The 52,021-nt window shown below is 38.7% G+C and overlaps 9 protein-coding genes, 1 long non-coding RNA gene and 1 pseudogene across 25 annotated transcripts in view; 3 read left to right on the top strand and 8 right to left on the bottom strand.

Moving 5' to 3' along the window:
* LOC148694262 (uncharacterized) overlaps positions 1-375 on the bottom strand; it is a 2,703-nt pseudogene extending 2,328 nt beyond the window's left edge. The window contains exons 1-2 of the transcript XR_015966768.1: positions 262-375; positions 1-154 (exon numbers count right to left, since the gene is read on the bottom strand). The exon at positions 1-154 is cut by the window's left edge and continues 2,328 nt beyond it. The product of XR_015966768.1 is annotated as an uncharacterized LOC148694262 (transcript). The remainder of the gene's footprint in view (positions 155-261) is intronic.
* A 68-nt stretch (positions 376-443) lies between these two features.
* On the bottom strand, positions 444-3,001 carry LOC137739685 (peroxisomal (S)-2-hydroxyacid oxidase GLO4-like). Of its 5 annotated transcripts, none has more exons than XM_088700310.1 (7): positions 2,630-3,001; positions 2,167-2,314; positions 1,965-2,089; positions 1,828-1,874; positions 1,675-1,752; positions 981-1,131; positions 444-900 (listed from the first exon to the last, which is right to left on the bottom strand). In XM_088700310.1, exons 2-6 carry the CDS (start codon positions 2,307-2,309, stop codon positions 1,099-1,101), a joined length of 426 nt encoding a protein of 141 aa, XP_088556436.1. In that variant the 5' UTR covers positions 2,310-2,314; positions 2,630-3,001; the 3' UTR covers positions 444-900; positions 981-1,098. The 5 variants fall into 5 exon arrangements, with proteins under 5 accessions (XP_088556436.1, XP_088556433.1, XP_088556434.1 ...); XM_088700307.1 differs by having other exon boundaries at positions 2,167-2,403; positions 2,630-3,000; XM_088700308.1 differs by having other exon boundaries at positions 2,167-2,368; positions 2,630-3,000.
* A 1,876-nt stretch (positions 3,002-4,877) lies between these two features.
* Positions 4,878-8,013, bottom strand: LOC137739683 (peroxisomal (S)-2-hydroxyacid oxidase GLO4). 2 transcript variants are annotated; one of them, XM_068479345.2, is made up of 12 exons: positions 7,874-8,013; positions 7,428-7,575; positions 7,226-7,350; positions 7,090-7,136; positions 6,937-7,014; positions 6,687-6,811; positions 6,440-6,497; positions 6,263-6,325; positions 6,058-6,127; positions 5,733-5,833; positions 5,454-5,558; positions 4,878-5,347 (listed from the first exon to the last, which is right to left on the bottom strand). In XM_068479345.2, the coding sequence occupies exons 2-12, from the start codon at positions 7,568-7,570 to the stop codon at positions 5,168-5,170; spliced, it is 1,095 nt and encodes a 364-aa protein (XP_068335446.2). In that variant the 5' UTR covers positions 7,571-7,575; positions 7,874-8,013; the 3' UTR covers positions 4,878-5,167. The 2 variants fall into 2 exon arrangements, with proteins under 2 accessions (XP_068335446.2, XP_088556432.1); XM_088700306.1 differs by having other exon boundaries at positions 7,428-7,637; positions 7,874-8,005.
* A 486-nt stretch (positions 8,014-8,499) lies between these two features.
* On the bottom strand, positions 8,500-11,969 carry LOC137740558 (uncharacterized). Its single transcript, XM_088700305.1, has 9 exons — positions 11,488-11,969; positions 11,239-11,357; positions 10,968-11,082; positions 10,824-10,885; positions 10,541-10,592; positions 10,148-10,259; positions 9,844-9,942; positions 9,630-9,757; positions 8,500-9,534 (listed from the first exon to the last, which is right to left on the bottom strand). Exons 1-9 carry the CDS (start codon positions 11,676-11,678, stop codon positions 8,793-8,795), a joined length of 1,620 nt encoding a protein of 539 aa, XP_088556431.1. The 5' UTR covers positions 11,679-11,969; the 3' UTR covers positions 8,500-8,792.
* Positions 11,970-13,421: 1,452 nt separating this feature from the next.
* Positions 13,422-17,194, top strand: LOC137740557 (3-oxoacyl-[acyl-carrier-protein] synthase II, chloroplastic-like). Its single transcript, XM_068480400.2, has 14 exons — positions 13,422-13,532; positions 13,981-14,350; positions 14,505-14,710; positions 14,788-14,991; positions 15,194-15,304; positions 15,383-15,478; positions 15,575-15,620; positions 15,713-15,792; positions 15,875-15,943; positions 16,045-16,129; positions 16,267-16,421; positions 16,500-16,580; positions 16,762-16,821; positions 16,916-17,194. Exons 2-14 carry the CDS (start codon positions 14,038-14,040, stop codon positions 17,033-17,035), a joined length of 1,626 nt encoding a protein of 541 aa, XP_068336501.2. The 5' UTR covers positions 13,422-13,532; positions 13,981-14,037; the 3' UTR covers positions 17,036-17,194.
* A 458-nt stretch (positions 17,195-17,652) lies between these two features.
* On the bottom strand, positions 17,653-20,642 carry LOC137739602 (25.3 kDa vesicle transport protein SEC22-1). 4 transcript variants are annotated; one of them, XM_068479226.2, is made up of 6 exons: positions 20,386-20,642; positions 19,643-19,847; positions 19,118-19,278; positions 18,849-18,995; positions 18,688-18,764; positions 17,653-18,123 (listed from the first exon to the last, which is right to left on the bottom strand). In XM_068479226.2, exons 2-6 carry the CDS (start codon positions 19,828-19,830, stop codon positions 18,040-18,042), a joined length of 657 nt encoding a protein of 218 aa, XP_068335327.2. In that variant the 5' UTR covers positions 19,831-19,847; positions 20,386-20,642; the 3' UTR covers positions 17,653-18,039. The 4 variants fall into 4 exon arrangements, with proteins under 4 accessions (XP_068335327.2, XP_068335328.2, XP_068335326.2 ...); XM_068479227.2 differs by having other exon boundaries at positions 19,643-19,906; positions 20,386-20,617; XM_068479225.2 differs by having other exon boundaries at positions 19,643-19,865; positions 20,386-20,617.
* Positions 20,643-21,960: 1,318 nt separating this feature from the next.
* LOC137740232 (DNA N(6)-methyladenine demethylase ALKBH1C) lies at positions 21,961-25,131 on the top strand. 2 transcript variants are annotated; one of them, XM_068480076.2, is made up of 4 exons: positions 21,961-22,507; positions 23,170-23,796; positions 23,967-24,311; positions 24,723-25,131. In XM_068480076.2, exons 1-4 carry the CDS (start codon positions 22,265-22,267, stop codon positions 24,996-24,998), a joined length of 1,491 nt encoding a protein of 496 aa, XP_068336177.2. In that variant the 5' UTR covers positions 21,961-22,264; the 3' UTR covers positions 24,999-25,131. The 2 variants fall into 2 exon arrangements, with proteins under 2 accessions (XP_068336177.2, XP_068336176.2); XM_068480075.2 differs by having other exon boundaries at positions 21,977-22,507; positions 23,167-23,796.
* Positions 25,132-25,655: 524 nt separating this feature from the next.
* Positions 25,656-27,111, top strand: LOC148694261 (uncharacterized). The gene is made up of 2 exons (XR_015966810.1): positions 25,656-26,046; positions 26,314-27,111. It is a non-coding gene; the product is annotated as an uncharacterized LOC148694261 (long non-coding RNA).
* LOC137740556 (protein CORTICAL MICROTUBULE DISORDERING 1) lies at positions 26,127-28,573 on the bottom strand. The gene is made up of 5 exons (XM_068480399.2): positions 28,421-28,573; positions 27,575-28,265; positions 27,193-27,429; positions 26,991-27,082; positions 26,127-26,911 (listed from the first exon to the last, which is right to left on the bottom strand). Exons 2-5 carry the CDS (start codon positions 28,208-28,210, stop codon positions 26,287-26,289), a joined length of 1,590 nt encoding a protein of 529 aa, XP_068336500.2. The 5' UTR covers positions 28,211-28,265; positions 28,421-28,573; the 3' UTR covers positions 26,127-26,286.
* Positions 28,574-29,465: 892 nt separating this feature from the next.
* LOC137738934 (ABC transporter B family member 19-like) lies at positions 29,466-35,859 on the bottom strand. Its single transcript, XM_068478398.2, has 9 exons — positions 34,558-35,859; positions 34,216-34,270; positions 33,924-34,099; positions 33,648-33,812; positions 33,258-33,553; positions 32,787-33,103; positions 32,454-32,677; positions 30,267-32,162; positions 29,466-30,042 (listed from the first exon to the last, which is right to left on the bottom strand). The coding sequence occupies exons 1-9, from the start codon at positions 35,713-35,715 to the stop codon at positions 29,698-29,700; spliced, it is 4,632 nt and encodes a 1,543-aa protein (XP_068334499.2). The 5' UTR covers positions 35,716-35,859; the 3' UTR covers positions 29,466-29,697.
* Positions 35,860-39,864: 4,005 nt separating this feature from the next.
* LOC137739956 (uncharacterized) lies at positions 39,865-51,720 on the bottom strand. Of its 6 annotated transcripts, none has more exons than XM_068479712.2 (11): positions 51,295-51,720; positions 50,587-50,764; positions 50,310-50,492; positions 50,098-50,197; positions 49,978-50,008; positions 47,690-47,732; positions 46,685-46,837; positions 43,375-45,547; positions 41,802-43,203; positions 40,739-40,822; positions 39,865-40,377 (listed from the first exon to the last, which is right to left on the bottom strand). In XM_068479712.2, exons 2-11 carry the CDS (start codon positions 50,643-50,645, stop codon positions 40,313-40,315), a joined length of 4,293 nt encoding a protein of 1,430 aa, XP_068335813.2. In that variant the 5' UTR covers positions 50,646-50,764; positions 51,295-51,720; the 3' UTR covers positions 39,865-40,312. The 6 variants fall into 6 exon arrangements, with proteins under 6 accessions (XP_068335813.2, XP_068335814.2, XP_088555959.1 ...); XM_068479713.2 differs by having other exon boundaries at positions 50,587-50,720; XM_088699833.1 differs by having other exon boundaries at positions 51,186-51,681.
* Between the last annotated feature and the right edge of the window lie 301 nt (positions 51,721-52,021).

Raw genomic sequence — 52,021 nt, 5'->3', positions numbered from 1 at the left:
AATTGACATTGATTCTCAACATACATCTGCTCATCGTTATGGATATATCACAATATACAGATTTACGCTACGCAAAGTTTCATCAGCGCAAGAAGTTACTTCCAAATTCTTCAATCGAGCTTCAACCCTTCTGCGACGGTTGTGACCGCATTTGCTAAACGAGATGCATAAGATATTATTCAATGAACAACATAAGTGTCAGCAAAACAACATATTTGTAATAAAGTAGGATGACACAACCGATTCTTTATGTCTGCCTACCATCGACCGAATATGGGAGCATCGACGGTTAGGAAAGGCTTGGTATCCAGCTTTTTTCAGCTCTGCGAGGTATCTCAGCTGATATTCCCTCGTAAACCTGTTCAGAAAACCGTTCTGTTTGATAACTTGATGAGCTCTGATAGGCTGGAAGGGATAGTAACTAATAAAATAGAAATCAGAGCTACCGAAAATTGAAACGACCTCAAGTGAGAATAAGTACATACAATTGAAAGAACCGAACAGCGTTGCAGCTGGAAGCAACCTCCTCCACGGTACAGGAAAACCTACTGGACAAAATCTACAACGGAAAAGCTACAATTCAAATAGTAAACAACGCGTATTAGCTAATGCATGTCGTAAGTTACTCAAACATATATCATTATGGTGTTACATGAAGCTGCTGTTCTAGCAGTAGCAACCTCTCCTGTATTCGATATAAAAGAGCTGGTAGAAATTAGTGTCCTAACCCAATCTCAACAGAGAACTCTTGAAAGGCGGTATATAGATTTTAGATCTTCGGGGTGAGCTGGCTGCTGCCTTGCAGTATGAGCAATCATTATCAGCGCTGAGATTTTGTACCCCAACACAGTATTTGACATGTCTATTCAGCTAACTTCGACAAAAAATCTAGGCCGTGACCTGGAACAAAACACACGAATCAGTCAGTCACGTAATATTATACTGCATTACTTCACAGTAAACATCAGCCGGCAGTTTACATGATTCTGCAAAATGCTTCAACGTTCTCCTGTAGCATGTGCTCGTCCTCAGCTCCCCCTGTATAGTAATCGCAGTGCAGTTTCGGAAGGACTTGCCTAGCCAGTTGTTGAAATTCATTCACATTGACAGGTTCTGATGATGCCATTTATCCTTGAAAACATACAAATTCATTAGTCAACCGATTGTTGTCAGTTTTTGCGTTTCAAGCAATCTAGCTGCCTTAAACACCAGAAAATTAAATCAATGGGGTTGGTTAACACATTCATCCAACTACTCAAAATTCTTTTTTATTTTTGTAATCTGAAAAGTATTACTGCAGAGGAAAAAGCTTCAATATGGTAAGCGAATACACCATTAAAAACTACAAAAATTAAGAAAGCATGATGAACTGATGAAATTTATTTGAGAGTTGGAAACTTATTTGCTGAATTACTGATTAGAGAAAAAAGAAAAAAACTTTCTTTGTGGGAATGGGGCCTGAGAAAGTGGAAGAGCATAGATTCTATGCTCTTCCACTTTCTCAGAAGAGCATAGAATCATGAAATGCGTGTTTGGCCAATTATTTTTCAAAAGTGAACTTTTCTTTTCACTAGTGGGCCACTCTTGATATTTTAAGGATAGAGACTTAAAAATGAAGGAAATAAGAAGAAATATCACTGTAAAACAAAATCAAGCTAAAGAGTGAAAAAATACATATGGTTGAAAGAACCGAACAGCATCGCAGCTGGAGGCAACCTCCTCCACAGTGCCGCTAGATATACTGGACAAAATCTACAACGAAAATACTACAATTTATACACCAAACAACGCATATTCGCTCAATGCATGTCGTAACTCATAGAATACCATTATGGTGTTACATGCAGCTGCTGCTCTAGCAGTGGCAACCTCTCCTGTATTCGATATAAAAGAGCTGGTAGCAGTTAGTATCCTAAACCAATCTCAACGGAGAACTCTTTTGGAAGGCGGTTTGGATTGTAGACCTTCGGGGTGAGCTAACTGATGCATAGAAGTCGGAGCAAGCATTATAGGCGCTGAAATTTTGTAACCCAATACGGTAGTTGACATATCTATTCTGCTAACATCGACGAGAATTCTAGGCCACAACCTGGAACAAAGACACAGGTATCACTCATGTAATTATACCATATTTTCGAGCATTTAGCAGTAGATTTAAATGTTTACGTGATTCTGCGAAATGCTTCAACGTTCTCTTTTAGCGTGTGCTGGTCCTCAGCTCCCCCAGTATAAAAGTCATAGTACATCTTCGGAAGGGCTTGCCTAGCCAATTCTTGGTACTCATTCACATTGACGGGTTCGGATGCCATTTATCCTGGAAACATAAACATTAACGACTCCTAGCTTTCGAGTTTTCGAGCAATCTATCCTAGATGACACCATATAGTCACTGAGTGAAAACTACTGAAAAAAAAAAACACTATATTTGACTTGGAATCTCAAAGTTTGATGAAACATATTACGCTAAATATTCAGAAAGTCCTGAATTTTATATTTTCCTGCCTCAAAAAATATATGCAGGACAGCATGAAAGTTCAGAATTAGCACTAAAACAATTAAGAGAGCTGCTTGAAATCCACTAGACAAAGAAAGCATAATGATCCATCCACTCAAACCAACACAGACTAACCTGTGAGTTAAATTCTTTGCTGAATTTTGGATGAGAGAAATGGAGAACCGTGCTTGATCGACTAGTTCTGCTTTCGGGTTTCGAGCACTCTAGCTGTCTTAAACACCAGAAAATTCAATCAATTGGGTTGGTTAACACATTCATCCAACTGCTCAATTCTTTTTAATATTTGTTTGCACCTAAAATGTACCCATTTTTACTCATTTGGGCCATTTGGTATTTGGAGGATTGTTGTCAAAGAAGACTAATTTGGAAGGATATTTGGCTGCAAGTGGGGTAGTTTGATATTATAATAATGCTTTTTCCTTTTGTTTGAGTGATGGAGGTTTGCCAAGAGCTTTGTTTAATTAAAACAAATGCTTGCTTTTGGATTGGAAGATAATATGCAGACGCGGAAGTGGACATATGGAGGAAACAAGTCACCTTACTTCTTTTAATTATTAGTTTATTGCAAGTAGTGGAGACATGTGTTGGAAACATGCGGTGGAAGTGCAAGTTGGCCTTTTTAAATATTATTTCACATGCAAGCTGGCAAATGGAATGCATGCGGACAGGATTGGTGTTCTCAGCAAGGGGGCTCCCTCATATCTCTATATAAAGAAGCAGAGGCACAAGGATTAGGGACACTCAATCAATCAAATAAACATACAAACTCTAATCTCAATCTAGATTTGCATCCAAAAGTTGTTATCAGCCCAGATCCCAGTTCTTTTAGCAATAGATTCCTTAAAAAAGCTGTCTTTTGTCTAGTTTATTAGCTCTGCTACTCATCCGGTAGTATCAATCTCCTACGTAGTTTATGTATAACTCATTTCCAGTCATTTAGTTCACAAACAATCTATAATACCAGTCATTTACTTTCCTCTGTCATTTACATTTCCAGCAACCTTGATTTGAGCCACTCCCACTCAATGGCACAATCTCTTGGTCAGAAGTCGAACTCAGGCGCAACCTCAATCATTCAAAACCCGTCTACTAGCGGCATCTAGTAGTGACACGCTCGCACCCGCCAATTTCATGTTTAAGTAAATTCCTAGCATGCCTGCGAGGCCCATGATGAATAACAATATTTAGTAATCTGAAAAGTAATACTGGAGAGCTAAAAGCGTCAATATGATAAGCTAAATTAGCTAATACACCATCAAAAACTAAAAAAAATTAAGAAGGCATGATGAACTGATGAAACTTAGACCTGGTTTGGTACTGAGGTGATTCTGAAAAAAGCTGCTATCAAAAAAAGCTGGGAGCTGTTTTTGTGTTTGGTAAACACTCAGCTTCAGCTTTTTTTCACAGTTTTGGATGAAAAAAAGCTAAAAACAAAAAGCTGCAAAACCTAGCTTTGAAAAACCGGCTTTTTTTCACATCTGTTTTACATAAAAGTTTACCAAACACTCTAATGCTGCTTTTTTTTTTCAAAAGCATTTTTACAAAAAAGTTTACCAAACACTCTGCTGCTTTATTTCACAGCTGCTTATTCTCACAGCACAGCAGAAGCAGTTTTTTTTCAAAGCACAACAATACCAAACCAGCCCTATTTGAGAGTTGGAAACTTCTATGCAATTATTGATTGGAGAAAAAGGAAAAAACTTTCTTTGTGGGAATGGGGCTTGAGAAAGTGGAAGAGCATAGAATCATGGAATGCGTGTTTGGCCAATTTTTGTTCGAAAGTGAACTTTTCTTTTCGCTAGTGGCCACCCTTGATATTTTAAGGATAACAGTTTGCGTGTAAATAGTAATTTCTTTTTACACGACGACGTAACATCATTTCATTGTACACAAATATTATATACGGAATCAGACATTCTTTTTACCATCATGTAAAGATCATCTATAAAAGAATAAACAGTTCGAATTATAACGTTTGTATGTGAAATGACGTCACACCGTCATGTTAAAGAAGATTTGTTTTTTCTTTTTTCGCTACATCCAAAGATAATGACTCTTGAAATGCAATTAAATGGTGAAAGCAACCTGGATGGTAAATTGACCGAAAATTCTCTATGCATTGACGTCATGGTTAAAATTGAAAAAAAAATTATTTTTCAATTTTCTTCTAACTTGATCCCATTTATTGGTATGATTGATTATTTAGGTATAAAGTGCTCCTCAGAGCTTTGGTACGTTGCCACGGTTTGATAAAATCTAAAATCGAAGCGATTAACCAATATGAGACTAGAAACCAAACGATTAAGCTCTAAATGATGATTCTACTACCCTAAAGCAATCAATCATATAAACAAATGAGACCAAAGCTAAAGAAAATCGAATAGAAGTGGAATTTTTTTCAAACAAGTCTTGTCTTTAAGAAAGTTAAATTACAACAGCTAGTTTTAGAATCTGCAGTTTACTGATGATCTCACTCCATCCACGTCTCTGCATAATATTATTTTAATCGATGCTTTTAAAATAGGAAAATGATTCCCGCACAACCTATTTCTCCTTCTGCACACCTTTGATTTATTCAATCCAGAGACGGGAAATACACGGGCGTTGAGGGAAAGAAAATAGGTGTGCGGAAATCACTTTCCGTAAATTAAATTAGAGCATTGAATGGAGTTTATCACTTTCTGTTCTCACATGGCTCCTGGTGATATCCCTAATACTAGGACAGCCAGAAAGGGCCATTGTGAGCTCAAACTCGTTCTTCAGCATTTCGATCACCCGCCTCACTCCCCGTTCTCCGTCTGCTGCGAGGCCGTGGACAACAGGCCTTCCCACCTTCAGTAAGATGTGCATTGATCAATGAGAAAAGCCACTATAGTAGAAGCAATTTAAGGAATCATATCAGGAGATTGACAAGCAATGTGGTGGATATGATTCTTACAAGGACAGCTTGTGCACCAAGAGCTAACGCCTTGAACACGTCTGTTCCTCGGCGTACTCCTCCATCGAAAAGAATAGGAACTTTTCCTCCAACAGCATGAACCACCTGAATACATTATGGATAGAATATGGTGATTGAACATTCTTACGAAGTTTTCGAGTCGGCTTGTAACAGCAAAAAGCATTTGCACGTTTTCTTCTAATGTGGAAGTTACACCATTTTTGTGTCTTAACAAGTTACGCCAGAAAAAAAAATGATGAATTAGAGATAGAGTTGCACCTCTTCCAGGACAGAAATAGTGGAGGGAGTATAATCCAGTTGGCGGGCTCCATGGTTCGAGACAACAATCCCAGCAACACCTACTTCCACAGCCTTTCTTGCTGAAATATGGTAAAACAATAGGCATTCAGAAGGGATAATTGGGGGTACGCCAACTTAAACAATTGAACCAATGTATCTCAAACATGGGGTTGTTTGAGTAACAAAAAGCATGCCATGTTTTGGATTCGTGAAGAATTAGAGAACATTTTCTAGATCTTTCAGTTTGAGTTTTATATTTACAGAAGGTAAGATATCAAAATATGGAGCCTTGATCATCAGTTACCATCTTCATGAGTGAGTACCCCCTTGATTAGAATTGGCAAGTTTGTAATAGATTTCAGCCATCTTATGTCCTGCACACGCGAACAACGCAATAACTAAGCTTCAAGAAGAAAGAAACCACCTAGCACATCGGCACATAATAAGTTCTCTAACAGATTGTCTACAAGCATATGAAAACGCAATCAGACGAGTCTACTGATTTATACCTCCCAGCACAGAGAAGCATCATAGGCCACTTTGGCAAAAGCTTCCAAGTTCGACCCTTTATCCTGCAGAGAAAATGTCATGCGTGTGGAGAAAAACGAACCTTTCACTTGGATGATACAGCTGAGAAACATTGCACATTTGGACTAAAGTGTTCAGGATTTAACTATTCCACTCACAGAGTCTACTTTGGTTGATATAAGGCCTTCGAAATTCCTCAATGGAGGTGCTACCATTCTGCAGCAGTTGTCACAATCATGTTTCAATCGAGATAAACAAGATATAATTCGATGTACCACATAAAATTTAACAGAACAACATTCGACATGATATTATACAGAAAAGTTCCCTTTCCAATCATACTTTAAAAGCAACAAATCGCAAAGCATGGAGAAATAAAACAATCAAAGAAAAAAATGGACAAACTTATTCTTTATGTCTGCCTCTCTTCGACCAGGTCTGGGAGCATCAACCGTTAGGACAATAGCCTTGTATCCGTTTTCTTCAGCTCTGCGAACTATCTGAGCTGATATATCTCGCCTCTTGAAAACCTGTTCAAACAAAGTGTACCGTTTGACAGTTTGAGATCTGATAGGCAGGATAGAGACTTAAAAATGAAGGAAATAAGAAGAAATATCACTGTAAAACAAAATTAAGCTAAAGAGTGAAAAAATACATATAGTTGAAAGAACCGAACAGCATCGCAGCTAGAAGCAACCTCCTCCACAGTGCAGCTAGATATACTGGACAAAATCTACAACGAAAACACTACAATTTATACACCAAACAACGCATATTCGCTCAATGCATGTCGTAACTCATAGAATACCATTATGGTGTTACATGCAGCTGCTGCTCTAGCAGTGGCAACCTCTCCTGTATTCATTATAAAAGAGCTGGTAGAAATTAGTATCCTAAACCAATCTCAACGGAGAACTCTTTGGAAGGCGGTTTAGATTTTAGACCTTCGGGGTGAGCTAACTGATGCATAGAAGTAGGAGCAAGCATTATAGGCGCTGAAATTTTGTAACCCAATACGGTGGTTGACATATCTATTCTGCTAACATCGACGAGAATTCTAGGCCGCAACCTGGAACAAAGACACTGGTATCACTCATGTAATTATACCATATTTTTGAGCATTTAGCAGCAGAACTAAACATTTACGTGATTCTGCGAAATGCTTCAACGTTCTCTTTTAGCGTGTGCTGGTCCTCGGCTCCCCCAGCGTGAAAATCATAGTACATTTTCGGAAGGGCTTGCCTAGCCAATTCTTGGTACTCATTGACATTGACGGGTTCAGATGCCATTTATCCTGGAAACATAAACATTTACAACTCCTAGCTTTCGAGCAATCTGCTATATAATCACTGACAACTACAAAAAAGTATATTTCACTTGGAATCTCATTGTTTGATGAAACATATTACGCTAAAACAATCTTAAAATGTCAAATATTCAGAAACTCCTGAATTTTAGATTTTCCTGCCTCAAAAATATATGCAGAACAGCATGAAACTTCAGAATTAGCACTAAAACAATTAAGAGAGCTGCTTGAAATCCATTAGACAAAGAAAGCATGATGATCCATCCACTCAAACCAACAGACTAACCTGTGAGTTGAAATTTGCAAAACCCTGATTTGTTGCTGGTTAAATTCTTTGCTGAATTTTGGATGAGAGAAATGGAGAACCGTGCTTGATCGACTAGATCTGTTTTTGGGACTGAGTGAATATTTGATCCTTTTGTTCCCTTTTAAGAAAATTATTAGATAATATTCTACATGTGGGGCCCGGACATGTTGGCTTGGAGCTTATTTTGGCACTACTTACTGTTTACTTTCTATTTTTCCAGTTTTTGAATAACTCAAAGCGCTTTCTACAATGTTTCAAACAAGAAATGGGACATGATTTTGCAATAGAACTGTGATATTTAATTTTTTGTGCTTCAAACAAAAGCACTTCCACCAAAAACCCTTGCGAGCAGAAGTGATTCCTACTTGACAGACCGTTAACCGTCTTGAGCAATAGGGTTTGAGTTGTTACTAGGTGCAGCAGCTCCAGCAACCAGACTTTGAGTGGGAACTGTGATCAGACGCAGTTGCAGTAGGCAAAAGAATCCCTTGAGATATTTTGATGCTTATGAAAAAAATCAAAGCATATGATACTTGATACTTGTATCTAAAAGATGGTGCACAACTAAAAGCTGAAACGGGAGACTTCACGGTTAGTATAACAAGGAACAACGAAAAGAGCTGTTTCAATTGCAGAAAAATAGCGGGAACCACATATCTCGGAAGCTACTGAGCTTCGCCAAAACGTTGTTCACCAGTCACAGAGAAACAAAATAATATCAGCAAAATTGAACTAGCTGAGCTAGATTTCTCATGTTCATTCAATCACCATGTTCCTCCAGAACTGCTATTGCTTCCTCTAAAACCACCTTTGCACGTGAGGCACCTGTCTTCCATCATCCTTCCGCTGTAATTCTCTCTCATTTCATTGGAAAATTTGCCGCTGTCTCCTTGATAACTCAAAATTCCTTTGCTGCGGAGGCCACCTCTCTTCCCTCATTATTTTCATGAGAAAACTTGCATCTCTCTCCGTAGTAACTTTGCTGCTGAGACCACCTTTCTTCCCTCACTTCATTTTCATGAGAAAACTTGCATCTCTCTCCATAGTAACATCTACCCTGAGCATAATGTCGGCACATCTGCTTTTGCCCTCGTGGACACGTGGGAAGGAAGTGGTTTACACTTGCCAACGGCTGTCTTTGATGACCCTGGAATGATTTTCCTTGGACAGTATAAGCATTAGATTTGTTGTCATAGATGTTAACCAGAGCCTCTCCGGTTCTATTATACACTCTTTGTATGTTGCTTGGATTTGTACTCGCATCCAAGTTCTGAGAAGCTTGGTTGAAATACCTATCTTGCATTGTAGTGTTCCTTCTCAGTTGAGGCTGATATGTCACTTTTCTGGAATCAACAAAAAAGCCCGAGCTTATAGCTGGAGGTCCTGTGGCTGGCTTTTGCGAATAGGCAGTAAATTCTGATTGGTGAGGTTGAGTTGCTGGTTTTGCTGAATGAGAAAACAATCCCAACTGCTGAGCTCCCGCTTTCATGTTTCCTGAACCAACTGATATACCAACTGGTTGATGTAGGTTTGCTGAGTTAACAAGTGAAACAGATTGTTGAGGTTGAAGAGATGATTTCAGCACCGAGGTTGAGTTCAACTGAGACTTGTTCTTTTCCGGTCCTCCCTTTCTTGAAACCCTGAAGTGCAGAAACGACAGCACAGATGAGTGAAGTGAGACAAATTAGTAAATACAGACATAAAAACTAGTTTCAAGTGCAATCAGATCTAATACCGATTTGTCTTGAGCACTTTCCTTATTTCCTTCTCTTGGACCCGTGCTTCCCTGTCAGACCTAGCAAGAGATCCCCTAGAGTGCTTTTCCATCAAGACTTTCTGCCTCTCCCCTTCATCTTCCCATTTCTACAGTTGACAGCAAGAGTTGATTATCTTAAAAACGGTTACCAATGACAACGATGACAAAGGAACAGAAGTTACTTAGAGCAGACCTGTCTCAAAGTTTTCAACCGGTACAGGTTCCGGCCCTTAATTAGGAGGGGATGGAGTGGAGGAAGTGGTGTCTCCCCTTTGCTCCAGAGTACTTCAATCTGCTCAGCATTTACAAAAACAGCACTTTTAGCATATGAAAATAAGAACTTGCTTATTGAGTTCTAGGTGTCTAGCTACGAATCTTGAGTCAGCTAAAAATCTGGTGCTTATTACTTTCCATCCACTCTAATTTCATGCAAGCTCTATTTCAATCTAAAAATACATATTCATCTCGTTAACAAAATCATAAATACTTTGACTCACTGTAAAGGTGTGCTGCTGTTTAGCAGCTCCATAGCTTTCTTTCACAATCCTACCTGCAACAATCCTTGTTCCACATGGAGGGCCTCTTCCACTCCGCGATGCTATGTCAAACCTGCAAAATAAGAAAAGATTAAGAATAGAATACCAATGCACACGGTAACAATTTGTGCGGCTAGTGGAATAGAGAGTAGCAGCACAAATAGTGAACATTCACTTCATCCTAATTCCCTGTCTTAATGAGAAAGAGAATAGTTCAGGCAGCTTCAAATCAACTAGAAAATACTTTGATCATATTCCAACAGTTCCCATTTTTAAACAAAGAGCAAATGCTGTTCCAGTTTATCTCCAATTGTAAAAGGAAACAAAAGAACACAAATACAAACAACGGCTTACATTTCATAAACATTTTGTTCAAACATGACGACGTCGCCAGTGCATGCATCCCCTGGACAAGGTCACATTACTCTTCAGTTGTTAAACATAGAGGAACGAAAAATGTTCAGTACACCACTCTCAGTGAAAGCAAATTCAACATACACAACGAATGATATCATTGAAAAGATGACCTTAGGATTTTCGGGCAGCGGGGAACAATCCTTGTTTTGACACATGGCCTTTGGACCGAAGATAATAATGCTGGTAATAACAATTTGCCATGAACTTATCAATTATATACCTTTACAATTCAAAACAAAGGTAGATGCCGGGTACTTGTTCTCACCTCCACCATTCAAAATCCTGCAAAAACACAAACAAACTTCAGAAATGGGGAGAAAAAAAAACTCAGATCTCCAAAAGCTACCAAAGTGGCTGAAATTACTCTAAATGCTCCTTAATGCGCCAAATAAGCGTGTCTTTATTTCCGGTGAGTCTCAACCCGTTCTTCCTAAGGTACAGCTTACATTGCTCCACTTTGAGTTTCTCAATCTGTCTAGCTGCCACCAAACAATCACACAGAAACCAAACTTATCAAAACTGACAACGACCACATTTTGCATTTTCACAATCGATTGGCCCAAATTGACATCTTATTGATCTCAATTAGCCCACAATTCACAGAATCACATTGGTACTCAAATTTCTGGGCTAACCTTCAATAATCTTCTGAACATTTTCAAAGCTTTGTCTATCCTTCTCGTCCAGCTCAGGCACAACCACCTCCTGTCCATCAACTTCTGCTTCACTACCGACATCATTATCCTGAACAATTCTGCAAATCGAACAATACCCATTTCAATTCCAACCCTTAATCACTCATTAATCACAGATTAATTCAAAATTTAAAGACAAACGAAAGAACCCATTAACATAGATTTCTTTCAGGTAAACCAGACACTAACCGAGCCTTTGATTTACCCTTGATCGAGAGATTTGAGAACTTGGCGTGGGTTTCTTCGAGAATGTGGTAAGCCGGGTCCTTCATTGACTCATCCGAATCGTATTCTGGGTCGGACTCGGACTCACCGATTTCCCACAAGTCTTCATCTTTTTCTTCGTATCGACGATTTTTGGATTGCTTAGGGGCAGCCATTGATGGGTTATCTTGGTTTATTGCTGAAACACCAGAAAGGGTTCTTTTGAGCTAAAGGTTTGGGCGGAAGGGTGGGAAATTGAGGATTATAAAAAGGGGAATTCTCAATTCTGAGACCACGCTGCACACATCTCAAAGAGGGATGTTTTATACGACCGTTGGAATCATGTAACGGTAGAGGAAAACAATTTAAATTTTGAAAATTTACAAACTCACAAAGTCTTTTCTTTTGCTAGATATTGGGGAAGGAGCCCAAGCCCAGGATAAAATTTTTCGATCAGGCACCAAATTATGTGACATGTTTGATCAACCTTACATATATGTTTCGAAAGCCAAACTCAAATTAATTGTAAAAGTCGTCCAGTTAATATTCGGTGTTGCATTAATCACGTTATAAATATGACACGTTCAATTCTCAAGTTGGGCTATTCTCGGTTCGTTTACCGTTACCAGAGGAATACTTATAAGTTTCTTTTCCTCTTCTTATTGATATGCTTAAATTCGGGTAAGCCCGCCTGGCCTGAGGTCTCGTTAAAAGCTCTGCCGAAGCAGAGCAATGACCTCGATCGTTGTGGTGTTCGTCCCCGCCTACGGATCAATTGACATTTTTCACAAATTTTACGAAACGGAGGCCCTTTTTCTCATATTCGTCATTCCTTGTCTTAATTCCGAAACCGGCAAGCTGAATCCCTAAATAAGAATCTCTCCAAGCTCTAGCTAGGTTTTGTATAGGGCAACCTTCATTCTCATACTCCAAACAAGGTCATTTTGATGTTAAAGCCTAGCTAGGTGACCTTCGTTTTCCTAATTATTCTCTGTTATATTTACGAGCACGTCTAAAGGTAGCCACCCCGTTACACGTGGACATCTATCTTTGACAAAAGCGGGATGCTTTATGGTTTAGCACCTTAGAGCATTTCCAAAGGAGATGTCAAATTTTAAACATCAAAATGATAGTTGATAGCTTATGTGGCAATTTGACATTTTGTACAATATTTTGCTCCATCCGAATGTTAAATAATAATGTCATTTAATAAACTTTTTAACTTTTTATCTTTTTGTGGAGTCCAATGATTAAGGCAACCAATCAAATATTTCAAAAACATAACAACATTTATTATATATTATATTAATCTATTAAAATATCATTTAATAAATTTGACATCTGTTGTCAAATTTAACAGCAAAAGACTTTGCCTTCAAATGACTCAGTGCCACCTAAGAAATTGAAGGCTCAGTTGAAGACAGTTTGCTGCCATTTTTATTCTGTTGTATGCCTATGTGGCAATTTTGACATCTCATTTGAAGATACCCTTAGACTTTTCTTCTTATATATTGTGGGAAGTTAAGCACTTCATCTGACTTGATCCCCAAGCCTCCTATGTTACAGGGGATGAAAAGCCAGCAACTTGTTAGGAGTACGTTTAGCTTTGATATTTTTATTTTTTGGTGTTGATATTGTACTTGTGCTTATGACGACAAATATGACGTCTTTGTTTTTCGACACACATTGTTTCCAACCAAATATTATCTTTGATAAAACATGGGCACGTCACGAGTAGTGCTAGCTCATATGACACCACAATTTTGTCAACACTACGAGTTTACGAAATATTGACAGAATGCCGGTTTATAAATTCTAGGAAATGATGTGCCCGCAGGAATATTCAGAATGCCATAGAATATCTTTTAAGCATCCTTTTTAAGCCGATAAATAAATACTTGGGTCCGTTGCTTCACTGCATGAAATTAGGAAACCGCCAGCTTGCTGCTTTTGGCTGGCTTAATTTTGCAGTTGCGGATGCTGATGTAGCAGTATACCGCTTTTTTGTTAAGCAGAAGCCAAACCAACTTGTAAGTCTTCCCATTCAATTTTAGTTTCTATAGCATGGGGATAGAGGTGGAGATGTTTGAAATTCTTTGTCGAGTGTTATCCCCCGGAATTTCTTTCGTGTGGGAAAGAAACTGCAACTGAGATGTTACTGTGGCGGTAGTATCCTGAGCCATTTGCGTACCGTTTTACGCAAGTGTTATCACTAGTCTCCTTGTTTGGGGCACTGCATGCCTGCCTTTTCTTCGTGAGAGCACCAAAGTTGCTAATTTTTAGGAAGAGAGAATTTGTGTGAGGAGGGAAGTTAAAACATTTTGGCTAGACAGTTCAAACATCTAACTTCCCTTATTTAAATGGTCTTCTCAGTTCCAGGAAAATAATATAGGGTTTATAGAGGGTTTTTGGTTCTTTATGCATGCTTGATTTGGCTTCTCAATTTTATTTTTCTTATATATTGCAACCCTTTTTTAGATTTTCCATCCGGGGAACTTCTTGGTTTTGGCTGTGTGAATTTTCTCATTGTCTTCAATGGCTTCGTCTTCTGCGCGTATAGTTTCTTCTTGCATATCTTCTGCACATGAGAAAGACCACCCTATGAGGTCCTCTATGTTTCAGTCTCCTAAGAGAAAGTTTCAGGGGGCGAGGAGAAAGAAACTCATTTTGAAACGCAGCTATGGCGTCGGTGTTGCTTCTGCTAGCAATTTGAGCTCTTGCCTAGATTTTGAGCCGTGTGACAATTATTACAATTTTGAAGTAATGTATGACTCTTTGGCTTTCTTTGGGTCAAAAACCGCGTCGAGGACTGGAAGGCAAATGCGCATGAATGGGGTTGTTCACTCTGGTAAACAATTTATGCATTCGTTTTTGAAAGTGACTATTTTGTTTGATTGTCATGGATTTCGTTGTAGTTAAGTTCACCCTTGTTGCTTTCTAAGTACTTTATAGATCTGATAACTCTTAATGGTTTTGATCTGCCATTTTGAACATGTTGTTAGGCAAAACTATCGCTATGCCTGTGCAAAATGCAGAGGAAGTAACAACAAATAAAAAACTTCTAACGAAACAAAGGCGGGTTGTTGTTACGGGATTGGGTGTGGTAACCCCTCTCGGACATGATCCAGATGTCTTCTACAACAGTCTTCTTGAAGGTATCAGTGGCATAAGTAAGATAGAAACTTTTGACTGCGCGCAATTTCCGACAGTAGGTTTTCTTTGCCTCAGTTTCATTCTGTTGCATTGCATCTACATTTGTTGACTCTAGTTTTCCTTTTACAACAGAGAATTGCTGGAGAAATAAAGAGTTTCTTAACAGACGGATGGGTCTCACCGAAGATCGCTAAGAGGGCAGACAAATTTATGCTTTACTTGATCACTGCCGGGAAAAAGGCATTGGCAGATAGCGGGGTCACAGAAGAAGTTAACAGAAATTTAGATAAAAGTAGATGTGGAGTCATAATTGGCTCTGCACTCGGAGGCATGAAAGTAAGTTAAGCTTTATATACAAATTAGCTGCAAATTCAGACAGCTAGAAAATTTCAGTTTTGACTATCGCTCGAGTCTTGAGGCACGATGTGGAATACAGCACGAAATTTATTTTCGCGTGCACTATCTAGTTACTTCAAAAGGTTCAAGAACTAGGTTATGTATCTTCTACTTTTTACCTACTTATGATAAACTCGGTCAGGTTTTTAATGATGGAATAGAAGCATTGAGGATTTCGTACAAGAAGATGAATCCATTCTGTATACCTTTCTCGACAACTAACATGGGTTCTGCCATGCTAGCTGTGGATTTGGTAAGTTTAGAGGAAGTGTTAGAATCTTCGGATAGGTTTTTGAAACCTTTTAGCCATATCTAAGTTGTCGAATTGCAGGGTTGGATGGGCCCTAACTACTCAATATCTACAGCTTGTGCAACAAGTAACTTTTGTATGCTGAATGCTGCATATCATATTTCGCGAGGTGAAACAGTAAGTTTTCACCAGCTTTTAGACAGACATAATATACAATGTGCACTTTGGATCATTTAACCAAATGCTCTTACCAAAACTTGCTGAAATTTGCAGGACCTGATGCTTTGTGGTGGATCCGAAGCAGCCATTATCCCCATAGGTGTACTACTTGTCATTCTCCATATCGTAATTCAGTTTACAATCCCTGCAGCGTGTGAACTTACTCGAGTTTCATGGATCATTAAAGTGCAGGCTTGGGAGGGTTTTCAGCGTGCAAGGCGCTGTCTCAAAGGAATAGTGAACCGACCAAAGCTTCATGCCCTTGGGATATTGTAATTCATCTTCTCTCAGCCTCAAACTAGGATTTTCGTATCCCTCATCCCTAACTTGAAATTTTATTTGCTATTTGAAAAGAATCGCGACGGATTTGTCATTGGAGAAGGAGCTGGAGTTTTGCTCTTGGAAGAGCTAGAACACGCTAAGGTTTGCCGCAAATCAATCTCTGTATTTTTCCCATGGATCATTGAAGTTTCGTGCATCCACATATTTCCGCCTCAACCCCTCTTCTTCCCCTCTCATTACAGAGAAGAGGTGCGAAAATCTATGCCGAGTTTCTAGGTGGAAGCTTCACTTGTGACGCGTACCACATGACTGAGCCTCATCCTGACGGTATGTATAAAACTCTTTTAACCACCAGAATTTCTCCATGCAGGACGTGAGAACAGACGTGCATCAGTATCGCATTGATATGTCGAAAATGACTTGATGGTTTGCTCATCACCCTCCATCTTTACGTCTAAAACCAGGGACAGGAGTTGCTCTTTGCATAGAGAAAGCATTGGCTCAATCTGGGGTCAACAGAGAAGATGTGAATTACATAAACGCATATGCTACGTCAACACCAACGGGTGATCTGAAAGAATATCGCGCTCTAATCCGATGTTTTGGAAATAATCCAGAGGTGAAAACGAAACATCTTTCTAGTCATTGAAGTTATCAGGTGACTCTGGTGCTGAAAAACTATTTCTGGTTATTGCAGCTAAGAGTGAACTCCACAAAATCCATGATTGGTCACCTTCTGGGAGCCTCAGGTGCTGTGGAAGCTGTTGCAACAATCAAGGTCAGTCAGCCTCATGTTTTAATTTCGTCATTCATCACAGTCTCTACTTTGTTGGACGAGGTTATGAGATCAGTTATCATGGACGACAATTGTTGAATACAAAAAAAGAACAACTTGTTTCTTTTGGCTTGCAAAGAAGACTTAAGAATAGATTCATTGTAATCAAATCTTGAAAATGTAGGCTATACAGACGGGATGCATCCATCCGAACATCAATCTCGAAAATCCAGACAAAAGCGTGGTATGCATCTCTAGTCGTTTATAATCAAATTTTACATTTTCACAGAATATTTTCAATGCATTTTGTTTCTAATTTACATATCGGAAATGAGCAGGATATGAATGTGATTGTCGGTCCAAAGAAGGAGAAGTTGGACATAAAAGTTGCACTCTCCAACTCATTTGGTTTTGGTGGACACAACTCTTCTATCTTATTTGCACCCTACAAGTCATGAATACTACAGAAATTTGTATAGATGTCAAATTTGGAGATTTGAAAACTCCATCATCCCATATCATTTGACAAGATATTGGCCAAAATCCATTAATGTGAGGGCAAATTTGTTTTCTGATTGTTCTGCCATTTTTATCAAAAATAAGATCCTTTCAATCTATTTACTTTTAGTGAAATTTTGTTGATAGCGAACAACGTTGTATTCTTTGTTAATCCAAGCGAAACTGGAGGAGAGAGATTAAACTTGGGACCTTGTGTGCACCGGTGAATGCTTTAACCGAGCTACAAAACCCCAGCCCTTGCAGAGCACTAGAGTTGTCTGAGCTCGTTTGGTATTGTACATGGTTCTGTATTGCTTTATATGACACGACCCGGCTCATCACGAAAGCACTTACAAAGTTTTGTGCAAGCTCATTTAGGTATGGCTCAACGGGTTAAAACTGGCAACTAAAATCGCTATCGAGAGAGCGTTTGCAGAAATTGTGCACAACAGAATGTATTGATTTTGTCGATCTTGTAGATGCAAGACTAAGATCAATTGTGTATGGTGCATTATTGTGCAAGAATCATAAACAAGATAACGCAATCGACAGAATGCACCGCACAAATGCGCTCCTGTTGATAGGCACTGACCAAACGCCACAAATAATATTAGACAGTCAGTGAATTTTGACAATGTATATATAAAACAGCAAAATCTACTCCCTTGTACTTAGTAGTATGATAACTGATAAGATCTGACTCCTCAATCTGTTGTTTTGAGGGGTCTCTCTTCCGTAAGGGCGGATATGTTCCCATCAGCAGAGGTTCTTACAGAATTAATTTTCTCAATCAAACTCGGCGTGACCAACAAAAGTAACCCCGAAACATCTTTTAAATCTTTCACGAGGATAAGGCAGCCAATCTGAAGTTCCCAAGTCCCGTATGGAACGGAAACAGTCCAGCGCAACAAACAGAAGCCCGTCAAAATTGCCACAAATTCAGAACATAGATGAAGCAGTTTGATCACCAGAGCTTTGTTTTGACCCAGAAAAGGAGGAAAACAACTCCAAGCACAATGGCAATAGGCGCGTACTTTCGGATCAGAGCCTACAATTAACAGACGTGTGAAATGATAAGTTTCTGCTACATTACTTTGGCAATAGAAGTTACATATGACATAAATTCTTTGACATAAGCAGCTCAATCTAGAGAACTCGCGGCAGATTGGAGAAGGCAATATTCCTAATTCAAACAAATGTGGCTAGAAAGACCTACTTCGTACAAAGAAATACTCAATTATTATGGATTAGCAATAGCACCAGCATACAGCACCATCGGCAAACAGCTACCTGAGTTTAATAAGCCCAGTGGCATGCATAACTAACAGCTTTTGAACAAGTATTCAAGTAAACAAAACAAAGATGTCATGTAAATGCCTCAGCCACAACTGCATTCGTACTCACCACAAGACATTACAATTTGATTGAATTTGAGACACACAAAAGATGTCCAATCCAAAGAATATGGTAATGGAAATGATTGGACGCTACATCATTCATACAGGAATCAAGGATGGGGTGTAAAGGGAAATCATATGATATGTAATGTTTGGGAATCCATATAATATTAGTTTAAACTGGTTCCTATCATGGCTAATCAGATAAGACTAACCTGTCGATTCAAATCTCTTGCTTTATCAGCATATATGCGAGATTCTGATGTTAAACGGCTCGACATTTGACTGACCTCTGCAAAATTGAAATTCAGGAGGAAATTTATCACATGTACACGAACAAACAAACTTCCATCTAGAAGCAAATAGAGAGACTTACGGTCCAACTTTTCACCAACACCAAGCACTTCCTGAACATTGCGAGTCATTATTTGGTGGACTTCATACAGATCATCATTCAACTTTGCAATATTCCGCTGAGTGCGAGTGTCCTGGTACAATTTCTTTGTTTTCTGTATGAATGTATCTTTTAAACACAAAAATGTGGAAGGAAATCAAACCCAGCAAAAGGAGAACAAAAATGTAGATAATAAGTACACAAGTCTAACATATGATATGACGGACAATAGTTTCTGGCAATAGACCTACCGAATTTAATGAATGCATAAGGTCTTGCAGCAGTTTCAATTTGGGTCCCATTAACACGCTCAAACTCATTCTTGAGATCTTCAAGGTATTGGAAGGCAAGTTTCTTTGGATAGGCACGGTCACACATTGTCAGGTAACACACACGTCCTTCGATGATATAGCTAAGAACAAATGTCAAGGTAATAACAGTTGTACGCTCTTCCTCTAACGAGAACAATCAATAACATAGCATTTATATAACAGCATCAACAAGACAATTACTGAATGAGCAGCTTAAGTTTTAATGACAGCAACAGCTACGTGAAACTAACATACTGTCTTCCAATATAAAATTAAGTCAACCGATTTGCAACAAACCTAAGACACATTTATCAACAAAGTTTCACAATTATCACTATTTGTATTGCATCTAAATCCTGTCCAGGAGCTATAAGGGGATTGCACGAACCTATAGCTAGTAAATTTATCAACATAAAACAAATTGTTTCAACTCAATAAATCATGAAGACGAAGCGACAAGGATACTGGAAAACAAAAGGTCCAGTTTCAACTGACATCCTTGAAGGCTCATTTTGTCCGGTTGATAAGTTCTTGAATAAAGCCTTGACTTGTTGTTTGTAGAATTCAGAGTCTGTTACATCACGGCCATCATCCAGTCCCTCTGCTAGTGGAAGACCGTCAGTAACACGAGCAATCATAGTCAGTTTCACCATCTTCGCTTCACAACTTCCTAGCAATGCGAAATTAACTGTGCCACGTCAAGATCATCAAATACCAGATCCAGGATAGCTTGAAAAACACAAATGACCCAGAAATACAACAATAATATACACACATTGTCAGACAGCCTTACATTATCTCTGCATTATCTTCCTTCGAATAGAGCTTAAACGTGCAGTCTTAGAAATTGGGCTTCCTATTCCAATACAGTTAAAACCCAAATCCCATCTTCCATATCAAAAAAAATTAAATATCAAACGAGACCCAATTTTGTTTTTATGATTAATCGGGTTTTTTTTTTTTTTTTTTTTTTTAAATACTGATTAATTGGGTTTTTAGCTAACAAAAATCAAAGACTGCCCAATTCTGAAATTCCAGTTGATTGATCCCCTTAACCATCTAAACCCCTTTGCCCCTAAAAATCCCTAAACTACAATTTTTATCCAAAATCATAAAAAGAAATGCAGTGAAATCCAAAAAATTTACGATAAATCTGAGAAATTGATGCAAAAAACGAAAACTTGAAAACGAATTTGGAAGACGTATACCTGCTTATAGCATTGATCTGAGGAACGGTGAGGACGATGGTGCAATCTGAGTGAGAAGAATTGAGAGAAGCTCTGGAAAAACAAAAGGGGGTTTTCGAGTACCAAACAGAGCAAATAAGGGTTGGCCTTTTAGTTTAATCTGCGATCTCTGCGTGCGTTTTATGAGGTTGTACGTTGAGATTGCGAAGAAAGAAGTTTCAAAGGTACAACATCTTGATGCTGCCAGGCTCGTGAACGACGACGAGTCGGGCCGCCCCATTTAAACATCGATGTCGGTCGGGATAGAATTGAATATGGGCCGATGCAAGAAACAGGCCTGAGTCGCCCGCCTCGCTCATGAAACAAATAGTTAATTTTCTCTCACTTACACGTGGCAGAAAGATAGTAAGTGATTTTACCTTCTTAGAGCATATCCAAAGAAGTATCTCAACAGGGATGACCACGGTATAAAATGAGTATAAAATAAATATATAACAAAATGAATTTTCAATGGCTCGGAAAGTGAGTCCTTAAATATATAGACTCACCAAATACAAATTGTATTGAATTCCCTCACATTTAAGGAGTGTATAGAGACAATTTTTAGTTGAAAACGAGGCCCATAATCTTGATTGTAGCTTTTAATTAATAAAAAAATGATTAACAAAAACGAAAAATGTGCACCTTGATTGGAAAACCGTACCCACAATCTTGATTGAAGATTTTAATTTTAATTAATTAAAAAAAGGTTTTTTTTTATTTTTTATTTTTTTTTTATTTTAAGGAGGACAACTGGTGACAAGCTACAGTTATCCATCTCTTTCGGGGGCAGGGAAGACTTACAAAGATATTTTAACCTTCCCCTGATCACAAGTGTGACTTCTACACCAGTAGCGGGTTTCAAACTTAAGACCTCTAGTTTTTAGTTTTAATGAAGCCTCATAATCCATCATTTACCAGTGGGACACCAGCATAAACAAAAAATGTGCACCTAATTAAATTATCACGTAAAACCATAAAAACTTTAAATTTAGGGATTCTACTATAAGGACTCTACCATTGGAGGCAATATTCTTTTAGGGAAATAAAGATTCCCTTAATTCCTTAAATAAGTACTCAAAAGTGATGGTGGGAGTCTTCCATTGGAGATGCTATGAGGCTCCCAACGTTCACAGATATGCAGAACACGAAAAAGCAACAACTATTGAAATGGATGTATGATATTAAAATGGAATAATAAGTAAATATATGTAATTGAAATGTTTTAGAAATGTTATGTGAGGTTGTAGTTATACACAAGCATGAAGATGCCAAATATAATTTACTCAAATATCTCTTATTAGTTGTCAACAAAAATATGGATCCATTATTACCACGCCATCACTTAACAGCTAACTTAATAAATTTTATAATGACGGTACGAAATTAGAATAAAATAATAACTAAATATGTTACTGAAATGTTTTTAAAATATTGAATGGGTTATTGCTCAAAATATGAGGGGATAAAATGTAAAAATATGTGTACGATCGAGTAGATAGCCCTACAGACAAATGAATAAGAGTACATTATAAAATGTAAAGATTTATACGAGTTATTCCTTTCGTCGGCATTTCGTGGAGAATCGTTAAAGGTGAAAAGCCAAGAAGTTCAAGGGACTTGGTAACTTCAGGCTGAAGGTTTTCACAGAGAGTCGCATTTATATTCTCTCCCTCCAATAAAATGGCCCCACAAACTCCATCCATTTTCTAATATAATCAAATATTAACTTTCCTTTCGATCTCTCCTCCTCACTTCTCACTCTTCACCGTTTCCAACTGTTCAGTCGTTTTCTTCCATTTCTTCCAAAATTAACCGTAATTTCCCCGCCAATTACAGCGATTTAGGTCCAAGAAACTCCATGGACAATCGCGCTCAAGATGGCGACATCTCCCGCGGCGGACGATTCTCCACGAATCGGGGAGGTCAAGCTCGAGAAAGCCTCCGAGGCGGACGATTCTCCACGAACCGGGGAGGTCAAGCTCGAGAAAGCCTCCGAGGCGGACGTTTTCCCACGAATCGGGGAGGTCAAGCTCGAGGAAACCAACGAGGTGGCCGACATTCTCCTCTCGCCGCCGGCCACCCTTCCAATCTCCACAGCCCTGTAAGTTCATCGCCACCCCTATCTATTGACAGACTTGATTTCTTGGTTTTTTTTTTTTTTTTTTTTTTTTGCATCTTTTCTATGATTATGATCTTGTTAATCATGGGATTTTTGTGCATTTTATAATGAACTTTTGTTAGATTTAAGTGAAAGACTCTAATTTTACATGCTTACCTTGAGATTTTTGAAATTAAATTGGAATGTAATGTGAGTTCTGGTTGAAAAGTTTGGAACTTTTTCTTACTTTTGCACCTCTAAATCATTTGGCATTTGGGGTTTTAGGATTTAGAATGTGCTATGGGAACTGGGTGTGAGTAAGAGAATTTTCAAGCATGTGGTGGTCAATGGTTTAAAAGTGTTTACTTTGAGCAGCATATGTGTTTAGACAAATCATAGTTGGTTTGTGTTTTGATTTAGTACGTTTGAGCTAAAGTCTGGGATGGGAAAACTGTTATAAATTTAGGGCTGGCTTGTAGTTTTGATGTCTTGACTCAGCTCCATTCCTTGGTAGATTTAGTGGCATTTCATTTGTTTAGCTGCTCTTTATATGAAATGGATTTGTTTGGTTATCTTCAACGTTTATATTGGTTATCCTTGCACATGATTTTGTGAAGTTGAGTTGATTGAACTGTGTTTATTCACACTGTTTGCACAAACAGCAGGCCAGGCCTGGAACTCGTGGAACATTTTCTAATGACTCCTCGGGTAACAATGAGTTTCGGGTATCATATCATTCTGAGCATAAACCTGCCACAAGTTCTGCACATCGGCAGGAATGGCGTTCATCTGGAAGAGAGGACACGCATTCTCATGCTGAGAGTTTGAAGGAGGGACATAAATCAACTGAGTCCAGGGGTGTTAACCCGAAAGTTTCAAAGTGGTCAGTGGTCTCAGATTCAAACTACAGAGAGCATCCTCCTTCGTTTTCTAATCTGAGTCATTCTGAGAATTTGCTTGCCGGGGTAGAGAGAATGCAGATTAGAGAAACGCCGAGTGAGATGACAGAGGATAGTGTAACTCTGCCCTGCAAATCTGAGGCCCATGGTGTGCCTTTCCCTATTAACAGTCCTGTAAATGCAACCAACCTAGGGAAGCCAGAGCCTTCTGAACAGTCGACTTTTGATTTATGTCCTCCTAAATCAGGGGGTTCTATTACCCTAAAGGCTCCTCTGCTAGCACAGAATAGAGAAAGGCGGAATGAAATCAAGCGCTCCAAGGAACAGAACAGTGGAATCATTTTGCAGTCTGGAATGGTTCTATTAAAAAGTTACCTTTCCCTCCATGACCAGGTGCTTCTTTGTGTTCTTTTACTTCTTCTAAATTCTGTGATTAGTTTTCATTGTTAAATCATTCTCCAACTGATAATTATGGTTCACCAATCTGAAATATGTGAATGGTATATGAAAATTCTAGGGTAAGTTGATGGATTGTGAGATTTTCTGTTTTTTATTTCTTCTAGATGAATATAGTCAAGTTATGCCGAGACTTGGGTTTGGGTTCTGGAGGTTTCTACAAACCTGGTTACCGTGATGGAGCAAAGCTGAATTTGATGATGATGTGCCTTGGTAAGAATTGGGACCCTGAGACAAGTCAGTATGGAGATCATCGACCTGTTGATGGTGCTATTCCGCCAAAGATTCCTGATGAATTCTTTCGGTTGGTTGAAAGTGGAATCAAAGAGTCCCAGTCCCTTATTATGAAAGATTCTAAAACTAGCAATTCTCAAGGCATACTTCCATGGATGATCCCAGACATATGTCTTGTGAACTTTTACTCATCCTCTGGGCGACTAGGTCTTCATCAGGTTTGTAATAAAAGAGCCTTATCTATTTCTCTTCAGTGGATTCATTTCTTTCTTCTAATTTAATCCTTCTCCCTCTGTCGTATGCGCATTTGATACAACTTTGGTAAGCATTACATCTGTAACTGTCAGGCATCGAACTATCTCTTAACCATTTTGGAGGAACAGCTGTCACTTTTATTTTATGCACTGAACTGCATGGCATTCATTTGCAGCAGCTGCACCATCTTCCAAATCATCTATAACCCAATGCAACTGTTGTCCACGTTAGTTATTTCTGGATCGTTTAGAAGACTGAAGCAAAATTTCCCATATAATGAAATTCATCCTGTATTATTTTGTGAATCTTAAAATAAGTGAAACCTTACTGTTCTGAACTACTTGATAACATCTCTTGGCCATGCCTTCCTGCAGGATCGTGATGAAAGTGAACAAAGTCTCCGCAAATGTTTGCCAGTTGTCTCTTTTTCCATTGGAGATACTGCAGAATTCTTGTACGGTGAGCAAAGGGATGTTGACAGGGCAAATAAGGTTATACTGGAATCTGGAGATGTTCTAATATTTGGTGGAAAATCGAGGCATGTATTTCATGGTGTATCGTCTATAAAGCCAGACACTGCTCCTAAGACCCTGCTGGAAAAAACAAATCTCCGAGCTGGCCGTCTGAATCTTACTTTCAGAGAGTATTGAAAATCTTGTGCTGGTGTACATTGTAAGCTTCTCTAGTCAGAGTTAGTTCGAACGAAGCATGGTAGCTTCATGATGTAACGACTCTTTGTGTTGAATCGTTTATATCAGTGAAAGTGGTTTATGTTACAATCAAGTACTTCCATTTCGGAATTAGGTCATTTGTTCTTTCAAACAGGGCCCCCTGTATCTAGTTCTGATGCCTGTGATTCATATTTCCTCAAAATCTTCAGACAAGGTTATGTTATGCCTGATCTTTCGTCGAAAAATTTTACGGAAACTTATGAAGAAATTGGGTCAATAGAACCGTCCATACCTATATTATAACTTATTGGTTGGAGAGTAGTTTCCTCCAAATAAAACTCGTTAAATTCAAATATTTTTTTGTTCTCTAGATGCAACCCTATTTTTCTCTTTTGGTCGCCAAACTTCCAACGGTTCGGGCAAAGTTGAAGCATATGGTTCAACATTCCTCTTGCTTCACTTACAGAACAACAAATTAAAAAAAAATTGCTTATTTTGTAAGCAAAAGCAGAAGAGCAAACAACCCTACCACCACCATAAGTGCTTGCCAACCTAGTAGGTGGGATCCATAGGCTCATCAGCTTTGAGCAGCATTAGGTATATCCACACAAGTACGGTTTTCTGCATATAAAATCCTTTATAATCACCATTATTTCCAGTCTTCTTATAAGATATTTATTAATTAACCGTAAAAAAAAAAAAAAAAAAAAAAAAAAAAATCTATAGGGAGGCCGTCGACGGACGTTGGCGATCGTTCAGCCGGAAGTTGAGGGTGGATATAGGGAGAATGAGCCATGCTGGAGAAGCAGGGCACATGCTAGATATATCAGCATTGTCTGAGAATTTCGCATGTGCTCTAGCTCTCCATCTTGGACTCTTTCTTTTCAGGCACAAAGTTGGCAGTAATGAAGGTGGTCAATTTTTTCGGAGCTCACATTTTACTTAGTTAACCGATGATTGTATCGCAAATTCATTTCCGAACAGATTCTAGTTCTGCAGTGCTGCAACGTCCTTAACATCATCGACCGTAAGTGTTACACATTGACATCCTTGATGCTCTTTTTTTTTCTTCTTCTGTAATTCGTATGTATTTCTTCAAAGTTCATGTACAAAATATCATCATTTTATTGGAATTAATTTATACACAAGCAACATCCATAAATTATTTCATCATCCACAAGTTCAGTAACAATGCTTGGCTCAAATCACATCGGTTGGCAACAAAATCTATCTCAAATGTAATAAATTATTCGTATGTTTCGCTGAATCAATTGTGATTGGATCTGTTTTCTAGAGCTGAAGCAGCAGATTCAACATGGACAAATAAACAGGAATACACTTTTTGTTTCAACCTGTCAATGGTCTCCACCAATCCATTGTTCTCTGAGCTCTGACTGTTTTTCAGTTTATCCAACCACTCATTTCCTTTCTTAAGCTGTGATAGCGTCACAGCGATTTGATTCTCTGGCTCATTGCGGCGCCCAGCACTGTCCTTACCTTTCTTCTCTTGGGGGGTTTTCAGACGAAATCCAGAATCCAGTGCCTCCTCCAAGAATTTCAAGAACCAAGATCTTGTTTCGTTTAAGAGAGCTTCTCTGAGTTCTGTTATCTCTTTCGCACTATCTCCTTTCGCCCATTCTAGTTTCTCTGCTCCACTTAACTCAGCGGGGACCTTCGAAGACTTCAATGTGCCTTTACCATGAATTAGGCCTGTCTTTTTGCTCAACGTTTCGACATCTGGAGGTAACTGCTTTGTAGTTAAAGGAATTGAATTATCCTTTAATGGAGCTGTCATATTTGGTTGGTCAATCAGCTGGTGGAGTATGAAAAACTTGTTCAGAGAGATGTGGGGATTGTCCGGTGAAGCAGATGAGCATAGATCGGCGAACATACTTGGAAAAAAAGAAAAGAAAAAGAGTTTACTGTGAGACAATTGTTAAGGTGATTCATAGATGTAAGATTATAGTTTACCTAACGCATTTCACAAGAGTTGCAGCTGTAGATGCTTCTTTTTGAGCTTCTGCTGCAACCAAAGAAGCTAGATTTCTCCTTCTAAGCATTCCCTTATAAAATTTTGACAAAATATACGAAATGTGTCACATTGTTATTCAATATATTGCTGCCTAGATCACATGAATGAGAGTCAATGAATATGTGTTGTTGCCTGGAATACCTTTCCGAGCTTCATAAAATTAGCCGGAAGAGAAGGCCACAAAACTGCCTCTGCTGAATTACTTTTATCTTTTCGGTTTGACAAGCAATTAGTGTTCATGGTTTCCTGTTTGCCTGAAGTGCGTTTTGCAGAAGCGCTTCTTGAAGGCACAGCAGTCTCCTTGGTATTAGATGCAGCCACATCTGCCTCTGATGCAAGCGCACGAGGTCGATTGCGGGGAGGAGCTATTGAGCGTGCCTGTTACACTAGTATAAATGACCATACTACATAACTGGTCAAAAGATTCAACAGAAATGTGTTTCCTACACTAGAACTTTGTTACATTTGTCAAAAAACAGTTATATACTTAAAACGGAAACTATGTTTAGCGCGCAAATCGTACCTGACCATTAAGCTCTTGCTGCTTGCCCTTCACCATGCCAACCTTCTTAACACCAGTCTCATTATCATTGTTCTTCCCACCTCCATAGGAATCCGCTGCGTTAGCTTTTGGATTTGAAGTCGAAACACCTTGCATATACCTAGATGCAACAGCCACCCTTTCCTCTTTAATAACAAGCTTTTGTCTCGGGTTTTCATCAAAGGGTTCCCTCGATTTGGAACTATTATTTGTTCCTTCGTGATCAGCTTGGACTGGATTCTCTGATGGCTCTAACATTTGCATCAAATCCTTAGGGTTCCCCACGAAAGGGTGTCTTCCTGGAACTGGTCTGACTCCAACAAGAATAGGAACCGGTGTTCCTGCCTCCATTCTATCGACATAGAAAAACTGGCCAAGCTGCAACTTGTTATTCAATATAATCTCATTGTCTTCCCTCGACAGCGAGACATAAGTGGAATGAGAAGAATCGGAGACTTTTATGAAGAATCCTTGGTTAGGCCAGAGTTCCGAGCCACTTAAGGCTGGCACAATGCTGATCACTTGAAGCAGGACTGATCGGTATTCTCCTCGAACCTTCACGTGGGAGTTTATGCTCTGTAGAAACTTTATCAAAACTCCTGGTGTGAGGGAGGCCATTGCTTCAATTTCTTCTCTTCTTCAGCTAAACCCAAACTAATGAACGCCACGCATTCTGAAACAACTCGAACAACACGAATCAAGAAAATCAAATTTCTAACATCGGTTAGTTCATCGAAAACTAAAATAGCATCAGTTACAAATTCCGAACCACAAAAACCAAGATAACGAAAACAACTACAATCGGATTGTTCATAAATTTCTGAATACCTGAAGAGGAGATGCAGTAAAATCAAGGGAAGAATCCTGCATATAGTGATGATGAGGCAGAGAATAATAGGAGGAATATTGGCGTGTCCAAAAGCACTTCTGTAGGCTTTAGCTTTGCATACGAGGCACGTAAACTTCAGCTTCTCTTGGCTTCAAAGTCAAGTTACAATAAAAACGCACAGAATTTTATGGCCTTTTTTGTTTATTATTTATGTGATGATCAATGATGATTAAAGGGCCAACATTAATCAAGATAAATGTGATTGATCACCCTTTTAATATATTTGGTTTGTTGATTAGGTCGTGGGTCTCTTTGTGGTTGCGTTTCTCCTTTTGGGAAGAGTTAATTGAGACGGAAGGACTTTTCCAATTTCTGGGAACACAAATTATGCTTATATACAAAGTAGTAGCCTCATAAAGTATTTCACCAGAATTTTTACATGTGATCATATAAACACTAGGCATCTTAATCAAGGATATTAACTGGTGGAGTATAGCCACTTAGTACTATGTTCTAGTAGTATTTCTCTTCACTTGTAAGTGAGAGGTCTTAGGTTTGATTCTCACCACAGGCGAATTTGAACCATATTATTGCTAGCCCATTGTGAGGCTAATCCTACCTCCTTAGTGTAGATAATATTGTTTGTTAAAAAAAAAAAAAAAGTAGAATACCACATTAAAATAAATGAATAAATAACGGTTTCACATTAAAATCCGCATTTTAATGCCTGAAAATCAAAGATGAAATTAACTAGGGGAGATGGTTGATCTATATACTCATTTTTGTCTTTCCCTTCCCGCTTCAGGATTTTCTCATTCCAAGAAAGTAAACAAGTAGACGCAATAATGCGATTTCATTCCTACCAAAATTAAAATATTACCTTTCTCATTTGGGAACTTGGGTACAATATAATCATAACATTTGACGACCATATTGGACTGTCAATAGGTGATTATATTCTCATTTTGAGGCTTAAGTCCACTTCTCCACCTCCTTAGTACAGACAATATTATTTGTTGAAAACAAAAACAAACAAAAAAAAACTAGCGGTAACAAGCCTAGAACAAAAGGCTTTACAAGTTTAAACCCTACCATTTGAGTCATTGAATGTACGTTGGTACATCAATTACAAACCCTAACATCACAAAAAAGTAACGAGAGTGTGGACCAAATAAATATTAATATGGATTGGCTACTTCTCTATAACTACAAGCATGCTAATAAATCTTCTCCATCACAAAAGTTCCAGGGGTAACTTACAAGTTACATACTGTAATCAAAACGCATTGGCTTCAGTTTCTGCACGCACCAAGCTAGCATACACACCGTTAAGGTGAGAGGCCATAAGTGCATCATGGCTCCCATATTCTGTGATGGCGCCGTTGCTCATCACTGCTATCATATCGGCCTCTCGGATCGTCGAAAGCCGGTGAGCCACTATGATGGTTGTAGCCCTTTTGCTGATCTTCTTAAGTGCCTCTTGTATGTGCCTCTCTGATTCCAAATCCAGTGCACTACTTGCTTCGTCTAGAAGTAGTACCTTTGATTTCTTCAGTATAGCCCTTGCTATGGCAATCCTTTGCTTCTGGCCCCCGGATAGCTGGGCCCCACTCTCACCAACCTATAGATCAAAGGAAAGAGAAAACCATTATGGTGAAAGATATGCATCGTAGAAGATAGAAAATTCTGTGTGCACGACGCTTGCTCTTTAATTTGTTTTGTCGAAAATGTATTTGATAATATGTTAGTATGTTTTGTTGGAAACAATGATACAGACACATTATCGACGCTTGTCAATTATCCGAACTAAAGAGCATATAGTGCTATAAATTGAACTATATATACCTGAGTTTCATAGCCTTGAGGGAGGCTACTAATGAAGTTGTGGATATAAGCTTCCCTTGCAGCGTCTTCAATTTCAGACCATGAAGCATTAGGGTTTCCAAAAGCAATATTCTCTCTCATAGTGCCTGCAAACAATGTAGGCTCTTGACCCACTAGAGCTATTTGCCTTCTCAACCACTTCAGATTTATCTCCCTCAAATCCACCCCTCCCATCATCACCTTCCCTTGAATTGGATCATAAAACCTCTGTATTAACCATACCACCGTCGATTTCCCAGACCCGCTTCCGCCAGCCAATGCCACTGTGCTACCGCCTCTGACCTTCAAGCAAAAGTCGCTCAACACGGTCACATCTGGCCTAGAAGGGTAGGCAAATGTCACCATTTTGAACTGAATGTCCAATGGTTTCGACCGGTCAAGCTTCCTTTCTTTTTCTCTGCTGCTGCTGCTGCTGCTGATTAATGGCTTGCGAGTAATGATATCGAAAACTGCTGGAATTGCTGTTGAAGCCATGGATGTGTCTGGTGCAAGACCGGCTAATTGTCCAACAGAAAACGAACTCAAAACAAGGATAAGAAAAATTTGGTACACATCGCCGAAGCTTGCTTTGCCTTCTTTCACAAGGTAACCACCAAACCAAAGGGTTAAGGTGTATGCTCCATACATAACACCTTGAGAAAACCCTAGTGCTAGGCCCATGATTTGTGACCTCTTAACTGATTTTCTCTTTGGCCCCGATAAAGCTCTTTCGAAGGACTTAACCAGCTGTTGCTGAGCAGAAAATGTTGTGACTGTCCTTATGTTTGAAACAGCACCAGAAGCAATGTTGCTCGCTTTCGCATAAGCATCATTGTCGAGTTTTGGCCCTAAATTTATGATCAAGCTCAAGTAACTTGCACCGAGAGTCAAAGGAGTGAGAGCAGCAGCCAAAAGAGTTAGCCACCTATTAATCCAAAGGGACAAACCAAGTCCCACGATGGCTGAACTCAAACCCATCAACAAGACTGATAATCGATCAATATGGACCGAACGAAAACTGACAGAATCAACTGAGAGCCTCGAGACCAGAACTGCTTTCGAATTTTCTTCGGAGTCAAACCAACCAGGCTCTTGTTTTAGTATCGAACGAAACAGGAGGTTTCGCACTCTCAATGTGAGTTTTGTTCCAGCCCAGCCACACAACCCTTGTTGTCCTGTCATGAGGAGTATGTTCCCAAGGCCAAGCCCAACAAGTGCTAAACAAAGAGGATCAATTTTTTTGTTAATTTTTGATGGGTCTTCATCGAAATATATTTCGAGGGCTAGGCCTAGAATAAAAGGAAAGATAGACAAAATTGCACCTGCATTCATACCCAAGAAGAACCCTACTAAGAGCATTGGAACCTCTGGTCTTTGTAACAACCATATATCCAAAAGTTTAACCTTTTTCGGTTTTTGTTTTTGGACATCTTTCTCCTCTACTCGGCTTTTCTCTTGAGCGAATGGCGATCTTGACAAATCATGAATATCAGACACCGAAAACTGAGTAACTTTCTGATTATCATTTTGTTTCAACAAAGGTTTTGTTACCCCATCAGCGGCAAGCTCAACGAGTCTATAGTAGGCACCGGCTTTTTCCATGAGCTGGCGATGATTACCAATCTCAACCACAGAGCCAGAGTCAAGAACAACGATGGTGTGCGAATTTCTTACTGTCGACAGCCTGTGAGCAATTACAATCGATGTTCGGCCTGAGGAGATCTTGTCAATAGCCTTTTGGACCGCAGCCTCAGATTCAGGGTCTAGGGCGCTGGTAGGTTCATCCAAGAGAAGGATTCTAGGGTCTTTGATCATCGCCCGAGCCAATGCGATTCTTTGCTTCTGACCTCCTGACAGCAGTGCTCCTCTGTCTCCAACCTGCCAAATGTGACAATGAAATAAGCATTGCACCATGAGTACCTAAGCATCTATGTATTTACGTATGTGTATGTGCACGTGAACGTTGTGTAAATGTTCTCTTGCCAGACAAGCAAGGATATGTGCTTCGAACTGTCAATCTAGATCATGGATTAGGTGAATTCTTGTTTAATTGCGTGGTCCAGATTTACTGTTGAAAACATGTCATGCTAGATATCTTGCAATAGGACATTTCCGTGCATATTCTAACACTATAGCAAGGGAACTTTAAGAATATTTTTGCTGTTGAACCTGAGTGTCATAGCCTTGTGGAAGGCCAGAAATGAAGCTGTTGGCATTGGCAGCAATGCAGGCGGAAATCGCTTCCTTCTTGGTGGCATTCTCCTTCCCCATTAACACATTTTCTAATATACTTGTGGCAAACAGCACCGGCTCCTGGCCGACCATACCTATCTGATCTCTTAGCCACTTCACCTGAAGCGTCCTTAAATCATGACCGTCCAATGTGATTGTACCTATCGAAACAAACATTCAAAAAATAAATCAGAGAAGGAATTAGAGTTAGTCCATTTTATCACAAGTTGTTTTTTTTTTTAATGTTGTTAAACCGTAAGATTATGATACCTTGGTTAGGGTCATAGAACCTTTCTATAAGAGCGAAAATGGTGGACTTTCCACCTCCGCTAGCGCCAACCAGTGCTACACTCTTCCGAGATGGGATAACCAGATTCAGGGAACGAAGAATCGGAGCATCCATACGAGACGGGTATGAGAAAGAAACGCCTTTAAATTCAATCCTTCCATGAGTACTCGGCAGGGTGCTGCCTACTGAGCTGTAGGGGTCTATCTCCGGAACTCTATCTATAATTTCAAACACCCGGCCTGCTGCTACTGTGCCTTGTGAAAACTGAGCAAAATATGATAGGGACAACGCCAAGCCCCTGTGAAAATTCAGCCACATGCAAAATGTGTCAAGAAAATTGAAGTTTTACAGTTCCGTCTCTGTGGAGGACATCACTTCTTTCCTGTCTTTCTTAAAGAAAGGACGTCCTGCACAGAGAATCCCTCCCCCACAATTTCAGAAATTCTTTATACCTTCCCCCAACATTGACGCCAAAGAAACAAGCAATGGCGGCGCCTCCAGAGATCTCTCCCTTAGAAACCAAAGCACTGCCATACCAGAAAGCCAACGCCCATGTTGAATACGAAACCACATAGATAATTCCCACTCCAGCACCCTTAGCAAAGCCGATCCTTGCTCCAAAAGGCACCAATTTGTTCAATAAATCTGCGTATCTTTCAGCCAGAAGATCCTCTGCAACAAAGGAAAACACAGTTCTGATTGAACTGATCGCTTGCTCGGCTACATTACCAGCTTTAAGGTAAGAAACCTGTGACAAATGCACCAGAAAAGATTTAGGAAAATATATAAGTGCTGAGAAAATTTAAGATCGAGGCCAACATAAACCTCGCTGTAAGCGATACCTCTTCTTTCGTAGTGAGGCCAACATAAACCGCTTTGTAAGCGATACCACAGAACATCATCAGTGGTATGACTGAGAGGACTACCAGAGAGATCTTCCATGACCTCAGAAATCCAACTGTGTATCCACATATGAAAGTACATAGGTGGTGAATGAAATGTGCCATCTGAAATTATTCACAAAGTTCAAAATTCCCAAAATTTATCAGCTCCTAATCGTCGCATAATCATAAAAATTAGTTCAAAGGAAATTTATAAAAAGCAAATATCAAGCAAACCTTCTCCCCCATAACTTCTTGGATTTGAGCAACATCACTAGAAATTCCATGCATAATGTCGCCCGCGGCGATCTCTGTGTCGAAAAAGCTAATGTCCTGCCTTAGAACTGCTCTTAGATATTCTCTTCTTATTCTTTGAGCAGATCTCTCCCCTACCATTCTCCAACAGGTAATCTCTACATTTAGTGATCAAAAAATACTTTTGGTATTAAACATTTGTACCACAAAAGAGAAGAAAATATATTATTCAAAAGGACACAAAGAGGAACATCATGATGCATGTGCATCTTACCCATGTATGCTCCAACTACAACTATTGCTGCTAATCCAGCCATATACAGGGCTATCTGAAATTAAATTGAAATGAAAAATGAGCTTCCATTGTTAATCTAACCAAATTTTTTTGCAGTTCTGTGTTCGAATACCAATATCACTCGTATCAGGCAAAAAAAAAAAAAAAATACATGCAGTAATTTTTTTTTTTTTTTGCATGTATTTTTTTTTTTTTTTTGAGTACAGTATACATGCAGTAATATTAAAAAAACGTGTAAAAATACAAACTTTTCTTTTCAAAAGGCTAAGCTAATAAGAAAAAATTTAGAAATTAAAACATGTATGAATAGTTTTGACATACCGTTTCAATATCATCCATCATCTGAGTCTTGTCAGCGTACTTTGATTCCTTAGCAATCTTGTTCACAAACGTTCCGAAAAGAAACGAGTACCAAGGAAGAGACCCTCCATTAATGAGAGCACCAATGCATCCCAGAAACACAAGAACCATATCCCACTTTGTTGAATACTTGAACAAGCTGAGCAACCCTACTTGCTTTGGTGGCACGGCATCTTCTTCTTCATCATCCTCTTCATCATAACCCGAACCTTGATCGCTATCGGCATACCCATCAACGCCGCCTTTATGGTGGCCAGAGACTTTTGATTGCCATGCATGATCATCATAACCGTGAAGATGATGATTATGTCCCACGTGTGACAACCCTCGACCATGGTCATCATGTCCTATAATTTTCGACGTACCATGATGACTGTGATGGCTATGATCGTAAAAATGACCACCAAGGTCATGACCCAAATTATGTGACATCCCATGACTCAAAACTTCGGATGCGTCATCTTTTGTCCGGTTTGGTGGATGATCATAATCGATCAGACCGAGCACATCTTTTCTAGCTAATGAACCACTTCCGGTATAATTACCACTTCCCAACTCCTTTATTTTTTCCAATCTTGGGGGCTTTTTATGTTGTGCACCATAGATACTATTTGCAGAAATTAAAGAACTCTCACTATTATTATTCAAATTAATGTTGCCATTCCCATTATTAACCCTAGGAGGAGCAACATAGCTTTGAAGCTCAAGCCTGCCATCAGGGACAGAATTGTAATTTGGGTTATTCCTGGCAGCGCGTCTGCTAGTTCTTGAGAGGTAGTAGTAATTGGCGGAGCGGCGAACTATGTGGGCCTCGGAGGATGTGTTTGCCGTAGCCCATGGGCTCAAAACTGAGCCCAAATTTCGCGTGTCGCTCCACCCGGTGGGCTCAAACTGCCAAGAAATCTCGCCCTGCCACGACTTGTCGTTGTCTGCGGCAAATGGAGTCGTGGGGGGCTTGATGTGGCGGGACCTTCGGCTGCCGGGGGTTCGGCTTTGGGTAAACTGGGAGTTGGAGCTGACCGGGGTGAAGGAGCTGGAGCTAAAGGGCGTGGGGTGGCGTGGCAGGCGGTGACTGGAGGAGGATTGTTCGAAATCGAAGGAGGAGTCTATACCGGCCATGATTTAATGGAGTTTACGGAGTGTTTGGCTGGTGAGAAGATTGTGTGAGAAGGTGTGGGAAAGTGGAAAGAAAAAGAGTTACCAGCTTTGTGGGGAAAGTTGCCAATTGGTGAAGGTGGAGAGGAGTGGAGAGGAGCTATCTCCCTTCTCAGTTGGATCAGTTGCACTTGTAAATAAAAGGGTAGATTGTCTTTTGTGCTGCGATGATTTGTTGTTGTCCAAATATGTTTGGTTGTTGGTTCCATACTTTGTTGAATCCGTCTATGTTTCACTGCAGTTAATAATGCTATTGTTTTAATCTTCCATGGATTAATGTCTAATTATTCTAAAATATTTCAATGACTTTAACGATTGTTTACGATTTTTAAAATTATACCGCTTTTAGAAAGAGTTTCTAGCATTTATCGTATTCATTATGCACTCAAGACCATATATTCGATACATTATTCCTTAATATTAAATGACTAGAATGCGTCTGTAGCGTTAAAAAAAAATTAAAAAATAAAATAAAATCTATTATGCGTTATGATCAAGTTAGCTAATTACATTATACGAAAACACACAAATGTTGCTGTATCAAATGCAGCAGTTTTATTTATTTAATTAAGTAATAATTTAGGGAGTTGAATAATTTGTCTGTTACATATGAAACAACAAAGTTGTGGAATTATAATCGACCGAGCATGCAGTCGCACTTAGGTAGTATCTACTGTCTGGCTAGCTAATAGAAGACACGGCATCCACTGTTTCATCAACCCTCGTATAGACATGCAAACAACATGCAGGCCGAAAATAAAATTAAAGGCGGGCTGATATGTCGAGGAAGATCAATTAAATAAGTTTATCGTCGCCGTAGCGTATTAGCGACTTATACAAGATTCTGTGTAGGTTTCTCCAACTGTCATTAGCTCATGATTTACAAAGCATTTTCTTTTTTTATTTCCATTAGAAATTATCCTTTTTCTGACTAAACCTCACCACTACCTGATCAAAATCTCTTTTTGGAGTTTTCACCAAGAAACAGATGAACAGACCAACATTTTGGACTCACCAAATTCATTAGGCCAATACATTATCCTTTAATATCTTTTACATTAAGTAATGGACTCAAATTTACTAATTCAGAGTTTTAGACATAGGGCAAATGTGTCAAATTACAAGAAAAACGGTCAAATGTTTATTTCCAATAACACCGATATTATTTCTAACTTATTAATTATCACCTACAAAGTCCGACACGTATGAATTTTATCACAAAAGACCGTTGTATTAGTTGAAGTGAGATTAAGATATTTAAACTTTTTTCTTTTTCTCTCTATTTTTGACAAATGTGGAATATTTCAACAAAATGTTCTTTAACCTTTAGAGCTATTGAAGCTTTTGTTACATAATTCGAAATCTTAGAACTTCTATGATTTTCACAATGATTTGACATGGAATTTTCTTGTTCGTGATTAGTTGGCACAAAGGGGTCCGAGACAGGACTCTAAATAATTGGTCTAACTATTATCTGCACGTGTCATTCACTATTTAAAATTTTTTATAATAAATTTATATTAATAATTACCGGTCAAAAGTATGTAGCTTTCAAAATTGAGTTTATTCCATACTTCAATAGCCTAAAGTTTCTTTCAAAATAAATAAGTCATTGTGTATTTCTTCTTTAAATTAGACACTTCATTTTTTTTTTAACAAACAATATTATCTACATTAGAGAAGGAGGATAGGCTTAGCCTCACAATAAACTAGCAATAATGTAATTTAAATTCACGTTTAGCAAGAATCGAACCTAGGAACTCTCACTTACAAGTGAATAACAATACCACTAAACCGTGGCACGAAATGGCAATTAGACACTTCACATTTTGTTTAGAAAGAAAAATAAACTTTAAAAAAGTAGATAAACGATAACTACTCTCTTTTTCTCGCCCTGTACTAGACTCGGCAGTTTCTAACATGACATGATGACACGACATGAAAACGACACGAAAATAACGGGTTTCGGGTCAATACGATAACTAATTGGGTCATTATCGGGTGACCCATTAAGAACCCGTTAATAACAGGTTCTTAACAGGTATACGCGCGGGTAACACGTGGATAACATGTTTCGACTCGTTAAGAAAAAAATTATTTTGATAATTTTAAAGTTTAATTACTAAAAAGATTATTATAAAATACAATAGTCATATTTATATACACAATATATTCTATATTAAATATATAGTTTTGTATTATTATTCTATATAAGTTAAAAAAATAAAAAGTTTTAGTCATTATTTATTTTTACTATGAGGGTTCCTTATTATCATTACTAGGATAAATTTTACTTAATATGTTGTTGTCCAAAATTAAAATAAACTAGTATAGTATGTGTATAGGTAAGAACTAAGAAGACATACATACAAGTATGAAAAATGTGAAAGAATATATAATTACTTGTGATTCATCATTATTCCTCCACGTGTAGATAATGGTTACATTTACATCATCGTTTAGATTTTTAAAATCCTCCAAACCCTCATGAATAATGTTTTTTATTTGAGGGCAAAATTAATAAAATTAATAATAATTATTGTAGAAGTGTAAAAAATGTAAAAAAAAAAAATATATATATATATATACACACACAATAACTCATAGTGACAAGCTTTACAACTTTCATGAAGGAGTCAACTTCAAAATCCAACATTATAATCCATAAACCTTAAATTTATATTTAACCGTCAATTGTCATTTACGCTTTATTCTTCTTACTGAATTTCATTTTTTTATTTTTTATTTTTGAAAACATGATCATCTAGAGGACGTAAGAAGATGAATGGTTCAGATCTTTGATATCACGTTTTAATATTTACAGTTGACTGAAATATGAGTTGATGTCATATAGTTTGTAGAAACTTTATAAACATCAAGCAATATTTTCACTAACCGTAAAACTCTAAATATAATATCAACGATCCAAACCGTTCATTCTCCTGCATTCTCTAATAGATCATGTGTGACATCTCACATCGCACAGGAGAGTGATCCTTAAATGTATATTCTCATCTCTACCTAGCACGAGACCTTTTGGGAGCTCACTGGCTTCAGGTTCCGTAGGAACTCCGAAGTTAAGCGAGAAGGGGGCTTGAGCAATCCCATGATGGGTGACCCACTGGGAAGTTGCTCGTGAGTTCCAAAAAACAAAACTGTGAGGGAATGGTAAGCCCAAAGCGGACAATATCGTACTAGGATGGTGGAGTGGGCCCGGGAAGTGATCCGTCCTGGGCCGGGATGTGACATCATGTTTTCAAAAAAGAAAATCTGAAGAAAAAAAACAAAATTTGATGAGAACAATGAAGCGTAAATGTAAACAACAATCAACATTTAAATTTTGATATATGATTTATATGATTATAGTCGCGAATTTCGAAGTTAAGCTCTTCATGAAAGTTGTAAAGCTTGTCATTAAGAGCGTTTATATATTTTTTTTCTATATTTTTTACACTTCTACATTAATTAAAAAACTATTAAAGACTTTACTTAAATAACAGTCATAAGATAAATGATAGTAAATCTGTACCGTTGGATTCTATTTCATTTATATTATTAGAACTTTTTTGAACGAAAAAACCCCTTCTTTATTCCAATATCTTCCAATTTTACCATTTGATCAATTTAGGTAAGCGAAAATATACTTAAAAGAAAAATGTGTTTTTATGTTTTGAATGTGACAATATGGTATGTATATACTTATTTAGTATTATATTTTTCATTTGATTATTTATTGGTTTAAAATATTTTTTCCTTAACGGTTAACGGATCAGGTCATATTACCCGTTAATATTATCGGATCAATTTCGGGTCGGATCATTTTACCTGTTTATTTTAACGGATGTTACACAACACAACCTGTTAAGATATCGGGTATAAGACGAAAACGACGCAAACACAAAAAATACGACACGAATGCCAGATCTACCCTATACAGCATACACTCTTGTGTAATCTTTTTTGTTACTTCTTTTTGATCTATTCAATATGATGGCTAAAAACTATGAGAACGTATAGGAGAAGAAAATGATGGGTCGTTATCATTTTCCTAAAAAGTAATTTAAATAACTAAAATTTGTTGACGTAGCCAATAGTCCCTACATAGGCCAAAAATTGACAGGAGAAGTGACAACACCACAAAAATGGTGGTCTTTACAAGCTATTATTCCGCGTACTCACAACACTCTTCTTTAAAACTGTCAACAATGTAACGTTGATTCTAACAAAAGTTGAGATATACATCATCACACAAAGGCTAACCACATGAACAAGAAAAAGAACGCCTCTCGACTACCGAAAACACGATTACATTACGCCAACCATCGACATCGTTCAATAGAATATACAACCATATATTTCCAATACAACTACGTATATAGCTAACTAAATGACCACGCCTTCATGAAGTGAATCCAACATATACATAATCCCACCGTAGGGTTTATATTATAGATGGCTGAGTCGCACCTACTCGATCGTTCGTATCATATAATGCGGTCATCCCTTTAATCTACCTTGAAATGATCCAAGCACTTGCTATGTGGGTTTCTCCAAGTGGTAATTACCTCAGCTTTGAGTCGCTTCCCTTGCTTCGGAATGATGAGAGTGAGAAGAATGACCGCGGAGCTGTAACACAGAACCGTGAGTATACCATTATCAGAAAGATTCAATGCCAATGCCATAAATAAACATAAGCGTTTTCCTTCACGCAATCCTAAATGACTATGACAAAATCTGATAACGCTTTCCGACTAGTGAACTAAAGCTGTCAATGATTAAGCCAACCAATTTCTGAGTTCTTAACAGCTTCACGTTCATCTGCCAAAACAGGGCTACTACACGAGAAATTTGTTTCCTCAGTTGAGACAACAAAGTACAGTGTACTACCGGAGATATACGAGGATGAACCTCGAACAGAGTAAACTAATCATTGCATTACTACCAAGAAAAGTAAAATAAATGACAAAACAAGTACATAGAGCATCACCTTTCAACGAGCTTCCCGATAAATGATCCTCCGTCAGTTTAAAGTTCATTGGAGGTGCCGGGATAGAGGTCCGTAATGCTTGTACTGCATAGAATGTAAATTTGAAAAATCAGCTCTTCATTCTTTTCTAAAAGGAGAAATGAAATAAGAAAACTTATTTTAAAAGAAAACAATTCACCAAGTTTTTTAGAAACAAATCAAATAGGAAAATTTGTTTAAATCGATGGCCTACGATTTGCAAACTACTTGCTGTTTCATATGATTCTACAGTAACTTTTCGATCCAAACATTTTTAAACTGACAGATCAATGGTTATTAAAAATTTCAGTGGCCTTTCTGTTTAACAAGTACAATCCAAAGAAGGTCCTTCCAATAACTACGGATACACACGGAACACATTATATGTGTGCGTGTTTGATGATCCGGAATAACACTCAAAATACCAGCTGGATAAGAAAACAAGAAACGGCCACATGGAAAGTTTAGCTGGGAATGGAAAGTGCAGATGTTGGGTTGCTTAAGGGTTCCTAGAGCTGTTCAAGGATCATTAGTAACCCATGGCGGCTTTCTGCCACTTCGGTTTTCTCAGCCTAAGAAGAAAATGGTTGGGACTCATATGAAGAAAGTTAAGGTTCCACCATAAAACTAATTGGTAATATGAAAAGCTGGCAATATGGGGAGCTGGCAATATGGGGAGTAGCCTAACTTACTTATAAGCCCATGCAAAGTCCCTCGTCTCATCAATGTGGGATTCGTTCTCAACACGCCCCCCCACGTGTGGCGAATTTTCAAACCTAACACGTGGACAACACAAACAGGGTGCCATGGAGTGCGTGTGGCCGTTTGGCTTCACATATAGGACAACCTACTCTGATACCATCAAGAAAGTTGATGTTCCACCATACAACCAATTGGCAATATAAGGAGTAGCCCAACTTACTTATAAGCCCATGCAAGGTCCCTTGTCTCATCAATGTGGGATTCATTCTGAACATCATATACTCCAGCATACAACAAGTTCTATATATCAAAATAATTGGAAATTAGGATATCCGTTAGTTACCCTGTTCATTGAACTCGCTTTCATTGAAGCTGTCATCAGGACCCTGCGTGAATCCCATTCTTGACTTCCTAAAATCTTCTGATAATCGGTTTGCAGGATCTCGCCCATCTTCTGTATCATCATCCCCTTCAGAAGTCGTAGCAGAGATCCAGTCACTCATATTATCTGTCCCGCGACTTTTTCTTCCAAACTTTAATAACCGTTTAAATCCTTTTGTCACATCCTTACGTGACTGATTTTGAGATGAATTGGTAGCAAGGATAGGTTTCTGAGCACTTCCCCATTTCTTTCTCATCCGAGCTGCATCAACATCTATTTGGGTAAGACCATGGGAATTCCAAGAAGCAGGGCTCCCAATTGGGGAGTCTACAGAGGCATCAACATCTGAGGCCTCGTGAGGGTAGGAAAAGGAATGATGCATGTGCAAGTTCCATGAAATGGGGCTTTCCCCAGGTGAGTCTGGTAGAGACTCCAAAGTATGAAATGTTGAGGGTGCAGCCGCAGGCAATTCAGCCGTTGAAGCAGGGTCCACTTGAGAAAGAGATCTTACGGAATCGACATTATCAGACCTTTCAGAATCCTGGCTCAGTTTTCGTTTCCCATTATCCACATCCATATCATCACCATCTTCAACTGCCATATCCATATCAACACCATTTTCAAGCTCTTTCTCTTCTTCTTCTTCTTTGGCTGTGTCAACTGAATCTTCTCCCTCAACTTCTTCTTCATTTGTTAGAGTCTCAGAAGAAATGGATCCTTTCAGCTTGGAAAAACTAACCCCAGAACCAGTGCCTATGCCATTACTCTTCCTAAAAAACGACTTCGACTCCACATATTTAGCAAATTTATCATAGGAGTCCTGCTCGGTTTGCTCTTCATCAAATGGTACCAAGACAACCCCATCAGAGTGTAGAGAAGATGAGTTGTTCAGTTCTACAGGATTTGCAGAGCTTTTCCTCAAGGACTGAGAACGTTGTGGCTTCTCTTCCTTGGCCATTATCTCTTCACTAGTGCTCTTGCTGCGGGAAAAGCTTTTGACCTGTGAACGAGCAGGTATTTTGCTAACAGCTGGTTTGCTAACTCCAGAAGAGGGCTTTGTGTTTTCTTTCCTGAGATCAGAAAAGTTGGGAACTGACTGTGCTAGAGGATTTTCTAACTCTGGTCTTCGCCGACCTGAACTAAGGTTGGAAACTTTGCCTGATGACCGTGGAGCTGGTGCAGTTGGTGTCCAGGGGGTAGACGAAGGCAAGTTTCTATTGGGAAAAAGCTTTTTATTTTGAATGCTTCTAGAAGCACCGTCTCCTAAAGATGTCTCGTTAGAGAACCTATCTTCTCCGTACAAATTTTGGCCTGGAAATTCAGAGAGATCCTCATCCTTCTCCCAACGAATGGAATCTACTGGCTGTTGTCAAAACAGAAAACTATTATCCTAAGATACAAATACCAACCAGCAACACAAATATCTTCAAAGATTAGGTCAGGAAAAAAAAAAAATTGGGAAAATGGGAAAAATCAAACTTTCCAGTCATCAATTTTACACCTAAATTCATGGTAACTTAAATTGAATCAGTACCTGCTCCCTCTTCATACTAGATCCAAAATTGAATGATCTCAGCTTGTCTGCGCGCCTACGAGCACTAGATGCTGAATCCTGTCTGTCTGCTGCCCCTGAAAACTTGGCTTTTAATTCTGCCTTACTTTTCTCAAGGCTATCTTCCATGGCCTTCAACTTGGCTTCCTTCTCTTCTCTTTTAGAACCCCATTCTTCTCTCAGTTTAGCATCTCTTTTTTGCATGTACCTCTCATAGAATTTTCCTTTAGAATCAAGAGAGAAACCAGGCTCTGAAAAATTTTGCCTCAGATTATCACCGTAATCTTGGATAGCAGCTATCTTCATTGGTGGAGTAGTATTGAAATTTTCCATCTCACTAGAACTACCCATTGGTTCCAACACTGTGTTAGCCGCAGGAAATTGTGCAGAAGCAATCTCCTCCGCTGCTTGTTTTCTGTTTTGTGAACTTACTGCCTGTTCCTTCTTTGCATCCACGGGCTTGCTTCTTCGAGCAGAACTAGACTGATCCCCAGGAAGCCGAAGCTTGTGCTCTGCAAAAAGCTTTTCAAGCTCATTTGCCTTCATTTTGAGCTCATCATTGAGCTCTTGATTTCCCTTGGTCTGTCTAACTCTCTGAACTTGCTCGACTGGTGTTGTCGGTATCGTAGCAAAGCTCTCTTCATTCCTTGAAACTTTGTCACCTGTAAAATCCAACTTGCTTTCTTGACCACTATTGCTTTCATCTCTCCTTCCCTGTGGCTTCTTAATTTGTTCGCGACTGGCAGAAACCGGTTTCTGGAATCTCATTTTCTGAGCTCCAGAATCTTCCATTCTAATGTGTTTCTTATCAGATGATGTGCAGTCAACTTTACCCTCCTCCCCAATTTCTCCAGAAAAAGATCTAAACATAGGCTGGGGAGGGAGTTGATCACCCTCAAACCCTTGGAGCTGTGCTGAAGAAGCTTCTTCAAGTTTTCGTCCAACACCACCCTCAAACTGCCCTGAGAAAGATCGGGAATGACCCTGGTAACCCCTAGGAAGTAACTGAGTCATTGGCTGATCTCTCGGCCTTGAATCCTCTACCCTACTTCCAAACCCACCACCAGATATTGCACCCCCAACCAGGTTCTTCCCTCGAACAACCTCTGTCCGACCTGAAAAACTCTTGGACTGTGTCTCAGAACCTGATTGATCCTTAAAACCACTGCTTCTTTCTTCGCTACCCGAATAAATCCCTTGATCACTTAACCCAACCTGCTCAGTTCTTCCACTAGAAGTCCTGGATTGAGTATGAGAACCCACCTGCTCCTTCTTCACCTTTGAACCCACCTCCTCCTTTCCTACAAAAACCCCAACCCGAGTCTGCCCCTCAGCTTCATCTTTCAGCTCGACATCACCAACTCTACCAGAAGCACTCCTTCCCTCAACCTTACAAAACTCTGTCGAGTCAGTTGACCCCTTCTGGTCCTTATCCACAGTCACACCAGATATTGTATTCGCTGCCACCTTTGTCTGAGAAAATAAATGAGAAGCAGAGGAAGACGATGGTGTGCACAAGGGGCTCTCCGTTTCTTTCTTCTCCCCGCTCAAATCAATGCTCATGTCACTGGCACCACTCCATCTTCGTAGCACGGCCTTCTCTGCAACAGCAGGTGCAGACGACACGTCAGAGGAGAGCCTTTTGAGCTCCCCAGGTTTGGCAGACAACACGTCAGAGGAGAGCCTTCTGAGCTCCCCAGGTTTGGCAACAACCGGCTTTCCACCACTGCCACCACCAGAACTCTCCTTCTGTTTATTCTCAAAGAGGCTGATACGGTCCTGGACGCTGAGCCGCCTCCCGGGTTGACTCACGCCCAAAGGAGTCGTCGACTCAGTCTGGGATTCAACCTTCTTCTCCACCTTGGCCTTGCCTTCCTCTTTGTCTCTCTCAGTTACACTGTTACGTTGTTGTGTAGGGAAGTTGGTGTTGAGGGACTCGGGTTGTTGACACGTGGAGGGCTTTAATGGGTCTTCTTGTTGCTCCTGCCTATTTTGGGGTTGGTTGTGGGGCCCAGACGAGTTTTCAGTGAGGTCATCAATGGACATGTCAGACTCACATGAGGATCTAACAGCTCTGTCGTCCGCACTTGGCTTCCATTGGGAGATCACGTCGGATCTTCTTTGGCATAGTGAGATGAATTTGCGGCAAGCTTTGCTGCACAGTTTTCATAAAATAAATAAGTAGTTATATAAGAATAATGTATTCATATATACAGATATAAAATTACAGAATTCATAATATTTTTATTAGGTAAGAAGTACATGGCAGTTGAGATTTGAGAAAAACAGAAAAGACCATTGCAACTGCCATATTGTGACGGACTGCTTTACTATTTTTCTAAGTTCTACCAACCTTCGTTTTTTCCCTTAAGCATTTTACAGTGGGCCCAACGTGGCCCACTTAATATACTTCATATATAATGGACCCACTCAATGTACTTCACATGATCACCAAACACAGAAGAAACAAAGTCTTATAGAAAGATTACTAAATTCAAATCAAGTTGGTACTAAAGAATTAAAAAATGAGTATAAAATAACATAGGAAAAAAAACAATTTGTTCTAAGAACATCCTTGTCAGCTAATAAAAGATATGAAGGATTTGGAACAAAAGAACCAAATATTATATGCAGACAAGTAACAAGGAGTCACATTTTCTACGAAAAACTTCCCATCTTTAATCATTTAAAAAGTTCCAATGGCATGCTTTAATCAGGCCACCCTGTTAAACTATTTTTCCATTTAAGAGTTGCTATTTTCAAGTTTATCAGATACCCGAAGGGCTGTGATAGCATATCGCTTTCAGAATAATGCATCAGGTTATGATTGCGGAACCTGGAATAGCCTATCGACATTGACAAGAGTTAGTCCTATAGTACTAATGGAAAAAGTAGAGCCTAAAAAGACCACACATTGGCAAATAGGAAAAATGATTATATAACATGAAGGAATAACCTGGTCAACCGTTATATCTCATTTCGCATTCCTTATGCAGTTGATTCTTGAGAGAATTGACCCAAGTTAAGTTTCAAGACAGTTTCCTCCAGATTTATATTGGATTTGTGTTTGTCACAACTAAAAACCAGATAAACTCATCACTAGCACCAAGATGCAGGCATGGAGGTACGAGCATATGCTAGTGAGAGCATGCACACGCACATGGAGAAAGAGATACGGCAGGGGCACGGGCTATTAAATAAGACCCTTTTTCTCTTTTGGAGAGGGTGAGTTTGAGATAATATAAATTAAACTTGATGAAGCAGCGAACAGAGAGGATTTCAAGAATCTTACTTTAAGTGATGGGCACCAAACTGATCGGCAAAGTGTTGTAGTTCAGAGACTGTATCAGGGTTGAAACCAGCCGCAGATGCACGAGCACAAGCTGTGGTTAAATCCTGCCTAACTGCAACAAGTCGTACATCCATAGCCCTCAAAAGCTCCTTCCTGTACGAATTGTATTGAGAGAATAAAAATGAGACATCAGTTTTGGGAGGGAGAAGGGGGTGGGATGCTCTAAAATAGAATATGCATCTTAGATTATTAACTGCCATCAGTAATGATGATAGCAGAGCTATGGCGAACTGTTCAAATTAACATGCGCAGTCAACTCCTATCTTTATCTTTAACTGCTAACTTCACCTAGTAATTTGGACTTTGATACAGATATTGTGAATATATTTCTTTTCCATTTTAATTTTTGTCAAACAACAATTCAATATTTCACATCGAATAAACATTCCTAAATATCTCAAACCATAATAACTTCATATAAAAGAAGTTCCACAACCACATCTCATGGTAATGACCCAATTATTATCACCACCAACAGATCAACACTTTAATAAACTAAAACAAAAAATCCTTCCCACTGCTGACTTCAAAGTTCCAACACAAAGAAAAGTTCAAAATGAGGACAACCTAATGAGTTTAAGGGCTTGTTTAAGAAGTGCTTTTTGATGACTGCAAGCGCTTTTAGAGAAAATATTTTTGGGTTTCAAAAGCACTTGAAGTGCTTTCTTCAAGAAGCACCAGTTATGTGCTTCTTGCAGGAAGCACTTCAAGTGTTTTTCGAGGATTAACTTGCATTTTTATTAAGGATAGGTTGTAAAAACATTTTCGCTTAAAGAGCGTTCAGTTATTTAAAAGAACTTCCTAAATTTTCTCCTAGTGCTGCAATTTCATTATAATTCTTCCATAACTTAAACTCTGACCAAATTTAATGAATAAAAAATTTACTGCAATCTAAGGCAACATTAAGTAAATTATTAACGAATTTAAAATCTAACAGAGCATTACTTTGTTGCATCTGCTGCTGCTGTGGTACCTGTTCCATCCCCACCTGAGCAAGTAATTCAGCATTGTGATAAAATTCATGCTTTGATCAATATCCAGATGTGAATGAAATAACACTAATAAAAATAAAGGTTTCAGATGTAGAATGGCACAGGAAAAAAGATAATGACATTCCAAGTTGATGAATTTAAGATGCCAAGTCATATTAGATGTACATGACCATTATGAAAAGTATACAAGAACAATTATGATAATAGACTGAGTTCTTTAAACTGTTTCAGAAGATTATATTATGATGTGCCTAATTGCTTAGTCACCCAAGTCACATGGTAGAGGTACATTACATGCACTTTTCATTTCACTGATCACCCACGGTATCCATGCTTTCCATAAACCAGGCATAATCTCATCTCACTTCTTGCCATGCCAGGCTAGCTAGGAAAGATCCTGCTGGGCCAAGTTAACACCACTCAAATCCTAAAATTCCTGGTGCAGTAGCAGACACCCAACCGTTTTTTAATGAGAACAAACACCTAAGCATTTACAACAAGAGTAAATACCTAACCATTGCAATCAGCAGATCTGCCTCTGCACTCCCCAACTTCAAGTTGGAAAATGTCTTCAACACAACAAATATGATACTTCCTCACTGCATAATGCATACCCCAGTTTTCAAGGATCAGATGCTAACTTGCATGAACGGGACACTGAAACTTCCTGAAGAGAAAGGGACATCAAATCCCTTTTACTCATAACACTCGCCTATTTGAGTTTGGAACTTGGGCCAGACCATGAGTGGCACAGAATGAATGCAAGAAAAGCATAGGGCGGTGGCATTCTTCAAGCCCAAAAGGGAGAAAACTCTGGAATCCACCATGGGGTCCTCTGAATTCATAACAAATACAAGGAAGAGATAACTATATGAGTTTTATTGTTTAACTCATCCAGAAGAATCTGATTTAAAAAGTTCCCAAAAGCCCTATTTATAACAAACTAGTAATCCTGACTAGGAAACAAATCAATAACAAACCCAGAATGGCATGGATGATTTGCTTGTCTTGGTTCTGTTGACTTTGGACCTAGTACCTAGTTTGTTAATCACAAATTCAAGGGCCACCATATTTGGTTTGGTTTTTCACTTTTCCAATGTAAGTTGAAGATTTCGTCATGCGTGACAGCCCTAAGGTTTGGGATTAGCACTAAGTCCATATCCCACCCTAAAAAAAGAATATTGTAACAGCATAAAAACCTAAGGACACTAATTTCCTAGCAACTAAGTATGCTGTATAATGACACCAAACCAAAGAGTTCTGGCAAGAATAATATTACTAAAAATATCGATAATCCACTAATAAAAAATAAAATAAAAAAACCAAGTTACTGCAACTACATTCAAGCTACAAAGGGACGAGGCAGACAGCACAGAGACATCAAAGCCTAAAAAGGTGAGAGAACCAACATAAAGGGTTTTTTTGGTTGTTTTCTGTTCAGTAAAGTTGCATTGAAGCATGAAGCAGTGTCAACTGCATTCCTTTGAATGAGGACCAGAAAATTCCATGTTGCGATTATACGGTGGAAAAAAAAAATCATTAGTATTTTCTTTTATGTGTATGTGTGCGTTTCAATTCCTTTTCCTATCTGACTTGTAGAGATTGTGGAAGAAAGTCTATAAGGATATGGAGCCTGATCTTGAAAATTATGAAGGGTGTGATATTTAAGTGCTTGTCGCTCTCCCCTTACACATTTACTAATCTATAGTACTTCTTCAATCTGACCTAGTTATAGCAAAAAATATATCTGACCAAAATTAGTATTGCCATTGCAAATAACCCCAAACAAGATGGAAATCACTAATATATCTTCGACATAGTAGCAAAATTTTCATATATTTATTGCTTTAAATATAAGGCATGAACTCCCAATAAAGTATGAAATTACATAGCATTTTTCAAGTAAACAACACAATCCCTGACCATCTATATTTGTGCAAGAAACTTAATGAACTTTCCTAGATGAAGAAACTACGACAAACAAATGGAGAGCCACCTCTGCACCATCAATCCTAAATTCTCTCATGTTTCAACCACTCAAATAGATATACACACACACACACACACACAAACAGTTATAACAAAGAAAGTTCAATAAGGTCAAAGTCCTCCAGTACTGAAGCAAATAAAATCAATTACAAATTATACAAGATGCCAGAAATCACGTTTTGTTGCATTTAAACCAAGTCAAGTTGAAATACAATCAACAATCGAAAGTGAAGTTAGTAGCGATGAACATACCTAATGCGCCAGCATGATGACCGCCCATCCCCTGATTTGAAAAAGTTCCGCAAGTTCGATTAAAACAGAAAAATGCGGTTTCATTAGCATTAAAGTTACTTAACAGATAAATGGCCATACCTGAGAATATATTCTCCGTGCCACCTCCAACTGGGACATCTCAGCATCAAATGTATTGACCAGTTCCAGCACCTCAGGTGTGCTAACAAACCGCACAAACCTGTTAACAATATTGGCTAATCAAGTTAAAGAAGCCTAAATTATTACAACATAAAAGGCCAGCATGGTTTAGATAACTAAAAAAAAATATCCCATTGGCAACCCGAAATAACCTTTCAAGCGTTCCTTTTGTGAACCATGTCTCAGTATGTTTATGTTTGTCAACCTCAAGTTTGATCGACGGAATTGCAAGTGCAACCTGCTCTTTTGCAACTTTTAAATGAGTAACAAATGGCTTGACTGAACCAGACGCTAGCTTCTCAGTGTTCCCATCACTATAAACAAACAATTCACATCTGCCAAAACAAAATATATATCTGATCAATAATCTAAGTGGAAATATTAAAAGAACATGAAAACGCAAAGAGTACATAGAAGCGTGACACTCACCGTGAGTGCTTTGGTGACAATTGGAATACTGCATAATCAATAGGAGTATCGGATTTCATTTTCCCCTTCACACTAGTTCCTTTATCTCAAATGACCCTTCATATAACAGATGTAGTTTTCAAGCCCCCAAATGCCTGAGATTCTCACAGTTTTGATTAATTCATTCACAATGCATAATCTGAATCAAAAGAAAAACACAATAGAAACTAGCTAAATCAGTTCTTGCAAGTCAGCATGATTGTGCAAGTTGAAGTTATTAAGGACTTGACAATGAAACTTCCATTAATAGAATCAAATATAAGAATCCCACATCACTAATCCGCAATCGAAATCAACAAGGGGTATTCCATACATGGAAATGCCCAAAGAAAAAAGCACAACCCCAGTAGCTAAAACTTACTACTTCTAGACCAAAATACTACCACAAATACACTACCAGATCTCAATCCAGAAACTCTAGCCAAAAGCAAAATGCACCTAAAGTCTACCTATTTGCACCAAATACGGAAACCCCAATGCTTCAAATACAGAATTCAAACATTTCCCAGATCCGATTTCTCCAAATTCCAAATTCAAATGCGAAACCGTAACCGACTCACCCACATTTAAATGCAGCTCAAAATTGCATGCAGTAAATGCAAAATCCACACCAATCGCATCCAAAATGTAAACCCAAATGCGAAACTGATCGTCCGTACAAGAACTTACTTGAACTAGCTCAATCTCCCGGGAGATCTCCGATTGCCGCAATCGGATCCTCTGATTCGCTCACTCCGGTGCCGGCATTTCACTGCCCCTTTCTCTCTCCAATTTTAAAATTTTCGTTTTTCAAATTTTCCAATTGGGTTCTTATTTCAAGTTAATATTTGGACTTTTGAGAAAAAACCCTAATAAGCAGCAATGACAATATGGTTTTTGCTTTTACTCATTCATCTCAAATGTGCCTTTTCTTTGCCCCCCTTTCCCTTTTTTCTCCAAGTGCTTTGCTTTGTGTTTGCTTTCTCTCTCTACAATCTCCCTGTTTAAAAATACACAGTTGAGAGAGCAAGAGAGAGGAGAGAGAGAGAGAGAGAGAGCAAGAGAGAAGAGAGAGAGAGAGCAAGACAGAGAGTGTGTATCTGTGTTTGGAGTTTCAGACAAAATTTTGGTTTAATTTGTAAAAAAAATAAAAAATCTTAACTAGAATTGGAAGACAGAGACTCGTTGGTGGTGCTGACGTAAATTTACCGAAATGGACTTGACAGTGGTTTGACTCCAAATTACCATGTTTGCCATTCTTCTATTTTTTTTTTTCCCAAATTTAATCAGTATATTTAATGCGACTTCCTTTGTTGCAAACTCGATTTAAACCTTAATCCGATCTATTAATCAAGAGTGATAGAAAAAAATCATAACTTACCCATTATTTTGAAATTTTGAGCACATTAGATAAATT

The sequence above is a fragment of the Pyrus communis genome, chromosome 9 (genome assembly GCF_041283825.1).
Source record: "Pyrus communis isolate YQ-2024b chromosome 9, ASM4128382v1, whole genome shotgun sequence".
Taxonomy (NCBI): domain Eukaryota; kingdom Viridiplantae; phylum Streptophyta; class Magnoliopsida; order Rosales; family Rosaceae; genus Pyrus; species Pyrus communis.
Note: the sequence above shows the minus strand (reverse complement) of the source record. Positions and strands in the feature narration are given on the sequence as shown.

Excerpts from the sequence above, each read along its gene's own strand:
- LOC137739685 (XM_088700310.1), bottom strand. The coding sequence starts at position 2,309 with ATGGCATCCGAACCCGTCAATGTGAATGAGTACCAAGAATTGGCTAGG. Across the intron at positions 2,090-2,166 it reads GAAGCATTTCGCAGAATCAC|GTTGTGGCCTAGAATTCTCG; the intron begins GTAAACATTTAA and ends TCTTTGTTCCAG. Across the intron at positions 1,753-1,827 it reads CTGCATGTAACACCATAATG|ATTTTGTCCAGTATATCTAG; the intron begins GTATTCTATGAG and ends TTTTCGTTGTAG.
- LOC137739683 (XM_068479345.2), bottom strand. The coding sequence starts at position 7,570 with ATGGCATCTGAACCCGTCAATGTCAATGAGTACCAAGAATTGGCTAGG. Across the intron at positions 6,812-6,936 it reads TTCGGTTCTTTCAACTATAT|GTTTTCAAGAGGCGAGATAT; the intron begins GTATTTTTTCAC and ends TTGTTTGAACAG. Across the intron at positions 5,559-5,732 it reads CTATTTCTGTCCTGGAAGAG|GTGGTTCATGCTGTTGGAGG; the intron begins GTGCAACTCTAT and ends TAATGTATTCAG.
- LOC137740558 (XM_088700305.1), bottom strand. The coding sequence starts at position 11,678 with ATGGCTGCCCCTAAGCAATCCAAAAATCGTCGATACGAAGAAAAAGAT. Across the intron at positions 9,943-10,147 it reads AACAGCAGCACACCTTTACA|ATTGAAGTACTCTGGAGCAA; the intron begins GTGAGTCAAAGT and ends AATGCTGAGCAG. Across the intron at positions 9,535-9,629 it reads AAAGTGCTCAAGACAAATCG|GGTTTCAAGAAAGGGAGGAC; the intron begins GTATTAGATCTG and ends TCTGCACTTCAG.
- LOC137740557 (XM_068480400.2), top strand. The coding sequence starts at position 14,038 with ATGGCTTCGTCTTCTGCGCGTATAGTTTCTTCTTGCATATCTTCTGCA. Across the intron at positions 14,711-14,787 it reads ACTGCGCGCAATTTCCGACA|AGAATTGCTGGAGAAATAAA; the intron begins GTAGGTTTTCTT and ends CTTTTACAACAG. Across the intron at positions 15,479-15,574 it reads ATATTTCGCGAGGTGAAACA|GACCTGATGCTTTGTGGTGG; the intron begins GTAAGTTTTCAC and ends TGAAATTTGCAG.
- LOC137739602 (XM_068479226.2), bottom strand. The coding sequence starts at position 19,830 with ATGGTGAAACTGACTATGATTGCTCGTGTTACTGACGGTCTTCCACTA. Across the intron at positions 19,279-19,642 it reads ACTGGACCTTTTGTTTTCCA|CTATATCATCGAAGGACGTG; the intron begins GTATCCTTGTCG and ends ATTTGTTCTTAG. Across the intron at positions 18,124-18,687 it reads CAAGAGATTTGAATCGACAG|GCTCTGATCCGAAAGTACGC; the intron begins GTTAGTCTTATC and ends TGTTAATTGTAG.
- LOC137740232 (XM_068480075.2), top strand. The coding sequence starts at position 22,265 with ATGGACAATCGCGCTCAAGATGGCGACATCTCCCGCGGCGGACGATTC. Across the intron at positions 22,508-23,166 it reads CTTCCAATCTCCACAGCCCT|CAGGCCAGGCCTGGAACTCG; the intron begins GTAAGTTCATCG and ends TTGCACAAACAG. Across the intron at positions 24,312-24,722 it reads GGCGACTAGGTCTTCATCAG|GATCGTGATGAAAGTGAACA; the intron begins GTTTGTAATAAA and ends GCCTTCCTGCAG.
- LOC137740556 (XM_068480399.2), bottom strand. The coding sequence starts at position 28,210 with ATGGCCTCCCTCACACCAGGAGTTTTGATAAAGTTTCTACAGAGCATA. Across the intron at positions 27,083-27,192 it reads ATTTTATGAAGCTCGGAAAG|GGAATGCTTAGAAGGAGAAA; the intron begins GTATTCCAGGCA and ends AAATTTTATAAG. Across the intron at positions 26,912-26,990 it reads ACTCTTGTGAAATGCGTTAG|TATGTTCGCCGATCTATGCT; the intron begins GTAAACTATAAT and ends TTTTTTTCCAAG.
- LOC137738934 (XM_068478398.2), bottom strand. The coding sequence starts at position 35,715 with ATGGCCGGTATAGACTCCTCCTTCGATTTCGAACAATCCTCCTCCAGT. Across the intron at positions 33,104-33,257 it reads GGCGTCAATGTTGGGGGAAG|GGGCTTGGCGTTGTCCCTAT; the intron begins GTATAAAGAATT and ends GAATTTTCACAG. Across the intron at positions 32,163-32,453 it reads CACAAGGCTATGACACTCAG|GTTGGAGACAGAGGAGCACT; the intron begins GTTCAACAGCAA and ends CACATTTGGCAG.
- LOC137739956 (XM_068479712.2), bottom strand. The coding sequence starts at position 50,645 with ATGAAATCCGATACTCCTATTGATTATGCAGTATTCCAATTGTCACCA. Across the intron at positions 50,493-50,586 it reads TTGTCACCAAAGCACTCACG|ATGTGAATTGTTTGTTTATA; the intron begins GTGAGTGTCACG and ends TTGTTTTGGCAG. Across the intron at positions 50,009-50,097 it reads CACGGAGAATATATTCTCAG|GGGATGGGCGGTCATCATGC; the intron begins GTATGGCCATTT and ends TTTTCAAATCAG.